Genomic DNA, 71,095 nt, shown 5'->3' on the forward strand with positions numbered 1-71,095 from the left:
TGGCAAAATACTCTCATAAGGGTACATGTGACCGTACATGGCAGCATCACATACCAATTTGTATGTTTTACGATTTGTTGAACTAAAGTTATACATCTATACAAGTTATTGTATGGTACGTGCAATTTACTCTTTTATCAAATAAGCGGCCCCTACTGGTTGTAAATATGTTAAAAGAAAAAAAATATTGACATAGAAAAGAAATAGAAATTTCTGCAAGCAAATATAAAAGATCTACAATTTTAGAAAATATTTCTTCTTTTCTACATAGATAAACATGACAAATTCATGTTTGAAAGAGTCTGGATAAGTTTGTATTTTTTAGATAATGGATGGATAGAATTCTAGCCTCCATATCTGTAGATTCCACAAGCTGGTATAGCTACCGGTTGAAAATGAATATGATTCTTGGTACCAGATGTTCCATTTCCTGCCTGCAGAATAGAAGATACGAATGCAATATAAAGAACGAATCTATGCCCAAATCAACCAAAACTTTGTAAAGATTGATGCATTATGCCACGGCAAGTGAAAAGTGACCTAGTCAAGGTTTATGCACCATGCTTGCTTTCCTAAAAAAAAACTGGCAAATATGTGGAATGTACTGCACAGAACCAATTGACACTATGTCTACTGAGTTGCCTGGTGTTTGATGCCAGTCCTTTTGTCAATGACAATCCAGAAAAGAGCCTATGTTGCTATTGGCATATCATGCTGTAATGATGAATGTTAGCCTGTTCTGGAGACTATTAGTTTGATCTATTTAAGTTGTGTCTGCTCGAGAAATTGTAGAATGTCTAGGGCAGCTAATGCTTTGATGCTGAACTTTTCTGTAAGCTGAAAACTTTGTCCTGATACAATGCAATAATGGGCCGGGAATCGATATACTGAATTTAAAGGATAGCTTACCCCAGTTTTCAGAAGACTCGTCAGTGCATCTCATGCATCCTGGAAGTGCAGCTCCCTTGTTCCAATCAGGTCGGACCTTCTGCTGAAATTGTTCCTCCAATGCTGGATGGCATCCAGTCAAGAAGAAAGCTTTAAGGGATACAGGAAGACCACTCCAAGGCAGCGACTTCAGCCGAGGGCAATGCTCAACATTAAGAATCCCAAGAGAATAGAAACAATCCATATCAGGCAACAGTACCAAGGCAGAACATTTTATAACCCTCATCTTGGTAAGGGAAACAAAGCCGACCAACTTCCCCAGTGACGATAGTGCGTCGCATGATTCTATAACTAATTCCTTCAGTGCCGTATGGTGGCCATCATTGGATAAAGAAAGGGTCATTTTGATCCATGCCACTCCAATTTCTTGAAGTTGGATCTCATGTTCAAAATCACTCGAGGGCAACTTTCCAAACACAATTTCTGAAGAGATGGCATATCATTTACATCAGGTACAGATTCCAATCCAGAACAACTATCTATAGTCATGTGTTCCAGTGAAACCAATGCTTCTGATCCCTCAAAAGATGTGATCCAATCACATCCCTTGATGTCCAACCATTTTAGCATTCTAAGGTGGCTCAGGCTTATTGGTGGAGAGAGCCTGTCAGTCTCAACGGTCTCACACTGACTCAGATAAAGAGTATCAAGTGATGAGAGATTATTTAGCAACATGGAGAAAGAGGATGGTTTCAGGTAGCATTGCTCTAACTCAAGGGACCTAAGTGATGAAGGAAGCACGGTCGACCCATTCTCATCCCACAATGATGCAATGAGTGAGGAAGTGTTGTTGGTCATATAAGGAGGCAAATGCTCAGCAGATATTTTCAACCTTTTGAGAGATTTTAGATTGTCAAACAATGTCCCGGACATGCCTACCACATGGTCGACGTAAATACTCATATCTTCGACGAACTCTAGATTATGAGCATGCTGTTAGCACTCCCTCACACACACAACACCCTCTTGCTTGCAGGTGGAGGAAGAAGATGAGAGGAAGAAGAAGGATTCAGAAAGAGCACACGAAGTGGAGCTGCTCTCTCTTTTTATAGACACAAGTAGTCAAGCTGAGCATTTACAAGGTAAGGCGCTATAGTGTTATGCAGTCTCTACCACTACTAACTACTGCTGCTACTACTAGTCACTACTGCTATCATGCTGCCAACTGCAGCTACTACTATACACAATAGTGTTTGCCGCCCAACATTGAAGAGGCAGCCTTGACTGAGCAGGAGCAAGAGCCCCTACCAGTGTAGAACATTGACAAGCTAGAGCATGGGTAATTATCTAACAATTCTTCCCCTAATTGCACTACTCTTACTTGATCTCCTCAACTCCAATCTTGGTCCTCAACTCTGTGAGTCGAATGCGCCCAAGTGGCTTGGCGAGGATGTCCCCGAGCTGTCGAGCTGTCTCGACATACTCGAGCTTGATCTGTCCACCGTCGATGCAATCACGGATGAAGTGATACTTGGTATCGATGTGCTTGCTCCGGTCATGGTGGACGGGGTTCTTCGCTAAGGCGATGACGGACTGGTTGTCCACCATCAAGACGGGTGCCCGAGCTTCTTCTCCGGTGAGCTCTGCCAGCAGCCGCCCCAGCCAAACTCCCTGGCAACATGCCGTCGCCGCCGCAATGTACTCTGCCTCGCAAGTGCTCAGTGCGACGACCTTCTGTTTCATCGATTGCCAGGAGATCGGGCACGCTCCAAGGAAGAAGAGCACACCAGTCGTGCTCCTTCGTCCATCAACGTCGCCCGCCATGTCGCTGTCGCTGAACCCAATCAGCTCCAGCTCTCCTTTGCTCCTCCTTGGGTAGACGAGCCCGTAGTCACGCGTCCCTGCCACATAGCGGAGCAGATGCTTGACCGCGGCGAGGTGATCCTCCCGCGGCTCCGCCATGAACCGGCTCACGTACCCCACGGCGAACCCAATGTCTGGCCGCATGTGCGTGAGGTAACGCAGTGCGCCGACGATGCTGTGGTAGCTCGTGGCATCCACCAAGGGGGCAGTGTTGTCCTTTGACAGCTTCACCTTCTCCTCCATGGGCGTCTGGCACGCCCTGCACTCGCCCAATCCGCTCCGCACCAGCAGCTTCCTCACGTAGGCGCTCTAGCGGAGCGTGATGGCATTCCCGGTCTGCTCCACCTCAATGCCGAGGTAGTAGGTGAGCAGACCGAGGTCTGACATGCGGAACATTGACTTCATCTTCTCCTTGAATGCGTCGATGTCCCGCTGCTCAGCTCCGGTGATGATGAGGTCATCGACGTACACGCCGACGATCACCAGGCCTCCCTTCGACCGCCGTGTGTAGAGGGCGTGCTCGGTGGCGCACTTGGTGAAGCCGAGCAACGTGAGGCTGGCGTCGAACTTGATGTTCCACGTGCGCGGTACCTGACGCAGCCCGTACAGGGCCTTGCGTAGGCGGAGCACCCTGTGCTCCTCGCCGGCGATGACAAATCCCGGCGGCTGCTGCACGTACACCTCCTCGGCGAACTCTCCATTGAGGAATGCCGATTTCACGTCTAGGTGATGGACCTTCCAGCACCTCACCGCCGCTAGTGCCAACAGCAAGCGCACGGACTCCATGCGCGCCACCGGCGCAAAGACTTCCTCGAAGCCGATTCCCTCACACTGCACGAATCCCTTAGCGACGAGCCACGCCTTGTGCCGCACCACCTCGCCGCGCTCGTTCCGCTTCACCTTGAACACCCACTTGAACCCAATTGGCCGGCAACCGGCCGGCGGATCCACCAGCTCCCATGTGCGGTTCTCCTCCACTGCCGCCATCTCCTCCAGCATCGCCGCCCACCAGCGTGTCTCCTGTTCTGCTGCGGCGAAGTTTGGTGGCTCCTCTGCGCTGCCCAGATGCAGCTCGAGGTCGTCCAGCACATGGGCCGCCTGCCCGGGCGGACTCCCCATGCCAACGATGTCATCCACCAGACGGAATCGGAGTGGCTAGCTGGAGTAATCGGCGTCGATGTTCGGGGAGGCGCTCGGCGGAGGCATGACGAAGCGAATCGACGAAACGGTGCTCGTTGTGGCAGAGATCGGAGTCCCCTGCCCCGCTCTCGAGGGTGCCCCCTGCGCCTCGCTCGAGGGTGCCCCCTGAGAATCGCTCGAGGGTGCCCCCTGTATCGCACTCGAGGGTGTCCCCTGTGACTTGCTCGAGGGTGCCCCCTGTGCCGCTCTCGAGGATGTCCCCTGTGACTCGCTCGAGGGTGCCCCCTATGTTGTACTCGAGGGTGTCCCCTGCGACTCGCTCGAGGGTGTTGCTTCCCCTTCATCGTGAGCCAGCTCCCCCGCACCGGAGTACACCATGTACTCGACGGTGAAAGAGCTGCTCAGTCCACCTGGCATCACTTCCCCATCGCCGGACTCCCAGCCCCAACATGCCACCTCGTCGAAGACGACGTCGCGGGACACGACCACCTTGCTGCTGGCCGGGTCGTAGAGCCGATAAGCCTTGATCCCGCGCTCGTACCCTAGGAACACCATGGGAGTGCTCCTGTTTCCAGCTTGGCGAGGTTGGGCTTCATCTTCTTCATGTGCCCGACGCAGCCGAATGTCCTGAGGAAGGACACGTCCGGCTTCCTCCCGTGCCAGGCCTCGAATGGCATCGTGCCCTCCAAGCTCTTGTTGGGTGCGCGGTTCAGGATGAACACCGCCGTGCTCACCACCTCGCCCCAAAACGCCGCCGGCATCCTCTTGGCCTTGAGCATGCTCCTTGCCATGCCGACCACCATCTAGTTCCTCCTCTCGACGACGCCGTTCTGCTGAGGCGAGTACGGCGCCGTGAGGTGGCGTTCCAAGCCCTGTCCCGCGCAGTAGAGGCCGAATTCGATCGAGGTGAACTCGCCACCGCGATCCATCCGCATTACGCACAGCTTCTTCCTCGTCTCTGTCTCCACCTGCGTCTGGAACTCCTTGATCACCGCCGGCGCCTCATCCTTGCTCGACAGGAGGTGCAGCCACATGAAGCGGCTGCAATCGTCCACCAGGAGCAGGAAGTAGCACCGCCCGCCGTGCGTTGCCGGTGTGATTGGCCCACAGAGGTCGCCGTGGACGAGCTCGAGGGTATCGCCAGCGCGGTAGCTCGCATTCCTGGGGAACGGCAGCCTCCTCTGCTTCCCGGCAAGGCAGCTGTCGCACAGCTCGCCGGCATGCTCGATCAGTGGCAGCCCTCGCACCATGCCTTGCCGTGCCATTCTGGCCAGAGCATCGAAGCTCAAATGGCCGAAGCGCGTGTGCCAGTGCCACGCCGCATCATCGCACCTTGCCTCCAAGCACACCGGGCGCGCAATGCACAACGCCAAGGTGTAGAGGTGATTCCTGCCGCGCTCGACCTTGGCGAGTAGCTTCCGCTCGCGGTCCCTGATCCGGAGCACGCCGCCGTCGATCAGCACCTGGCAGCCTTGCTCGTCGAGCTGGCCAATGCTGACGATGTTGCTCCGGAGCTTGGGGATGTAGTACACATCCGGCAGCGCCTTGTGCTCGCCATTCTTGCACGGAAACACGACCGTGCCGCGCCCCTGGATGTCGATGTCGGAGTTGTCCCCGAACTTCACGGTGCCGACGACTCCGGTGTCGAGCTCGGAGAAGGCCGCGCAGTTCCCTGTCATGTGGTTGCTCGCGCCGGTGTCGAGGTACTACTGCTCCTCTGCCTCCTCCTCCGCCCGCCCGAGGTTGACCCGTGCACGCGGCTCGTTGAGCTCGACGCGTCCGCCACGATCCTCTGCCTCGGTGTTGATGGCGCAAACCTGCGCCATGAGCAGCGCAGGCTCTTCCTCGTCATCCTGGGCGAGGTGCGCCCGCTCCTGGCGCCGCGCCTCCTTGCAGTCGTGGGTCCAGTGCCCGATCTTGCCGCAATTGCGGCAACGATCCTTGTCGGCGGCACGATCTCCGCCGTCCTTGCCGGCGCCCTCCGCCTTTCACCATGGCTTACCGCGCCACCTGCCGCGCGCGCCACCTCCGCCGCCGCTGTGCGAAACAGAGGAGCCCTCCCCCTGCTTCCTCTCGCGTAGGCGCGCTGCCCACTGCTCCTCCGTGAGCAGTAGCTGGCCGCTGGCGGTCGTGCGGGCGGGGGCCTCCGCGCGGTCCTCGACTGCCTTGAGCCGCCCGGTGACTTCCTCGATCGAGAGCGTGCTCATGTCGAGCAGCGTCTCGATCGAGAGTTCAATCTGCGCGAATCGCGGCGGCACGACGCGGAGATACTTCGCCACCACTTCCTCTTCGCCGATGTCGACACCGACTTGCGCTAGCTGGCTCACCAGAGATGTGAGCCGCAGCGCGAAGTCCTCGATGGCCTCACCATCGCGAAACGCGATAGCCTCGTACTCCCGCCGGAGCTGCTGCACCTTCACCTTGCGCACGCGGTTGCCGCCGAGCCGCATCGTCTCCAGGCTCTCCCACGCCTCCTTGGCGGAGTCCTTGGCGCCGAGCGGGACGACGTACTCGGTCGGCACCGACTTGAGAATGGCCTCCATAGCCAACTGGTCGTCTTCTTCGTCAGCGGTGCCCACGGTCACCGCCGCCCATAGGCGCCTCGCCTTGAGCATCACCTTCATCAGCACCACCCACTCGGCGTAGTTTGTGCGAGTGAGCATGGGGTACTACGCGCCGCCGACGTCCCGCACCGTCTTCTTCACGACGTACGTCGTCTGGCGCCCACGGTCACATTCCTGAGAACGCCCGCGCCCATACTCACGATCCAGGGAAGCCATGGCCACCAAACTCGAACACTCAAGCTCTGAATACCACTTGTTGGCACTCCCTCACACACACACACAACACCCTCTTGCTTGCAGGTGGAGGAAGAAGATGAGAGGAAGAAGAAGGACTCAGGAAGAGCACATGAAGTGGAGCTGCTCTTTTTTTTTGTGAGCTGCAGCTGCTCTCTCCTTTTATAGACACAAGTAGTCAAGGTGAGCATTTACAAGGTAAGGCGCTATAGTGTTATGCAGTCTCTACCACTACTAGCTACTGCTGCTACTACTAGTCACTACTGCTACCATGCAGCCAACTGCAGCTGCTACTATACACAATAGTGTTTGCCGCCCAACATTGAAGAGGCAGCCTTGACTGAGCAGGAGCAAGAGCCCCTACCAGTGTAGAACCTAGACAAGCTAGAGTATGGGTAATTATCTAACACATGCAAGACATGTAAGAAGCTTGATACTATGCAACAAAATGATCCAGATAGACTGACATTTTTTTGAATAGCCTTAAATTTAATTCTTTCCCGGTCCACTATAGCTATATGTTCAAGCTTAGGAGGATAGGTTGGCTATACTGTTAACTTTGGGCAGTCAGTGACAAAAAGATATCTGAGACTATGCAGTACGTGATCATTGTCTACAAGACACCATTCCGTCTCTGGTAATTTTTCCAGCAGCAATCTCTCCAAAACTGGAAATCCGGCAGAGCCAGAGAACTCCTGGCCGAGTGTTTTTAGCTTTCTCATTCTCCGTACTTCAAGAGTTTTGAGTAATGGCAGATCCCCCAGTGGTGGAAGTACCTCCCATCTTCCACAATCACGTAGGCATATAGATTGCACTCTACTCAGCCAACCACTCTCCAGCCAAGAGGGAGACTTTATGCCAGAGTAGCCAACTACATTTAGCTCCTCAAGATTTGGGTGTGGTTTTAGGACATCAAGAACCTCAAAATCCAGTCTTTTAGCACTATCATGCTGAAAAGATCCCCTGACAGTAGGCACCTCAGGATACCGCTTGGTGGAAAATGTACCACTAACACACTGGAAATATCCCATGAAACCAGGCACCATATGATACTGCCTGGTAGCAAGTGTAGCAGTATCACCATGAAACCAATGTAGCTCCAACTTGGTTATATCCTTCTTTTGATCTAGATGAGCATTAGCAGCTCCCTCCCTGTTTTTTACTTTGTCCAGAGACTTAATAATGAGGTGGCCTCGAAGTTTGTTGAGGTCTCTAAGGCCTACTAAACTTCCTTCCTCCTCGTCAACATGGAATTCTCCAGAGCACTCAACAGAAGCAAGTTTTTCTGTGCTAGATAACATAAGAACATATGCCTTCTCTATATCGATATGCATTAGATTAGTAAGTTTACTAATGCTTTTTACTGGAAGATGGAAATGGCCTCCAACAGTCTTGGCTTTCCCTTCTGAAGTGGTTAATTCCCTCGAAGAATAACATGAATGATATTGTACAAATAAGGCCTGCAAATGATACAAAGATGTCTTTTTTGGCAATGGGAAATAAGTCCGCTTTATTCCTAGGTACCACAGATGAATCAGCTTATTGACAGATTTAGGTAATCTTCCTAAACAGCAACCACTTATGTCAAGCACCCGCACACTCTTCAGCTTGTCAAGTATATCATGGTTCAGGCAGACTTTGGAGCAAAACCATGATCTGCTTAAAACTATCAGTGAACGCAATGCCTTCAAATCACATTTCTCAAGAATTCCCATATTTTCACTATAGATAGACACATGCCTAGTATAAACAGGTAATATCTCTTCTGTAGACTCTAGCTCGACCCTAAGGCATTCACCCTCAGAAACATGAAGTGCCAGGTCACTCATTGCATCATGCATAATATAAAATGTTTGACCGTCACGAATAAGTATTTGGAAAAATGACCTAGCTAGCAATTCATTGAAGCAACTTCTTCCAGCTTCCTCCAAAGTGATATTTGTACGTCCATTGATGTCAACAAAACCCTTAGCTATCCACATATGTATCAACTTGTTTGGATCAATATGATACCCTTTGGGGAATAAGCTGCAGTAAGCAAAGCAATGCTGGAGGTGTACCGGTAAACTTTCATAGCTTAAGCGCAGTATCGCTAACATGTCATTTAGATTATTGAGGGTATCATTGTGAAGAACTTCATTCCACTCCGCAACTCTAAACTTTCCACATAAATGTCCTGCTATCACCTTTAGGGCTAGGGGCAAACCGTTAAGTTTATGAACAATTTCCTTTCCAATTTTCTTCAGTTCTGGTCCTAGATGAAAATCAACTCGGTCTTTGAAGAGCAACCAGCTGGCATCCTGTCCAATGCCAGGTAAAAAGAGTGAACTTCTGGATTCCAGAATTTTTGCTACTAATTCCATACGTGTTGTCACCAGTATCTTGCTTCCTGGTAGTGCTTTTTTCAGGGGAGCTATCAGTTCCCTCCAACTCTCTTGATTAACATGAACCCCAAAATTTTCATTGTACCACACATCATCCAACACTAAAAGAAATCTCTTGCCAGAAATTCTCCTTTGAAGGTCTTCTTGGAGCATATTGAAATTATTGACATTGGTCAGTCGATATTCACACCACCAGTTGTATGTGCTATGATCTGTTTGATTAGATTAACCTTGTCAAAGTTAGGTGAAACACACACCCACATCCTCAGATCAAAAGTGTCTGTTATTCTCCTATCGTTGTAGATGAGTTGAGCTACTGTAGTCTTGCCAATTCCTCCAATACCGACAACAGTATGTACCTCTATAGATGATCATCTACCATCTGGTGAAGATAAATCACTTTGGTTCAGCAATAAAGCGACTACTTCATCAACCTCCTCCTTCCGTCCAAAAATAGAATCTTCATGCAGAAGAGATCCAGTAGCTCTTGCCGGGAGACATTTAAGAGACTGACGAATAGACTCGGTGCTCTCGACTGCCATAACCTTCACAAACATCTCTGCACAAGCTCTAACTCTGGTAGTACTTTTAATAACATTCCTTAATTTTGATCTTAACTTGTCAAGGCCAAGATAACGCTTAACCTGAGAAAATGAAGAGGAGGCCACGTGCACAACCATGCCTTGATGGCCAATTTTTTCTTTTAGAAGCATGTAGTCAAACTTGTCCAACACATCTTCTGCATCACAAACTGCTTCTTTCATTTGCCGCAGTGATGCAGCTTGATTGCTATCCACTATAGTTCGCCTTTCAGCTGCAGCGACTACCAGAAGTATCTGCATTAAAGTAACCTCTAAATCCTTGAGATCAGACATCATCTCAGAATTCCAGTTGTACTGAGTTGATATATAGGACTGCACCACAGAAACCATCATTTGAATAATAGGCGAGACGACCCATTGTAACAAACATGGCACCATTTATGTCATTTCGAGTGATTTTGGTGATTGTATGACAACGCAATCAATGTGACTAACAAGTTTGTTAAGTGAATCTTTCTAGATCCCAAAAATGTATTAAAAAGGGTTAGCAAAGCAAAACATGAAGAAAGAATTCAAATAAATGCTGAATTGGAGAGTTATGTAAAAATCAGTAGCACCGGTTCTTCCTATGACCATGCACCGGACCTTCCGAAAAGTATCGGTTTAACCAACGCTCAAAACTTATTCAAATGAGATGGACTTTAGCAGAATCTTGTAGAAAATTTCACAAGCTTTCCAAAGAGTACAAGATCATCGAAATCGGAGTTCCGAGTAAAAAGTTATGGTCAAAACACGGAGAAACTGATTTCTGTGTGCGGTTATTCCGATGCTCAAAATTTAGTCAAATGAGATGGACTTTAGTAGAATCTTGTAGAGAATTTCACAAGCTTTCCAAAGAGTACAAGATCATCCAAATCGGAGTTCGGAGTAAAAAGTTATGGCCAAAATACGAAGCACCATGAAGCTGATTTCTATAAGCACCGGAAATTCCGATGCTACAAAAAAGGACATCGGTGCAATGCCCGTACTATTGTCCAGAGAGCATGTTTTTGACCCCAGAAAGTTCCTTTAGCACCGGAAGTTCCGATGCTACCACTGGATATTCCGATGATACCATTTTTCAGCTGCAGAACTCGTCAGAAAGGTCCAACAGCTAGTTCAAGCTATTAGTGACCGGAAGAACCGATGCCCTAGCACCGGAAGTTCCGATGCCTATGCAGAAATGTGCCCAACGGCTCTAAACGGCTAGTTCAAGTTGGAGGCCTATATATATGTGTTTCCCTCGGCCATTTGAAGCTTGCTGGAGTCCCAAGACATCACATACACACCCAAGAACACCTTCAAGCCATCCAAGAGCATAAAGATCAAATCCTTAGTCCTTACCACAAGCTTTGTGAGTGTGAGTGCTATGTTAGCTCTTGAGTGAGTGATCAAGTAAGGATTAGATCCTTGTGCTGTGGTTCTAAAGTGAACCAAAAGTGTATCTTTGTGTGCTGGCCATCCTTGGAGCTTTGGTGGATCGCCGGCAAGTCAACGAACCTCCGGCTTGGTGTGGAGCGGCGTCGACAACATTGTGCGGGGGACGGAGACCTCTCCTTCGTGGGCAATCTCCCTTAGTGAAGATCGGGATCAAGGTGACCGTGATTGTGTTCACGGAAGAGACTTGATTGCCGGGAAGCGATACTCTTCATGATTGCTTCAACAACATGGACGTAGGGGCGCCTTTGTGGCAATCCGAACCACGGGATAAATTCTCGTGTCGAGAGTTCGCTTCCTCTCATCCCTCTCTTTAAGCTTCTGCATTTCATATTGCAACTTGTGTGACTTTACTTTCTTAGTGTAGTATCTTGCTAGGATTGGCTATAGGTTGCAAAACTCTTTTGGGATGAGGGTTTCACACTAAGGTGAACCGTAGTTGTACATCTAGATAGCTTGTTTTAGTTTAAGTTTTGTGCAAACTAGTTGGAGCCATATGTTAAGGTTTTAATAGTGCCTAATTCACCCCTTCTCTTAAGCTAGAGCACCCGATCGCTTTCACCCATCCTACAACAGTGGTAGCCCCTATAGCAGCCATGAGCTCAAGTAAAATTCCTGCACAATATCATAAATATTTAAAGTAGTGACACTGATGAGATGTGTTGGAGTTCAAAAGGTGAACAGACAATGAACATCGCATATTAAAAAATTTGTTTGCAAGAAGATGACCCACTAAATCTGAAACTGACAGATGTCCAGCGTAAAGCACTGCGATGACACAATAAGTTCAAGTTCCTTAAAACCTCCAAGGAGTGATGTCACTTTTAAGTTTTCAAGCTGACATAACTACTGTCCAATTTCTTCGTTACTTCTTTAACTGATTTATACCGACGTAAAACAGATATTAATTGATATATGCTGAAGGTATCAATGTTATACCATCTTACCTAAAAAAAAATTAGGATTCTTCACCAGGCTAGCTGCTTTAGTTCTAATCCCAATTGTCCAACTATGTTGCACATGCGACACCACATCTTTCTAAAAGGTTCTATAGAAGAAAATTTTCCAAAGTAGTATTATCCATTCAGAGGAAGCCAATCTTTGCTATCAAAACAAATGCTCTTTCCTTTATACTATATAATTTTCTAACCCCAAACAAGGATCTTGCTCCGATCCCATGCTGCTCCAAGTAAAATCTTATTATTACTAATTGGAGGCTCTTTAAAAACCTCCATGTGAAGCCACCTAGGATTAAGGTGGATATTTTTTTATAAAAAAAGACAAATCCTAGAAATTCTCACGAAAATAAAAAACATTCAGCCATCAGTTCGACAACTCTAATCATAATAGTCATTGTATCTGTTATCTTTTCTAATAAATTACCCACCTTTGCCTTATGAAAGTAGATTAAAGTAATCCCATAAACATGTATCTAAATTACGCACCTCTGACATTATAAAAAATCTAAAGTAACCCCCTAATCTTCATGTAAATTATCCACCTATGACATTATAAAAATAATGCAAATAGCCTACTAAATTTGCATATAAATTATTCAATTTAGAGTTAACCCCTAAATCTGAATTTAAATTATATAATTATAATAAAGTATTAAAATGCACCAATATAAAATTATAAGTTACTATTTTATCATTATTAATATATTATGTATATTATTATTTATATAAAAATACTACGCACAATATGTATCACCATGTATTCATGTATGATGAAAGAGATGAGAATAACAATTCACAAATAAATGGTTTAATTAAATATATACCAACACACATGAAGGTGTAATACAAAATAAAATTTATTGCAACTAGATAACGATAAATATTTATTTTGAGTATGTGTTAGAATATTTAATAGATGAAAGATGATGTGAGATAGATAATTACAATTATTAGCTATAATTTTTTATATTAATTCTAAATAGCATGTGCGGAAGCACGAGTTGATAGGCTAGTAACTACAAATTTCGAGTACAAAACTATGCAGATCCTCCTGTGTGTTTGGTGAGAGGGAAGAAACATAGTCGTCACCAAACTGCAATCGATGCTACTTCAACACATAAAAAGATTACAAGAAGTTGTGGCTTCTGATGTCACATACCTAAAATAAAATTGAAGACTTTTTGGCAGACCACTACACGTACAAATCTTTATCTACTTAGATCAAACACCTCAATCGATTCCACATGTAACTTAGCACTTCAAAATAGTTTATCAAAGGGTCAGTTTCAATCACTTTATCACATAACTCAAAATATTTAGCGTTTTGAAAAATGAATTCGTCTTCCTGTTTCAAGCCTCAACTTAATTATATGTCAACCTTCACGTATGGGCATGAACCAATGGACTGAGTTTCCACGCTGCTCAAAAGAAAATTAGCATAAAGTATACAAGTTCCTTACATTCATGTTGCACACGACAAACGACTTGCTTTGGAGTTTACACTTTGAGCAACTAGCTTGTGATATTCAACGAATATTAACGTGCAATTAAGCCGTAGGATAAACACGGTACCCGACAAATACAGCAGAGACAGAGAGTAAAGTGTGTGGAGAAGTACATATCAACCTGACTGATGACCAGAGAACTTAATCTCAGTGAAGAAATCGTCGAACTATCTTCTTCTGGATTAAGCTGAGCCAAAAGAGAGACTAGTTGGAAGACGAAGGCGGAGGATCGGAGATCTGGGATCCAAGCAAAAGGATGGTGGCGAAGTCGCAAATGCGTGGGGGACATGCACGAGAGCTGGGTTCCAACAGCTCAAGCACATATACGATGATATAAGGAAAGAAGCAAATTGTTTATAGCAATGGTGAAATGGCATCTTTCTCTATCTCTACTACTAAAAAGAAAAGAATGATTGGGAGAAAAAAATTCGTGCGACCTAACCGCTCTTCTCGTGGTGGCTCTGCCGTGCGACAGTTTCTATCTGTCTGATCGAAGCCCCCTCCGTCCGATCGAATCGAAGCCCCAAAATCAGCTGCGCACGACGCCGGCTCCCCCGCCCGCACGCCATCCCCGCGCGTGACGCCCCCACCTCATCGATGCCGCCGCGCCTGCGCCCTTTCCCGCAAGCCCCCGCCGACACCAGCCCTCGATCCGCGCTGCTCGCCAGCGTCCTTATCGACGCCGCCACACCTGCCCTTCCCCGCGAGCGCCGGCGCCCTTGCGATTACCGGCGCCCCCGCCGACGCAGGCCGCCCTTGCGATTACTGGCGTCCTCGTCGACACCGCCACTTCAAGGTCCCTCGAAAGGCATAGTGCTACCTGTCACGCTGCTCCCGACACCAAATGCTCCCCCGCCACGCTCGGCCGCGGCGCGCCCCCAACCGCCACTCCTACCCTCCCTCCTCATTTCCTCAAGTCCGCCGCCGTTGCCTCGGGCTCTGCCTCTGCCGTGGGGGCGCTCCACGTGCAGTGCTTCAGACGTAGGCTCGCGAGCGACCGCTTGATCGCCGCCTGCTCGCTCGTCAACACCTACGGTCGGACGGCCACCTGATCGCGACGCGCGCAAGGTATTCGATAAGAAGGACCGGAGCCGGGACCTAGCTGCCTGCAACGCTCTGCTCGATGCGTTGTGCCTTTCCGGGGACCTCGAAGCGCGGTGACCTTCTTCGAGCAGATGCCGACTAGGGATGCCGTGTCATGGACAACATTTGTGTCTGGGCTGTCGTGCAGTGGCCAGCACCGGTGCACTCTCGAGGTGTTTAGGGGATTTTTGCTGGATAACATGGGATGAAGACTCGAGGAGGCCTGTGCCAACCTTGATGTAGGGGATGGCTGTCCATGCGTACATGGTCCAGCATGAGGTTAAGCCCACTGTGTTTCTCGGCACAGCTCTGGTTGACCTGAACGGGAAGCATGTGAGGCTTAGTGGGAGTACAAGAGCTTTTGCGTTTGTCTGCAAGAAGGAGGTTTGCGCATGGAACGCGCTGCTTTTGGCATTGGCTAATCATGGGAAGCTGAAGCGATGGTTAAGTTAATAACATGATGAGGGTCGAAGGGTTCTTGCCTAATCAGATCACCTTTGTTGCTCTGCTGATGGCTTGTGCTCGTGCAGGAATGGTGGAGATTGGGTTATACTGGTTTCAGGCCATGGTCGCCGATTACAAGATGACACCATTGCTTGGTCCATTACGGATGTGTTGTGGACTTATTAGACCACGCTGTCCATTTTATGGATGCCATTCAAGTTATAAGAGTGCACCTGATGCTTCTTTATGGGGTGCTCTTCTTGGGGCTTGCAGGCTCCATGGAAATGTGGAGCTTGCAGTGGAGGTTGGGCAGAAACTGATGGCCCTGGGCCCTTGCAATCAAGTCGACATGTCACTGTTAGGAATGTTTTTTTAGAAGATGGTAATTTGCAGGCTGGTGTGAGAATGGGTGAGGTGATGCTGGAGGTTGGAATCAAGAAGATAGTAGGGAAGAGCAGTGTGGTGCTTCATGGCCATGCCATTCCTTGATTACCTTACATTGCAAAATGTGTTGGTCAATAACAGATGCTCTTTAATGGTTCTTAACATATGTTTCTTCACATCGGACCTGTTCCACATGGGTATAATATAGCTTCAAAGAGACGTAAGTACCAAAAATTCACTGCTTGGGTTGCCCTTATTCATGCATTTTATGCCATTAGGCAATATAAACTAGAGTTCTACCATGTAAATGTATTTGGCAACATAATAAGAAAAATAAAATCACAGTATAGTTTATACTGAATCTAGATTGAGCACCACATTTTTAGGTTTAAATAGAAATATGGCTATCAAATTACGGTGATATGGATATTTATTTGTCCATAACATGCATGTGTATCTTTAAATAGTGTGTTGCCAAGATTTCACATTTGTCATGCTCGTATTTGATCAAGAATTTTTTTGACTCCCGTAGCAACGCACGGGCACACACCTAGTCTACCAAAAAAAAAAAGAAATGGCATCTTTCGTGTTGTTCCTCTCAAAGTCAACTATCGCCTAGCTAGAGTATTAGTATTTATTTAGAGTTGACAGCAAAAGTGAAAGCGTCATCGTTCTTATCCTCTCAAATTCAAATACGACTCATTATCATTTTTTAAAGATGAACTCATTAGTTATCATGATAAACTCATTAATTGTTTGTGTCTCTCTGATTTCTCAAAGTCAACTACCGCGTTGCTAGATTATTATTTATTTAGAGTTGACAGAAAAAAGTGAAAGCGTCATCGTTCTTATCCTCTCAATTTCGAATACCACTCATTAGTTATCATGATAAAATCATTAATTAACATAATACCCTAAATGTTTAGTTAGTTTAAAATTTAAACAGAATTGTAAGAATGTGTTGCAGGTCATTTAAGGATGAAGTTAATTATTTTCTAAAGAAAATCTAATGAAACTTAGGCTATATAATTGTTTGATGGACTGAAGTTGTCACATTAAGTATTATTTGTGTTGTTGAAGCTCTCTGATTCTTTCTGAATTTGTTTAGGCATTATTCAACTTTTTACAAATTTATTTTACATTTTCTACCCTTGGAAAATATTTCTTCTTCTTCTTACCTTTTTCTAGTCTGCGTCTTCACCTTCCCAGGCTGAGCCCACCTCCTCCATCCACCACCAACAACAACCCCAACACTCCTTCAAAAAAAAAAAAACAACCCCAACACCAATCCCGTACAATTTGCAAAAAAAAAACCTTTTTTTGGAAACATACTACCTGCATTCTAAAATATAAAATTTTTAGACTTAGTCAAAGTAAACATTTTTATCTTTTACCAATAATATCTTTAAAAATAATTACCTAAAATAGAAAATGTTATATGTTGTCATAGTTAGTTTCATTATGAATATACTAGTATCATTTGTATGTTGTCAATCTTTATATTATTTTAATCATCTACTATCAAAGTTTAAAAGATTTGACTTGCAGAAAACTTAAAAATATCTATATTCTGGAATGGAGGTAGTATTCACGTTTGCACTTCTAGACGAATTAAATCAATCTTTGGACCTTAGGGTCGGCGCCGTGAGTCTAAACACCGAGGTAACACATCTCGACGTCATGACTCAGGGTGCTGAGCTTCCTACCACTAGTTTAACAGCTGCTGAGGTGGCATTGCTGAGGTGGTATTGATGTGGCAGGCAGCTCGGTGCCATAGCTTCCGGCGGCGCCGAGATATATTGTTTGCCTTGACCCGCTCTGGTTTCCACGCGGCAGAAATCTAAGTCGGTCCTCACGGTGAGAGCTTTGGGGACCGTCCTCACCCAATCTAGTTTCGGCGAGCCCGCGAGCACCACGGCACGGGCCGCCGGCGCCCAGGGAGCTCTCCCTTTGCGGCTCATGTGCGCCGTGCGCGGCAGCCGGGATGGCGAGGAATGGCAGTAACCACGGCTCACCAGAGCCCCCGCGTGCCCCCCGCCGCCGGAGTTGTTTTTCACAGCAGGCGGCGTATGACGGTCACCATCGTGGAAGTGAAAGGTGAAGCCCACACAGGCGAGAGAGGCGAGAGGGATAAAGCAAGCAAGCCCTCAGAGCATGTTCAATAATAGAGCTTTTTATTATCTCTTAAGTTTATAAGAGACATCTATAAAATGACTCATATAATAGGTTGTCTTTCACTTTGTCTCTTCCAATGGGCCTATGATCACTTTCTGTTTCTTTCTCTCTCCACTTCATTTACTCTCACTGCCTAGGAGCGTGTGAAGAGGCAACTCTTGCATAAGGCTCTCTGCACTAGGTACCGGAACCCAAACGTTATCCGGTACTCCAGTACCAGATAGTGGATGGATCAGCTGCAGCGGGTGCTTTATGCTCATACTGCACTATCCCGGATGGCCTCCCGAATGCCATATACAGAGCAGTACGAGCGACAAGCTAACTGACAATGCGCGGGCCCCTTCCTCCTTCTGTGCGCTAGTGCCGCCCCGACGCACGCCGCCACCTCCGTTGCGCGCGGATCCGCTCCGACGCACCAAGCTCCGACCGCCTGCCCGCCCACAGAGAGGGAGGTGGAGGAGGCGACCGCCTGCCGTCGCCGCCGCCGGGATCCACCTTGAGCGTACCGCCGCCGCTAGTGACGAGGCCGCCTCGCGCGCGCCTCCGCCGCCCGCCTCGCTGCGCACGCGCCTCGCTGCCTCGCCCCGCTTGGCCCGCCGCGCTTGGGCGAGCACAAGAGGTGGCGAGGCCGGCTGCCGCCGCTGCCCTGCTCGGGCGAGAAACGTCGCGGCCTCTGCCATGGCCACCGCCGCGCCGCGGCCACCCAATCGCGTCGCACGGGGTCCGCGTCACGCAACGGCAGCGCCGCGCGGGGGTCGCTCCGCTCTGCCGGCCGCGCGGCCCCCGCTCGCGGGGAGAAGCTTGCCGGCGGGGGAGGGAGAGCTGGGCGGAGGGCGCGACGGAGGCGGCAACCGAGCGCGGACCGGGGATGGAGGGGAGAGAGGGGGGAGGGAGGGAGGGCCGGGCCCCTACTCGCCGGAGGGGGCCCGCGCCGGAAACAGAGGGAGGCGGAGGATCAGAGGTAGGGGGATGGGAGAGAGGAGAGTAAAAAAAAGAGAGGGTGTGGCTGACGTGTGGGTCCCATGGATATGTAGTTGGGATAGAGGATGATATATAGAGTATCACGGGTGCACAGAAACTGAGAATAGAGTAGAGAATCTCGATAACCAGGCAAAAATATTCTTTTAGAGGATGAATTTAGAGTACGACGAGTGCAGATAGCCTAAGGCCAGTCTCAATGGAGGTTTCATGAAGAGTTTCATAGCATTAAATATCATCAATTTTGCTGACATGAAAAGGAGAGAGAAAGATGAAGTTTCATGATATGTGAGGAGAGTTTTATCATCATAAAACTCATCTGGCACAGTTACTTAGTTCTCAGTCTAGATGACTGTGTCATGGAACTGTGCATTGAGACTGGCCTAGAGTCTTTTCTCCAACTTTTTACCTTTCTCTCTGCCACGTAAGCAAACAGAGGGCTATAAGGTAAAAGTAATGCGCCCTTCAATCTTGATTCGTGCCTCTTGTATGGGATTAGAGCTAGCTTTGCTGAGCTTTACGCTGGCGAATCAGGAGCCCAGAGATGAGATCCGTTGCTCAGGCTGAGCATGCTGGGAATCTGCGCCCATGTTCCTCACCAAGTTACTACTCTATCCGTTCCAAAAAAAAATATAAATCTCGTTTTCCAAGAAATCAAATATTTTTAATTTTGACTAAATTTATAAAAAATACTAATATTTGTGTCTCCAAATTGATGTAGTATAGAAATATACTACACGATTAATCTAAAGATACTTATGTTGTAACATATATATTAGCATTATTTTGTATAAATTCAATTAAAATTGTAATTGTTTGACTTCTTAAAAAATAAAATCTAGATTCTTTTTGAGACGGATTGAGTACTAAGAGAATCAGCCCAGCCGCCACTTGCCGTTGCCGACGAGTAAACAAGAGATGGTTACCTGGTTAAACAACCTGGAGTGGACGGTAAAAGATGCCGCTACGGCAACGGAAAAAAAAAGTCGTCTTGAGAGGCGAGCAGAGGACGATGCGGTATGGGAAAAAAAGTAACAGGGCCCGTTGGGTTTGATTTGATGCTGCACTGTGTTCTTCAGGATACTGAAGCAGCCATCACCCTCGGCGTGTAGATTGTATTAGTGTATTCGCTGAGGTTGTTTGGCTGTGGCTGGTGACTGGTGCTGATTTGTTATGAGAGAATAGTACTGTTGGCTGGCTAATAGTTGGTGGCTGGTGCTGATTTAGTATGAGAGAACAATACTACTGGCTGATTGGCTGACAAGCCAAGAAAACACAGCGAGACTTCACAAGATCTATATACACAGGTTAACTTAAAATAAATCTTGTGCCACAAGTTATATTTAGACCTGGTTTTAGATGTAAAATTCAAAATTCCAGAACTATCACATCGAATGTGTATGACACATGCATTGAATATTATATCTAGACGAAATAAAAAAATTAATTGCATAGTTTGTTTGTAAATTACGAGGTGAATCTAATAAGCATAATTAGATCATGATTGGACACTAAACGCTACAGTAATTGCCACAGTAAATATGTGCTAATAACTAATTAATTAGTATTAATAAATTCGTTTCGTAGTTTACAGACGAGTTTTGTAATTAGTTTTGTGATTAATCTATATTTAATACTTCAAATGTGAAAAGATTTTTTAAAAAAAATTTACACAGTGCATCTAAACCAGACCTTAATTTCTCTTGCTAAAGCGAAGGGGAGAGGAAACAGATCCAAGTCTGACAGAAAGATACTCCTGGTAACCCTTTAATTTTTCTGTATAGGCACAGCCAAGATCAATACTAATACACCCCAACATCTACAGGACTACAGGTATATCTCTACGAACGAGAGCAGCCTACATGTTCTTGCATCCCCAAGATCGGGCACCCTATTTGTCATGCCCTCACTAGCTCAGCCTCTGCGGTTCCCATACCGCATCATGACACTTTCGACATCCTTGTCTTCATTTATGTAATCTTGTTGCCATCTCGCACCGGCTAGGATTGCGAGTGGCAGGGACGACGAAAAAGGTGCAGTTAACGGCCACCCATTGCTCCGGGATTCCTGTACAGGGCTTTATGTTCCCAGGCATCGAGTAGCTTGGCAGCAGTTTCAGGAAGCTGCTGCTTTCATACAGAACTCGTCCTGTACACTTGCTATCCAAACCGCAGATCTTCACTTTCCCTTCGTATTTGCACATCAGTGTGGGTCTGCGTGTCTGTGATGGCTTCTTCTCCGGGCAGAGCCGTGTTCTTCCTCGTGCTCGCTCTGGTACTACTGGGAGACCTCCGCTGCTGCTCTTGTTCTCAGGTGCGCACCACTGCTTTGTTGGATTGTCCCAATGATGGCTAGCTCTTCTGCGCTTGTGTCTGCATGAGCTGCCTCTTTTTTCTTGAGGTGTTCCAACGGTCTAACCCTTTCCAAATGGATGCCAACTTCAGGTGTATGTGGTTTACATGGGCAAGGGGTTGCAGGGCAATAGTGATCGTCAACAGGACATCATGAGGCTTCACCACCAGATGCTGACTGCTGTTCACGATGGAAGGTCCGTGAAAAAAATATCATATCCATTTCTCTAGCTTCCAGTGCTGCTATATACTGTAGCTTGAGTGGATGCTTTGTCTCCACAGCTTGGAGAAGGCACAGACATCACATGTCTACACTTACAGCAGCAGTTTCCAAGGATTTGCGGCCAAACTGAACAAAGAGCAAGCCAGAAGATTAGCCGGTAATTACACCACACATGGCTTTTATTAGAATGTGTATGTAGCACTCTACCAAGTGAGTCCAGTGGTGACGGCAGTGATGCCGAGATGCTAAGTCTGATATTCATTTCTTCAGAGATGCCTGGTGTAGTCTCGGTGTTTCCAAACACAAAGAGAAGACTGCATACCACCCATTCGTGGGATTTCATGGGTTTGTCCACCAATGCAGAGTGTGAGATCCCTGGATTCTCCACTAAGAACCAGGAGAACGTCATTGTTGGGTTCATTGACACAGGTGAGTAGAACTGCAATTGCATAATTGGTTCAAGTTGCATCGGCTTCTTTCAGTCAGTGTGAATATTTGTTGTGTTCTTTCCATTGTAAGCATCATGTGGCACCAAAAACCTTCTCTTTCATCAATAAATCCTGTTGTATGCTAGCCTACAAACTGACAAGACATCAGCATTGCAACTTGCAAGAATTAGATCGAGATGTTTGAATGGTATTGCAATAGAATTTGTTTCTATCCTTCCACATGATTGTTTGGCCATAGTGGTTGAACCGAAAAATGATGCCATCAGATTGGCATGAACCCGTCCATAAAAATCATGAGTTTCATTTGTACAGTTTTGTTCCTTTGTTTTTTAATAAATTACCACAGTGGGGGCCTCCCCCTCTGTACAGTTTCAAAAAAAATCATGAGTTTTAGTTAACCGTTCACCTAAGTGTACGCACCTTTCCAGGAATTTGGCCAGAATCCCCTAGTTTCAGTGATCATGGGATGCCTCCAGTTCCTAAAAGATGGAGAGGGCAATGCCAAAGAGGAGAGGCAAATTCACCATCAAATTTCACATGTAACAGGTACATGCTTCAAAATTAACCCATGTTTGTTATTGATCTTCTAAAGTCACCCATCTATCCTAATATGATAGGAAAATCATAGGAGGTAGGTATTACCTCAATGGATACCAAACAGAAGAGGGTGGTTCAAGTAAAAATGTCATCAAGTTTATATCTCCAAGAGATAGCTCAGGGCATGGCAGCCATACTGCCTCAATAGCAGCTGGAAGATTTGTAAGAAACATGAATTATGGAGGTTTGGGTGCGGGAGGAGGTCGGGGAGGAGCCCCCATGGCAAGGATTGCTGCCTATAAGACCTGCTGGGATTCTGGCTGTTACGACGTTGACATTCTTGCAGCATTTGATGATGCCGTCAGAGATGGTGTTGACATTATATCTGTGTCTCTAGGCCCAGACTATCCTCAGGGTGACTATTTCCGCGATGCCATATCCATTGGCTCGTTCCATGCAACAAGCAAGGGAATACTGGTTGTTTCTTCTGCAGGTAATGCTGGGAGACAGGGCTCAGCAACTAACCTTGCACCATGGATGCTCACGGTAGCAGCAGGAACAACCGATAGATCCTTTGTCGCATATATCAGACTGGAAAATGGCACCTACATAATGGTAATTTTCATTCTTATATGACACATTATTCAGTCTATCTTTCTTATGAAGCCTTAAGAATACTTTTGAACATTGTGCCTCTTGGCGCACAGGGTGAGAGCTTGAGTACATACCACATGAAAACTTCTGTTAGAACTATTCCAGCTTCAGAAGTCAACGCGGGCTATTTCACCCCCTATCAATCCAGGTAAAACAAAGAACAATCTTGAACCAAAACCTTGAATTAGATTATCAACAAACTGAAATTCTTGTGGCCTTTGTTGTTAGCTTTTATCTGGACAGCTCTTTAAATAGGACCAAGGCCAGAGGAAAGATTCTTATTTGCCGCCGTATTAGAGGCTCCTCGGAATCACGTGTATCAACTAGTATGGTTGTCAAGGAAGCTGGTGCAGCTGGGATGATTCTTATTGATGAGATGGGGGATCATGTTGCTAATCACTTCGCTGTTCCTGGAACTGTTGTTGGGAAAAAAATGGGTGACGAAATTATTTCTTACATCAAGAGTACAAGGTTGATAAAACCTACTATAGAAGTGTATTTTATTAGTATGTCAGTCTTTTTTCTAAAATTAATTTTACAGGCATGCCAGTACAATGATCTTGGCAGCAAAGACGATCTTAGGGTTGCGAGATGGCCCACGGGTAGCAGCATTCTCTTCAAGAGGTCCAAGTTCACTGACACCTGAGATTTTGAAGGTAACCAGTACTGAATTGCTGGATAGACGAAAATCCGACCATGGATGATAAATTGATTGACACGTTCATTAATTTCTTCTCAATGTGTGCATTTTGTAGCCGGATGTCACTGCTCCTGGCCTGAACATCTTGGCGGCATGGTCTCCTTCCAAGAATAACATTCACTTCAATATTCTATCTGGAACTTCCATGGCATGTCCCCATGTTACTGGAATAGCAGCACTTGTCAAAAGTATATATCCCTCATGGTCTCCTTCAGCCATCAAATCAGCAATCATGACAACAGGTATCACCGGATAACCAGATTCAGAAGATAAACTAGTATTATGACAAATCTCATGAATCTTATTTGCAGCAACTGTACTGGATAAGAAAAGAAGAACCATAGCCACAGATCCTGATGGGAAGGCTGCAACCCCATTCGACTTCGGCTCGGGTTTCATGGATCCCATCAAAGCTCTGAACCCAGGGATCATCTTTGATGCACAGCCTGAAGATTACAGGTCATTCTTATGCGCCACAAGCCATGGTGACCGCTCCTCGCATCTAATAACCGGAGACAACTGTACTGGCAGCCACAGATCCTCCTCGTCCGCTACTGCTCTGAACTACCCATCAATTACCATACCATACCTGAAGAAGAGCTATTCAGTCACTCGAACTGTGACAAATGTGGGCAATCCAAGAAGCAGTTACCGTTGTGTGGTGTCTGCTCCTAGAGGCATCAATGTAACAGTGACACCGGAAGTTCTAAACTTTGAGAACTATGGTGTAAAGAAGACTTTCACAGTTAGCTTCCATGTGGATGTGCCTCCTCGAGGTTATGTTTTCGGCTCTTTATCATGGCACGGAAATGGAAGAGACGCTAACCTGGCGATGCCGTTGGCAGTGAAGGCTGAAACATCTAACAAGGCCTGACTTGAGTTGGTCAACTGGACAGATACTTGAAAGAGGTTGCTAGATTAGGCCACAGCTGCAGTGTAAAGAGGTAGAACTTCTGTTAAAAAAGAGATAGAACTGATTTAGATGAAAAGCTAACCACTATCAGTTTGTTTTATGGCATTTGATTTGTAAATGTCTCGGCTAGAATGCAATCACTCCCAGAACAAGAAATATTTTTCCTAATGAACGGTGTAAGATTTGTGGATCCCTAGCATCTATATCGTGCCTAAATGCAAATCTTAATAATGCAGGATTAGCTGAATTTAACAATAAGGGAACTAACACCCCAGGCTTCATCCACCAGGACCCTGCTCCTTAAGAATAACCATGAATCTAGCGCTTGCAGCATCTAGGATTGCTCCTACCTCCTAGCACCGAAACTTGGTCCTCGATGGAGGAAGTCCCGAGAACCGATTCCCCCCGTGGCATTGCGGCCGCCGCCGCCCGCCTCGTCGCCGCTCGCTCCCTTTGCCGACGCCAGAAAGCCGAAGGTGTCATGGGCCGAAACGGCCGGTGAGGAGGGTGGCATCAGGCTTCCCAAGCCGGATGAGGGGGTGCATGTGCCCCTACGCTCATTAAATCCGCATCGGGCGGAGGTGCCGATGGATTCGGCGAGGCGATCCTTGGGCACTGGGAAGAGCCGGCCGGAGAGATTCCCGCGGGGGGTGCGGATTTGCCATTTTTGGGTGCGCGGCGCTGCAGAGGAAGGAGAGGTGGGGTTTGACGCATGGTGCGCCTACGGCGGCGCGGGTTTCCCGGGGGAGGGGTGCTAATTTGGGGCTGGCGCGAAGGCGGGGGGCGAGCTCCGTTGGTTGGGCAGCGCTGGCGTAGAGGCGGAGGCGGGAGCGGGAGCGCGTCGGACGGATGGACGCTGGAGGGCTCGGCTTCCTCGTCGCGGGCTCCCGGCGCGAGTTCGTCGTCCTCAACGTCGACGATTTCTCCAAGGTAAGCCGACGGCCGTTGAGCCGATGAACTTTTTCCCCAATTTTGTCTTGTCTCCAGAGTATGCGAGTTGAAGTCAATTTGAGCACGAATTTCTACCATTTTTACATGTAAAATACAAATTTGGCAGCATTTGCATTGTGGGATATATTTTTTTCTCTCTAGCGCGCCTGTTGAGCTGTTTATCTTTTTCCATGCTCTGTATCGACTACTATAAGAGTACAAGACATTTTCTTCTTGTCTCCATGTTAATTTGGCATTCTATTTTCTGTCACAGTTAATTCGCTTAAGTTTTTGTTGGGATGTTTTACCCGTTTGTACTACTAGGCTCTTGCATAGTTGCTACCAAACCATATTTTGTAATCGAGCTTTCCTAAAGTTACTCACTTTGACTTCTCTTTTTGTTGGTGTCGCCGCGTTGCAGCAAGGATCTTCACAAGGCTGTCCAGATTATATTTGTCAGATATGCGGAGATGATATTGACATATTACAAGAAGAAAACGAGTATTTCGTCGCATGCAATGAGTGTGCTTTCCCTGTTTGCCGCACCTGTTACGAGTATGAGCGTCAGGAGGGCACACAAGTATGCCCTCGGTGCAAGACCCGGTACAAACGCCACAAAGGTATGTCCTTTGCTCCTTTGACCTTTTCTGGGTTTGTCAGCTTTGTTATATCTCAAATTGAGAAATTAAAGAGTGTTGCATCTATTAGGTAGTCCTCGAGTCCATGGAGATGAGGAAGAAGAAGGTTCAGATGACATTGAGAGCGAGTTTGCTTCCAGTATAGCTGGACGATCAAGTACAGTGCATCCATACCGTGTCTCAGTTGCAGAAAGCTCCATCAACTCATGGGACATCGATAGTGTCAGTATTACAAATAGTGGAATAAGTGTCCATTTCTATGAAGAGGTAATGAACCTTGAAATCCCGAACTGCGTGCCACTAATTCTAGTTACACACGTACTCAAGTCATGAGCTTGCTTCTGCAGCACGTAGGAACTCCAACAAATCATCATGCTCTTGTTGCGCACCCTAACACTGGAGAGATTATGCGCTATAATCCCTGTATGCTTCCCTTTCAACTAGTCTTGCTTTTATTTTTAGTGTGCTACTGCTATGCCTTACACTGTTTTACTGGTTTAGTGCAAACAAGACCGATAAATCCTAAAAGAGACCTCACACTGTATGGCTATGGATCTGTTGCCTGGAAGAACAGAGTTGAATGGAAAAGAAAGCAACAACACAAAATCCAGAAGGTTTCATCTGATGGTGAAGGATCTGACCTAAATGATTTTGATGGCCATCGTGATATTCCGAAGTGAGCATATTTTACTGTATCAGTAATATCAGCAACTGCAAAAGAGTGCCTTTTGTAATTGATTATGCAAAAAAATGTTGTGCTAGTATTATAAAAAAAATCTCTTTTTTGGACCTTGTAAGGGTGTAATAGTCCTACCTGAAGTAAGTATAGCTATATTGTGGGTAGTCATCATGCTTGCACCTTGATAAAAAAAATTAAGCCATAAATTATTTCAGTGCCTTTTGCCAGACGTTCTGGAATCAATAACAATATTTGACTTTTGAAACATTTTCTTCTATCTTGCTAGTTCTACCCCTATTATTTTGGATTTTTTTTATGTAACTTTGGATTTGTAAAGCAAGTACTTGTTTTCTCTCTAACAAGTGTCTAATACATTCTAGGTGTGCTGAAAGCAAGCAACAACTATCAAGGAAGTTACCTATTCCATCTAGCAAAATAAACCCTTACAGGATTGTAATAATTTTGCGGCTGGCCATTCTTGCCTTATTTTTCCACTATCGGATTCAGAATCCTGTTCATGATGCGTACTGGTTATGGTTGACTTCAGTTATTTGTGAAATTTGGTTCGCCTTTTCATGGATTTTGGACCAATTTCCCAAGTGGTACCCAATAATGAGAGAAACATACTTGGATAGATTATCATTACGGTAAAATATCTGCCTAAACTTCATACTCATAGAATGAATTACATTTTATCCTATTTCTAAAATTTGCCCCTTGCCTCCCTCAGGTATGAGAAGGAAGGAAAACCATCAGAGCTGGCTCCAATTGATATATTTGTCAGTACAGTTGATCCAGTGAAGGAACCTCCTTTAATTACTGCAAACACAGTTCTGTCCATATTGGCTGTGGATTATCCTGTTGATAAAGTTTGTTGCTACGTGTCGGATGATGGTGCTGCAATGCTTACTTTTGAAGCACTTACAGAAACATGTCTATTTGCACGAAAGTGGGTCCCTTTCTGTAAGAAGCACAAAATTGAGCCTCGGGCTCCTGAATGGTATTTTGCTCAGAAAATTGACTATCTGAGAGAAAAGGTGCATCCAGAATTTGTTCGAGAACGTCGGGCAATGAAGGTTAGTTCATACAACAGATTAGGAAGGAAGACAATTTGGACTTTGTTTAATGGGCCATTTGCAAGACTGCCCTTGTTTTGAGTTCCAGTTGCATGCTTGCCCCTGTTTTTTTAACTTTCCATGCTTTGCCCCTGTTTTTACCCTTCCAATTGCATGGTTGCCCCTGCATGCAATTGGAAGACCAAAAATAGGGGCAAACATGCAGAGTTAAAAAAATAAGGGCAAACGTGGAATTGGACTTCAAAACAAGGGCAGCCTTGCAATTTTCCCTGAAATAATAGGCCTTTTGTTTGTCCATGACTCACTAGGCCCTTTCTAAAATGTGACTAACATCGTGCACAACTTTGGTACAGCCATATGTATGCTAATAAACAGAAAAATTGGAATTTGCATGTGTATGAATACCAAATGATGCAATTTTACTTTAATGTTGTCTATTCTGCTACTGAGAATGGCAATTATGATTGTGACAGCCAGTCACAGCATTTTGCCTATGTGCCCTTTTACAATGTTGTTTTTGCGCTCTGATCTTAGTTTGTTTAGAGTATACCTGTTGATGTGTGTTTGCAACTAGTTTTAGACTATCTTGACCTGCATCTTGGTTTTCATACAGAGAGAATATGAAGAATTTAAGGTTCGTATAAACACAGTGGTTGCTAATTCACATAAAGTTCCTGAGGGAGGATGGGTTCTGCCAGAAGGAGCTCCATGGCATGGAAATAATGTTCGAGACCATGCTGGAATGGTCCAGGTTGGGTGCTTTACTTGTCTCTAATGGACACCCTTTTAGAACTGCATTTATTCTTCATTTTATTGCTTAATGCACTTTATTATGTTTCTTAATTTTGTTAAACTTTTTCAAAGCCCGTAGCAAAATTATGATGTTACCAAACGTGATCCATGTTAGTATTAGATTGATCTTCTTACATTTGTGGTGATGTCACCAGGTCATCACCGGCCATGATTGTGTTATGGATGATGCTGGAAATAAGTTGCCTTGGTTGGTCTATGTTTCACGAGAGAAAAGGCCTGGATATGATCACCATAAAAAGGCCGGTGCCTTGAATGCATTGGTAATCTTATAGTGTTATAGTGGCTTTCCTTTGAGAGAGACCACTCATATGAAGTTGATCTATCAGTTGCTTTCTTCAACTAACAATCTGATCTTTATTTTAGCTGCGAACATCAGCAATTCTCTCAAATGCACCTTTTGTCCTGAATGTGGATTGTGACCACTATATCAACAATAGCAAAGCACTAAGGGAGGCAATGTGTTTTCTGATGGACCCAGTTTTGGGAGAAAAAAATTGTTATGTTCAATTTCCACAGAGATTTGATGGCATTGATCAACACGACAGATATTCAAACCACAATGTTGTGTTTTTTGATGTACGTATGGCATGAATTCATCATAACTTTATCAGGAGATAGATAAGCTGATATTCTGAGCATGTTTCCCTCAACTTTTCTGTACAGATTAACATGAAAGGTCTTGATGGGATCCAAGGACCAATATATGTCGGGACAGGTTGTGTTTTCAGAAGACATGCTTTGTATGGATATGATGCCCCAACTGCAACAAAGCCTCCTAGCAAGACGTGCAACTGCTGGTCTATGTCATGCTGCTTGTACTGCGGATCAAAAAGAAAATGTTTGAAAGCTAAGAAAAAGAAAGAAAAACAAAAGAAAGTGAAATGCAGGGATGCATCTAAGAAAGTACATGCTTTGGAAGTAACTGGTGAGTTGTTTTTGTTGCTCTTTTCTTTTTTCCCTTTTTCTTTTATTATTATGTTCTCTAAAGTATTTATGGAGACTAATTTCCATACCTCATAAGAAATAGGCAAAGAAAATGCAATTCTGGTGCCCCAAGAAAAGTTTGAGAACAGATTTGGGCAGTCACAAGCATTTTTGGCTTCAACACTGCAAGAGAGTGGTGAAGCTTGTCGCTTTGACATGCTCAAAAGTCTTGATGATTGCATGCATGTACTAAGTTGCGGGTACGAGAATAAGACACAATGGGGGAAAGAGGTAACTTTTCCCCGTCCAGTCATTTGTTTTCCCTTTTCCATGTAATTTTTTAATCAGGCTATTGCAGTTGTCTTGTGCCCTAGAAATAAAATAAAATTTGTAACCTAACATCCAAGAATTCCTTATCTAACTCAAAATATATATGTCTAGGTTGGTTGGATTTACGGATCTGTCACTGAGGATATCCTCACAGGCTTCAAGATGCATTGCCATGGTTGGCGGTCTGTTTACTGCATGCCGAGGAGACCAGCATTCAAGGGATCAGCTCCTATCAATCTTACTGACCGTCTCCATCAAGTTCTAAGATGGGCACTTGGCTCTGTGGAGATCTTTCTTAGCAAGCACTGCCCTATATGGTATGGGTATCAATGTGGTCTGAAACCATTGGAGAGATTGTCATATATCAACTCTGTCATCTATCCATGGACATCAATTCCGTTGATAATATACTGTGGTTTGCCAGCCTTTTGCCTCTTATCAGGGAAGTTTATGGTGCCTGAGGTACTGAACAGAACAAAACTACCACTCTATTCGACTCTTAAATTAAACCTTGTTCATAGGTTCTTGTTTCTACTAAATTTTAGATGATTGATATCTATTTCTCCTTTCCTCTTACAGATGAATATCTATTCGAGCATATTGTTCATAGCTCTGTTTGTCTCCATAGCAGCTACCAGCATCCTTGAGATGCAGTGGGGTGGAGTAGGCATCGATGATTGGTGGAGAAATGAGCAGTTTTGGGTTATTGGTGGTGTCTCCTCGCACCTCTTTGCTCTGTGCCAAGGGCTTCTTAAGGTTCTTGGCGGTGTGAACACTAAGTTCAGGGTGACTCTGAAGGGAGGTGACACGAATGAGTTCTCGGAGCTGTATGAGTTCAAGTGGACCTGGCTATTGGTTCCTCCAATGACATTGCTCTTGCTCAACGTTATTGGAGTCTTGGCCGGTGTATCCAAGGCAATCACGGATGGATACGATTCTTGGGGCCCGCTGCTCGGCAAGCTGTTCTTCTCCGTCTGGGTTATCCTTCATCTCCAGCCTTTCCTCAAGGGCGTGATGGGTAAGCAGGACAGGGTGCCGACCATCATTGTTGTATTCTCAGTGCTATTAGCAGCCATATTCTCTCTTTTGTGGGTCCGTGTAAATCCGTTCACCATCAAGTTTGATGGGCCGGTTCTAGAGGTCTGTGGCTTGGAATGTGAATGAGAAATAGTAGATGATGATGCAGGTTAGGAAGTACAGATTTTTTTCTCCTTTTTCAAAGTGTTAGCGTAGTGGTATTCTTTCATTAGGTATTCCTTCTTTTCATTCTTTGATGATCACTGATTAGGAAGTACAGATTTAGGGATATATATGGAAAAGCAAAAGGGAGAGGATAGTGCTGATATTGTAGACACTGACATAGTCTGAATAGACTTATAGAGTGACATTTTGGTACATTTTCCCGTGTGCATCTGTTAAGAGAACTATGCTTTTTCAGCTGCACGTTTCAAACTTCCAACACGGCCGTGCTTTATTTAATGGTGGTACTTTGGTATCAATCCTATTGGATAGGCTGCGCTGGTTATAATAATTAGAAATTTACCATGTTCAACCAAAAAAAATATACGAGTAAGGGATCTGGAAAAGTATATGCATGTTGGTGCAGAGGAAGTAGTCAACCATCCTATCATTATTCTGGCAGCAGCCTCGTATCAAGATCCGTACTGATTGGTTGCTCGGAGGGACCTAGCCTGGCTCGAGCCTGCGAGCATGCAGTATCCTCTTGATTGGTTGCACGCATTTACACGGCATGGATTCGGATTCGCGGAACATCTGATTCGTTACCGCATGGCAGTGCTGTCCAGTAGTTTTTAGCTCAGCTCGCACCTCATCTTGCACCGCGGCATGCAGCCTGGCGCGCCAGAAACGCTCAAAATCCCCATATCCCAGGAGCCAGGCTGAGGGGCGCGATTTGCATCTCGAGGGCCAGGGCCAGTAGCTGGTGCACGCATCCAATCATAACAAAAAGTTGCATTCGATGAGCCTGGCTAGACCGGATTTAGGCATTCAATGTGCTTAGGCCAATTTCAGTGGAAGTGTTATAGAAGTATTATAAACATTAAATTTGCTAACATGTATCAATAGTATAAGCAGAGAGAAGAGAAGAGTGTTATGAAATGTGAGAGGAGCGTTATCACCATGATACTCCACTGGCACAGTTCTCAAATTTCTAGTCTTAGTAACTGTGTCGATGACACTTTCACTAAAACGGGCTTTAGAGTCGATTCAGAGGAGCTATCTGTCCACGTCCATCGAACCCATTCCTCCCCGCTTCTTTTCCGTGGCCATTACACGAGCTTGGGCGCGATTTGCATCTCGAGGGCCAGACCCAGTAGCTGGTGCACGCATCCAATCATAACAAAGTTGCATTCGACGAGCCTCGCTAGACCGGATTCAGGCATTCAATGCCCTAGGAGGAGCTATCCTGTCCATGTCCATCAAACCCATTCCTCCCCGTTTCTTGTCTGTGGCCATTGACACGAGCTTGTCACCTAACCTGTTACCAATACTCTTGTTGCATGTTAATGAACTTTAACACGCATAGCATACACTCACCTCTATGAATAAACACACGCAACTCTCTCTTACAAGCATCTTCAAAAGACTGAGCCAATATATCTCGAGATTGATGAAGTCATGATAGGTGGCTCGTCATCGAAGTACACGTCACCTTATACCACCAATTAATTCCTTAAATAAATTTAGAAAAAAACAGAAACACACGTCGCGAGTCGATGACTCAGATCTAGGTGGGAGGTTCCACCACAGATAATTTTACCAACTGGTCTGGTTTAATTAGTTGGCAACTTGAAGGTGTTATGAGATACGGGTGGCTTAAATCTTGGCTATGATTTAGATATGAGTGTTTTCATCATTATCTCTGTATAAGTGCATGAGGCGGTAGTATATATGTGTGCCTACGCCTCAACCATCTATTTTTAACAAAACGTAATCATAGTTAATTTTTTCCGAATTCATGCCATTTTCTTTACTGTCAACAACTTATATAATTAAGTGAAGGGTTAAATTTGGCATCAAATTCTTAGAAACATCGTGATAGTACGAAGTTATTAGCAATTACACTACGAGTTTTTATGTTTGAAAATTTTAGTTTTTTTCTTTCACAAAAGAACATGGCATACTTAAGTAATGAAGCCCATAAAAATCCTTCTGGAATTCAAGAAATATTGGAGGTTTTTTAACAGTCTTTCTCTTAGTTTCTCAATGGAATTAAAAAAATCTTCAATAAGATAAAGCTAATGGTTATATCTACTATATCGAGTTTTTGGCTCCATTGTGTAAATAATTGTTGGAGCTACAGTAAAAAATTGTGTAAACAAAAAATATATATCCCCTAGACCAATTATTTGGTTTTTTTCATGTTGCTATATAGTATTAGTAGGTGTGCTACTGTTGGATGGTTTTGTATTGATAAATATTTATTGCATGCCTTCTAAGCGCAGCAACCCCGCAAAAAATTGATCAAATGGTGCAGTGGGGGAGTGGAAAACATATATTTGTAGGCGCATTATCTAAGTGATGAAAATGGGCCCAAATAAGGCGGCGACTATGTAATCGATCCTCATTACTATGGGTAAAACTAGGGGTGTCAATTAATGATCCTAGGTGCACCTCCAACTCTCTTTAGTTTAAAATTTTGTACTAATTCTCCAAAATCATATCACATTTTGAAAAAGTAGTATACAATTTTGAATTAAACCAAAATCAGTCACATTTTAAAAAATTAGTATAAAATTTTGAATTAAAAAGAATTGGAAGTGTACCTAAGGGTCCCGATTTGCACCTCTAGGTAAAACTAATCCGGCATGTGATCGAAATTCACTTACGAGGTAGTGAAAGCTCATGATCATTTGGCCCAATTGCTAGGCCCAATCAAGAATAGTTTGCCTCATGCATGTCGCCATGTCGGTAGTTTTCCCCACCACGCTCATCAGCCAAATGACAAACAAAAGACACGTACATATCCAATATGTTTGCCTCCAAATTACAGCTTATCCTACGTTTGACATGAGCCCCTTATTACAGTCTACTTCATCATCTCATCTTTTGTCTAGTTCCTAGCACCTTTATCATCTTGTTCACATCGTCTCGGGCAGGCTAGCCCTCGCTTCAACTCTTTTCGTGCATCTCAGGATATCTTGGATTCTTGGTCAATAAGAACTTCCGGTGAACATAAATACTAGCAGTTGTCAGTTGTCACTAATACTCCACATATTTTAGAGAGAAAAAAATACTCCCAATGCAATGCAAGTCCCAAATTAAGCGTTGCATTGAAGATGGGCAGATCATTTGTGAAGCAATGCAGATTACAGCTCGCTTGTTCTGACCAAAGCTCTAGACAGTACTAGCTAGTTGAGTGTACAAGTAGCAAAGGCGCACAACTTTAGAGGAGTTGACCGAGCCTAGCAACCCGCGATGTCCATTCATATCTCTCTGAACTCGACCGTCTCAATTGGGGCGTGCAACATGGAGTTTTTTTTTTTGAAGAAAACAACATGAATTATTCAGACCGAGAAACCCAGTGCACAGCGCGCAAATTTTTATACGCCCAAGTTGGAGCACACCCGTCCTGTTTGGATTCCCTTCAACTAAATTTTAGCATGTTAAAGTTTGGAGATTTTTTCAGCAAACTAAAGTTTAGGTTGCTAAATTTTAACAGAGGTTGTTTGGATCGCCTTACTAAACTCTCCAAAATAACTATGCTACCCTTCATTTAATACTCCATCTAAATGTCAGGCCATTAATTCTAAGAGTAATATGGAATTTCACCATTTTTGGCAAGTTTTAGCGCCCCTTGACTTGCTAAAGGTTAAAACACTTTTGAGGCTCCAACTAAAGTTTAGCAAAATTTTAATGAATTTGTTTGGATCCAAAGTTGCTAAACTTTAGCAACTAAAAGTTTAGCAAGGGAATCCAAACAGGATCTGACTAGTGACAGGCCCATGCACTACTGTTAACCGATCAGACCCAGAGCTGATCCATTCATTAATGACTATGTTCGGCTGGTTGTGGCTGGTGGCTAGTGCTGATTTGTTGTGAAAAAAAATAATGCTGGCTGTTTGATGACGGGTGCTCATGGTGTGAAACTATTGCCCAATTGGCTGACAGGCCAACCAAACATAGTCACTACCGCGGTAAGAACAGGGCTGCCCTACTGTATTACCGCATGCTCCGAAGGAGGAAGACATCTACCGAGAGTGAGTGGGGGGGTCCGGGCAGCGGGTCAGCCGCAGCAGGCGACTCCTGCGTGCAGCTGCCGCGCCGCTCGGCCGTCTCCTGCCTGCCCAAGCGTTGCGATCTGGGCTATAGAATCTCAGCCCACTATCTAGATGGGCCGCGACCTGCCGGGCGGGCCCAACCCATCGGCAAAACAGGACCACGAGAAGAGTGCCGCCGAGGCGCCGACGCGCAAGCGGCGAGGAAAACAGGAGGAAGACGGCAGTCGGCGGCGGAGGGGATGGGACGGACGGAAGAAACGGCCGACCGCGACCCGCGAGGAGGGCGAGGGCGAGCCCGCCGAGGCGGAAGACGCCTCGAGATCTCCTCCCCCGCGGCTCGCGGGTCAGAAGCAGCAAGTCGCATTTCTAAATTCATCATCGTCCCCGCCTGCAAAAAATCTGCCGTGGCATCCTCGTCCGCCTAATCACCCTTTCCATTCTCCGGAATCCCAATCCGGCAATTCCCAAATCCGTCATTATTCCTCTCCGTCAAACCAGAATCTCGCAATCCGAACCAACCCCAGCGACCTAGCGCCGCCGCCGCTCGATCCCGCCTCGCCGTGCCGGTGCCCCTGGAGGATCGCAGCCCATCGCGCGCTGCGGGGGATCCCGCTCCAATCCGAATCCTAGCCTCCCGCGGGTTTGACTATCGAAGGCGTCCAGATCCGGCGTCCTCCCACGTCCTGCAACCGCCGCGCAGAAAACAATTCCGGGCGAGGCGGAGACCCCCCGCGATAAATCGCCGCGCCCCACCCGTGGCGTCCCCTCACACCACAGGAAGCGTCTGAAAGGTGAGAGTTTCTTTCATCTGCTTTCCCGGGGGGTTTTGGCCCAGGTTTCTTCTCCAGGGCGGGCACAAGAAGAATCCGATCTCGGCGCTTGGCTTGATGCCCCGCCCCACTTGGGAGGTTTCTTGCGACGCCTCCATGGGTGTTAGATGGGTAGATGGGGGTGCCAATCAATAATGCCCGGCGGTGTTCCATCTGCGCACGAAACTGCCACTGTGCGGAATGGCCGCCGTTGGTCCTGACGGGATGCTCTCACCTAACAATTGATGTTTTTATTTTCTTCTGTCGATGGCACCGTTTAGTTCGTGCAAATGAGCTGTTGCGCCAGCACACGAGGCATGCTCCGGCGACTTACTAATTCCATTATTTTGCATGTTTTCTAAGCAGAATCAGAAACGCTTCATGTGACTTATCAGTTGGTAGCTCCGGCGCATGAAGCTCCAGCAGCAAGTTTAGCGAGCACATCGTGTGCTTGAAGCCACTTGTTGACTAGGCATCTTCATCGAGGTGCTGGAGTTGTCACGTTGTGGTTGTTGAGAGGGATCTGTCCAACCACAGCTGCGAGGAAAGCTTCCTGAGGTATGCTGTACTTGTTTTCTTATCACAAAAACTAGCACATCGCATTATCAGGACCTCGTCTAAGTTGTCCTCCTTGACTTGGGCCAAGTGCTTAGGTTGTGCAATATGTACCGTTGATATTTCTACCATGTCCCTGTCATGCTAGCAACCTAAGTACCTAACATGCTTGCGACGTGCCCCAAGCTTGTTTGACTTCCATGGCTGTCATGGACAAACGCACTATGCCCCCCACGAGCTTATTTGATTGTGCTAGCTGCTAGGTGGTTGTTGCATACTGGTCTTCCCTCTTCTCTTGCCACCTCGGGCAGCCTCAACTGGCTTAAAAAGATACATGCTTCATACCTAGATCATTTGGTCTTGAATTTTGCTTATAAGCCATGGCGAATTCCCGGGTTGGACGTTACAAGGTATTTGTTGACCTTTCTTGGATTATTTAGTTCTTTAGCTGGCATACTTTGCTCGTGTTTTGATGCTGTTGTGAAGTGTTTCCGATATTGCTGCCTCATCTTTTGCCTTCCATTTTGTTGTGCGACTTCTTTTAAGTACTTATTATCTGCCTTTTTCTTTTGCCTTTTGATGTCTGCTTCATCTTGTTTTGGTTTTTGTTTGACCTTCTTGGGTCTTTACCTCGCTTGCTGGTTTTGTATCACACAGTATGAATTGGGTAACATGTTTGCCACAGAAGGAAAATAGGATAGCCTAACACATAAAGGAGGGTTTTACTTTCTTTCTGTGAAGTTTCTCAATATTCAGTATTTATCAGCATCATTTGATAAACACTGTTTCTTTTGTTCAGAAAATTAGCATCTCCAGCTATAACCTTCTTGATGTTCATTACTTTTTTTTTATTTGGCATATATGTGTTGGAAGTTGATCCTTAAAAGTCCTTTCATACCAATCCCATCTGGGAGTGAATGAAAATGTGGTTTGATTTTGATGATGTTGATGAGCTCTTTATCGCACAAGCTACTGAGTAGTACAACTAAATCTGGTAAACATGAAAATCAAACCACATTTTCATTTATGGAGTACAAGCTACTGAGCTCTTTCTCAGTAGTACAAGCTACTGAGTAGCTCTTTATCAATTGTTGCTGTATGAAACTTGATTGGAAGGTGCTGATCTGGGGGTAGGGCCGAATTTATGGAGTTATGAAAATGTGAAGGCTTTGTATAGGTGCACATATTTTAGGTATTGTTCTGGGTTGTCCATTGCTACATTAGTATATTGTCCGATCACCATAAATTTTGTTTTAAGATCAAATCATTATCCATCAGTTGTCAAAATATAGGCATCACCATTGCACTATGAGAATGACAAGGTTGAGTCAAGAACTTTCTGGGTTTGCAAACAGTTGAATTATAAGGGTGAAGCTGATTTTAAAGGTGGGCGAACCTATTTAGAGGACAGTAATTTCTGGCCCTCTCTTTTCAGTCTTGTTTTTTTAATGGCGTGAAACCAAGGTATAGTGATTTCTCTGTCGCATGATACAATTGCATATCCTAATGCAATAGAATATGTGAGAGAGATCACTGGCCAGTAGCCCAGTACCGCTAGCATATCATTATCCTAATGTATATTGATGGTTTCAAATGCTGATGTTCATTCCCCATTTTCAATGTTTGCTGCTTTGTGATCTAGGAGTTAACTCCTACATACACAAGCAATGTCCCTTGTAGCATCAGAAATCAAATGCAGTTGAAGAATTCAGCGTGTCATAACTAGTGAACTGGGATTTGTACTTGTAATGATCAATAATTGTTCCTTTTTCTTGTATCACGTAATATGATACGAACTGGTGATATGGTCTGGAAACTGAACTGGGCCCTATTAGGGCAGCTCCAGTGGTGGTTCGACTGGTGTACTTCACGCAAGTCGAACAGAACTTCTATTCGATAGCAGCAGTGTTAAAATCGATAGGTGGGACCCAGGCCGTAAATAAAACTAACTAAAGGACAGCGTTCTCTCTCCCTGAATGGCATCTGTGGATAGCTTTCATCAATGCAGCTTATTTTTTTATTCGGCTTGGTTCGAACTGAAAACACGGTTCGTTTCTGTTCTCTGACACCAAAATTCGATTGTCACAGTGTGTTCTGTTCGTTTTTGTTATGCAACGATTTGATTATTTGCAACACTGGAGCTGCCCTTATGCTTTTTTTTTTTGAAAGCTAGCTCTCTTATGCCTTTGCACCTTACCAAATTCTTCTAAGATGGTTACATACTTTCTTTACATTAATGAAACCTATGCTTAAGATCTTAACTACCTGATGCATTAACTTCAGTGTTTTCCCCCTGAAACATGCATGTTTGTCATAGTTGGTTTATTCTGTAGTGGCTGCTCCTTGACTTTGAGCTCATGTATTTCTTTGAAACTCTATTAATTTCAGTTTGCATGTTGCAGATGTCTAATCTCTCAGACCTTTCAAAAGAAGATGCTTCACCAGAGGGTTCAGGTACTATACAGAAAACTGGAGCCTGGAGTAACAGATTGAACACTCTTCTGCAACAAGCCTCAGTCTATGGTGTTGCTGCTGGGTATTGTCTATCAGCATCTCTGCTTTCCATCATCAACAAATGGGCAATCATGAAATTTCCGTATCCTGGAGCCCTGACAGCTCTGCAGTACTTCACTAGTGTTGCTGGAGTTCTCCTCTGTGGACAGCTGAAGCTCATTGAGCATGATGGCCTCAATTTGAGGACTATGTGGAAGTTCTTACCTGCTGCTGTGATGTTCTATATTTCCATCTTCACAAACAGTGAACTCCTGCTGCATGCCAATGTGGACACTTTCATCGTGTTCCGCTCTGCCGTGCCGATATTTGTTGCCATCGGAGAGACGCTGTATCTTCATCAGCCATGGCCATCGCTGAAGACATGGCTTTCACTTTCCACGATACTTGGCGGAAGTGTAATCTATGTTTTCACAGACAACCAATTCACTGTGACTGCTTACACCTGGGCGGTGGCCTACCTAGCGAGCATGTCCATTGATTTTGTGTACATCAAGCATGTTGTCATGACCATTGGGCTTAACACATGGGGCCTTGTGCTATACAACAACCTTGAGGCTTTGATGCTGTTCCCCCTTGAGCTCCTTATAATGGGAGAGTTTGACCAGATGAAGGTTGACAGCTCCAAAGTGTCAAATTGGCTTTCATTTGATGTGGTCCTCCCTGTTGCTCTCTCATGCCTATTTGGGCTGTCGATATCCTTCTTCGGGTTCTCCTGCAGACGGGCTATCTCTGCTACTGGGTTCACAGTACTTGGGATAGTAAACAAACTCCTGACCGTGGTGATTAATCTACTTATCTGGGACAAGCATGCCTCCTTTGTGGGTACCATTGGGCTCCTGATATGCATGTCAGGTGGTGTACTCTACCAGCAATCCACCACAAAACCGAAAGCACCAAAGGTTGAGCCGAAGGAAGAGAATGATGAGGAGCAGCAGAAATTGCTGCAGATGCAGGGAGGGCAAGAGACCAACTCAACTCAAAAGTAAAGCTCTTCATGAACCTGAAGAGAAGTTCACCATTGATGCGGTACCTCCTTTGCAACAGCCTCACCTGAACACTTAGGTACCGGTTAATACTTGGAAACAAACATATGGATGGATGGTAGTCCTGGACTAGGTGCTGCAAAATCTCGAAATGTTTTAGATATTAGAAGCCATGGAGGGGATCGAACTATCATCATGCAATTCTTTGTTACTGTATTGCCGTTTTCATTTGTAACACAAGATGTTAAGATTGTTATGGTAGAGTACCTGGGACTTGTCAAATGTACCTATCTGCATTGAACATGTCGTATATGAAAGCATCTATCTCATACATTTTGTTGGTGACGGTATGGTCTGTGTTTATTTATTTCTCTGCTGAAGTTTGCCAATTTGTTCTGTAATGGTGATGGAACCATCAGTCTCCCTCTTATGCTGAAAGAAAAGCTTTCATGTGCCCAGTGCATGAACTGTAAAGTATGATCCTGGAAGTTTGAAGCAGATGCTTTCAAGTAAACTTTGCTTGCTGAAAGCCTGAGAGCTTGCTTGGTCACCGGTGCAAGCATTGCACGAGCAATAACTAAATCAACTACTGGTTTGGTTTTTCAAGTGCAGTTGGTTGTTCCCAATCGTAAATGGAGTCAAAAGTACTAGAGTTTATACTTTATTGTTGTAGTGAATTGTTGTGCAAAATCCAAGTATAATGACATGTTAATGTACAGTCGTACAGAGGAAATATCTCCACGGCAAGGAATATTCAGGCTGTTTATCTTTGTTTATGGTGTTGATAATTTCTGGTTATCGAAAACGCTCTCTGTATCTTTTTATAATTTTCTCATTTGCAGGGAACGACCTCTTGGCATCTGGCGAGTTCATTTGCCGAAGGGGAGTCCTGAGTTCCTGACCGTCCGATCCATTCGTCGCGGGCCAGATTCCAGCATCATGGGGCCTTGTACCTTCCCATGAACCTTCAATAGATGCATAGATTCATCTGCGTAGTTGCATTTCTGTTTCTTTAGATTTTTTTTATAAATTGCTGTTTTGGAAGTCTAACAATATTAAATTTCTTTCAGTTCCTCACCTGGAAATCAAAGCAGGTCACCATATGCTAAGCGGGTACATCCTGCTGGAGAAAGTAACGATTTAGGAGATACAATTGCTCAGCAAGAGGACCTGGTGTTGATAGAGAAATCGAATAGTTCTTCAAATGATTTAATTGGCAAAGTGGGAGATAATGCTGCAGCTGATGGTGCCCTTGGACAGCATTTTCATGGTGACAATTTAACTTCTGAACTTTCACTGCCAGTGTCTGCTTCTGCAAATGCATCTGATCCTCATAAGGTGCAAAGACCATGCTGCCCATCGGAGTCTCAATCAGACTTAAATGTGTCTTAGTGGTCTAATTCTTGTGGGTCAATCTACTGCAAGTGCTCCGTTTGCCTTAGTACAAACTACCAATACCAAGAACTCCATGGCACGTGATCATCCTCATCCTCAGAGTTTGGGCCCTTCTGAACACATTCCATCCTCGAATATGATTCAGCTACCAGGACAACCATTATATGCAGCTTCAGAACTCCCTCAAACGCAGTTCCAGCATAATGTTATTGCACCAGCAAATGAAGTTTATGCAGAACCAGATGAGAAGCTACCCTCTATCAGAGCTGTCTCATTCTAGACCATTGGATTTCCATCATCATATGCTCCCACCAGCAGCCTTCTGCCATTCCTGTTGAAAATGCTCCAGTACCTCCTCCAAACAGATGGTCAGAGTATTCTGGTGGTGTAGGCCTATCTTACCCATCTCATCAGCCGCCTTATGGCCAGCACCAGCCTCCTGGGAATCTGGATTCAGGAGCTAACTTGGTTTATCCTTCTTTCCAGAGATTTCCATCAACACTACCAGGAAGTAGCGATCTTGTTCCTTTATCTGATGTTGGTTTACCTAAATCATCTATCAAACCCGTAGCGGCAGAAAATTTGGAACAGCACATGAAGAGCTCCGTGCCACCGCCACTACTCCGGTCCAAGTGCTTCTTGCGGCGCTGAAGGCAGCAGCGTGGAGTGCAGGTGGATGAGGCCGTCCATTGCGGTGTCGCAGGGCAGAGGGAGGGGGAGGAAAAGGGGAAAATTGATGTGGACAGTCCGCAGCAAGGGACCTGGATCCCTTAAGCCGTAGCTTCATCTGAAGCATTCTATTGCAAGGGCGTACAACGACTTGGATGGGAGCTCCCTCATTTTTCTGCTGGGGCTTTGCCCGGATGTTTTCTGTGACATAACCGTCAAATTAAAACATTTAATTAAGTGTAACCGTCATTATTTTAACACATCAGCCGTATTAGCTTAATTAAGTGTAACCTGACAATCTGTTTTCAACCCACAAGCCGATCGAAATACACCAGTAGTCTCGCACGACGGCGAGCGCAGACGGTACCAGCATGATATAATCTTACAAAAATAGTAAATAATATTAAGATATTTACAAAAATAAATTTTCAAACTTAAATTCACCTAATAAATGAAAGCAGCGGAAGAGAATCTAACTTCTGGAAAAATTTTCTTTAGAAACCAAATGAAATAAAATAAAATATAATAATAACTACGAAGATGTGAGGACGTCACATTGAGCCCACAGATGTGAATCCGGGTTAACTCCTCTACCTGAAACAGGGTAAACAACAAATTCTGAGCAACTAATACTCCGCAAGACTTCCCCGACTATAGGTATACTTAGCCCACATATCTAGACATGTAAGGCTTTTGGCTGGTGGGTTTGTGTTGCCAAAAAGCGACTAACAGTGGATCTTTATTTTCAGTATTTACTCAAGATTTTATATAGCTTAACCATCAACTAGTATTTGTCTATCTAGAGCAAATATGGTAGAGCATCAATTAACAATTCAAAGTAAGCATCATCATATATAATACATGTTCCATATATCATTACTACGAGGCGACAAAGAGATCAAGACCCTCATATCCGCGAGACACGGCGAATCGATCTGATTTAACCTTGCAAGGTGGACTTAACCAACACGGCATGCATAAACCCCGTCGGACTATACGCACCAACCATTCCCCTCCCCGCCTCGAACTGCAAGAACTAGCCCAATGATATATAGTCAGCCGAGCCCTACGAGAGACCACCAAAAATAAACATGCAACCCACTTCTCCGCGGCCACTCGACTACCCTAGGAGTTGGGTGCGGGTTCCTGTACTTTCGATGTGAGGCAGTACTAGTCTTACCGGTTTCGACTACCTCCTACTCCCGGCATATAGTTAGTACAGTTCAATCCCTGATCAGCACTGCCGACAATGACCGGTTCTTAATAGACACAGACAGGGCTAAGACAACCAGGAACCCTGTCCAGCTGCCATACCTACATATCCTCATCATTTCCCGTCCGGTCTCAAGTTTCCATCATTTCCACATTGCATTCCATATCTCATTTCCACATTGCATTACATGTCCCGCGAGTAACCGGCAATTACTTGACTTCTATAATATCCTATATCTCGCGAGTGACAAGAAATCACCCGGCTTCTACCGAGACCTATTAAGCATGGCATCGCTATCGAGCTATACACACTAGTATAAACTCAAGGAAACATAGGGATCATGCAACTATGGTTCCAAATAATTTCTAAAATGTAATGCACAAGTAATAAATAAACATATATATAGTGAGTCATAATTTAAAATAATAGGTCATACACCGGGGCTTGTCTGGAGTAACACTAAGTTAGTGTTAATACTATTAAGGCCTTGGCCCTTTCCACCCTTGGCCCGGGTCTTCGGTTGCCTCAGTGGGTCCTTCCATCTTCTTGAGATATCCACCGAACACCGTCTTATATTTCGGCTCCATCACCACGTGCTTCATGTCCGCATGTTGTACATCTAGCGTACCTAAATTAGGTGCAACAATGCATATGTATAAATGCATAGACGATTTTATATTTTTAGCACTGAAGGTCTGTGCTGATCGGATGATCCGACCCAACGCCGGATAATCCGACCACCACCAGAAAGTTTTGGCTTCGGATTGCCGTTAAGTCCCCTTGGTCGGATGATCCACCCATAGGTCGGATGATCCGCCCAAACAGTACTTTTTGCCACTGGAAGGTGCCGGATGATCCGACTCTAGGCCGGATGATCCGGACCTGAGTATTTCTGGAGTGAGTTTCGTGCACAAAAAGAGGGTTGGGTCGGATGATCCGGTACTAGGCCGGATAATCCGAACCTGGGGGGGCGGCGGCGAGCGCGCGACATGTGACAGCGCTCCGGCGAGGGAGCTTCAGAAAAAGGGAGGGGAAGAACCGGGGAAGGTGGAGGAGCTCACCAAGAACACATCCTTGGGGTCGATTTGGGCGGAGAAGGACCGAAGAAGCGGATCGACGCGAAGGGGTGGAGCTCGGGCGACGCTCCCATGGCGGCCTTCGCTGGAGGGCTGATTCTGGTGGGGAAAGCTCGAGCGAGGCTTGGGGAGGTGCGGGGGAGGTGGAGGACAAGGTAAGGAAGGTGCTTGTGGAAGGAATCGACGAACGACGGTCGGAGTAAGGAGATCGATGGGAGGGGCAGCGACGGGACGAGCTCAGCTCGGCTCGGTGGAGGAAGGAGAGAGAGGGAGAGCTGAGTGAAATAAATAAGAATTGGGAGATGGTAAGGGGATTAAAAGACTCCCAACCAGTCTGACCGGTCGGACCGGTCTAGCTCGAACTAACAAAAAATTGACAGAAAAAGTTTCCTCTAGTGCTTTAATCATGAAGATTTAAAGCTAATGGCTGAGATTAGTCTTAATCACGGATAATTGACACCTAATGTGTTACAATCCTACCCCCTTAAAGAAATCTCGCCTCGAGATTTAAAAGAAAGGAAAGGACCGAGAATGGACTCTAAGAACTAATATATATATATATATATATATATATATATATATATATATATATATATATATATATATAGTGAGAGTTGGCCACGAAATCTTACACACTTACTCAAGCTCCGTGCTAGACATCCAAATGAGGTCAAGGAAATAGGGAAAAGAAAAAGAACTCAAGAAATTCCTGACTTGGGTTGGAAACGCCGAAACGGAGACTACTACTTATACATTGTGAGCTTCTAGGAGCTCATGGAATCCAAAAAAAAAATCAAGGCAAGTTTGTGCTCAAGAACATTCTTGCTCAACTTTATCTATTAAATAAGTTGCATGATGCAAAATGTACATGTTGTTATGCAGATTAGTAGATTATGATCCCCAGAAATTTATTTATAAACAACCCATCCGCATTGTTACTTCCAAAGGGCCTACCCCCTTAAAAACAAATATAAAGGAAAAACGGTTCCAATTATTGCTCCAAAGAGTCATCGATGTAGTTTTATCCGTACGCACTTAAGCACCAGCGTGCTCCCAGTAGCACAATCGCGTGGCGCCCGCACACGCGAGGCCCTAGGTCCCGTCGCGGTGCTATAGGTCGTGTGACAAATCTCCACCATATAAGAACCAATAATAGAAATTCGAACAACACGATTGAATATAGAAAGTCTGAAGAGGCAAAAAGCAGCCATAAAACATGTTCAAAGGCATGAATCTATATGGTCAGTCAAACTACCACCAAGTTTTCCCTAACCTTGCATGGCCCCACAACGCAATACGATGCGATGCAATAGTTCATTTACCTAGCAACCAACGTGTGATCTTATTCATGCAGGATGACTATAATGTATATGATCAAGTTCTGAATTTATTTATATTTATTTGAGCAAGAATGCAAGCGAACCCATGGTAGGTATAGGAATTAAGACAATTAGAATAACGAATATTAATAGTAGAAGAATAACAGAAAGCTTTCAGTCATCATGGACAGCCGGGATGAATTATTCCCGAGTATTGGAAGGAATGACCTGGAGACGAGGATATACGATCTCGACTTATCATTGACCATGGTAGGGAAGGGTATATACATATATACGTAGATGAAAGAATAACTAAGGGTTTCATCTAAGGATAATATGCTTATCTTAAATCTTGGGGAAAATGTCGATTCGAAGAGTTTATCCCCAAGAATGAGAAACATTCACAACACTACCGGATTCATGGTTTTGAACGTAAATTGGTCGAACAAATAGATAGGTTTTGTGCAAATGGGCGCATTGGTTTTCATGATCCCCTAACCACATTAAGGCCAAAACTATCGAAAGTGAGTTGTGCATGACTAGATTTTTCATAAATTGAAATACTCTAAATAATTCATGATTTTATTTATTTCTCCTAAACTGCAAACTAACCTGGCACGAAAAATTTATGTATGGCATGGAAAGTCTGTTTTGGAAAGATATCAGTGAGGTATACCGCTGCTGATGGTTTTTCTTTCATTATTTTCATGTTCAAAATAGGCCAAACCATATGTAATATGTATAGAGTACTTAATCTGTCTAACTTTTTGATACTGTAGTATTCAAAAATTCAAATTTCACAATCTAAAAACCCTCAATTCTTGACAACACTTTGCAATCGTGAGTTTGCTTAAATTTCATACTTAAGAAGATTAAAAATGGATTTTACTGCCCATGTACAATATGAAATTTCACAAATTCTACTAAATTGAGAGTAATTTGAGAAATATGTCATGAAAAATTACGAAGGTTTACTAGCAAACTCTTTATCACATTTTTCTAAATCTTTCTTGTAAATAGAGTTGTCGATATGATTAACACTATGAGAACAGCAACACAACTTGAAAATCCAACATAGCAAGATCCACTCTAGGGAGAGGAACTGGCACATATTTAATTACAAACGCTACTGATTTAGGCCCATAAGATGAATTTTAATAAATGACATAATGTATGCATGACCTATACGTACCTTAACAAAAGAAATTCTTGCCAAAACGACTATGGCAAGATACGGAGTTATTCGGTGGCATACATACATACTCTCCCTGTATATATATACTAGCAATTTGCTATGAATTTACCCTACGTAAGCGAGGTTGGTGTACCTGTAGAAAAATCACAATATATATATATATATATATATATATATATATATATATATATATATATATATATATATATATATATATATACAACACTAATAACTGGCTACGAGTTAGTTAATATTCTATTTATAGCCACCTGACATAACCTATTCTACATAGGGGTTACGAAGTAACTTTTCCTAATCCCTTAAACGCGAATAAACGTATTTTTTTTCTGAAACTCTTTTTTAGTTTTGAAAACAAGAAAAATAAACATACTGGTATCCCCTGGTGCATTTCAGCTCTGATACCAGCTGTGACAGAACCGCCAAGTTAAAACGCTTAATTAAGCGTAACCACCATCATTTGAACACATTAGACGCATTAGCTTAATTAAATATAACCTGACAGCCTGTTTCCAACCCACAGGCCGATCGAAACACACCGGTAGTCTCGCACGACGGCGAGCGCATACGATACCAGCATGATATAATCTTACAAAAATAGTAAATAATATTAAAGTATTTACAAAAATGACTTTTCAAACTAAAGTTCACCTAATAAATGATAGCAGCGGAAGAGAGTCTAACTTGTGGAAAAAAAATTTGTCGGTACCCTATAGCAGGGATACCCACTCCTACTGCAGTAAGGCAGGACTCGCGTAGTCGTCCGTAACTACGCCATAAGGGGCAGAGCAGCCGGGCCCCACGAGTCAGCCTCTCACCTCACCGGGCCAATGGCCCCGGACCCACTCCCCGCTCTGGGACGGGTCCGGAGACACCACGTCTCCCAGAGGAGGGGAAGCTCCGAGCCAACAGCCGAGGGCTCGGACCCCCCATAGGGGTCCGGGACCTTCCGCGTCTATCCGGACCTCCCACGCGCGTAGAATCAACATACCGCCAGGGGGTCCGGAGGCGCCACGTGTCCCGCAGACGCGGGCGCGGGCGCGGGTCTTCCGCTGGAAGACGCGCCCACCCACTGCATTCAATGCGGGTGGTTGAGGCGTGCTCTGCCGCCGCGGCACGCGGGACAGCCTTTGTCAGGCCTCATTGTAGACCGCATATTACCGAGGTACACAGTGCAGCCGCATGCGCCGCATCCGTGCAGAGCTCGTCTGCTGCATTAAATGGATACGACGGCACGACACTTCTCCATCATACCGCCTACGCCGCAAGCTACATGGCCCGTTCAGCTACGCTGCAGGCAACGCCACAAGCTACACCCTGGTGTCGTTTCGACAAGACAGGGCATGAGTATGCTGGAGGGAGGATTCCCAGGAGCAGAGTAAGGAAATCCAGGAATGAGATCTCCTTCGCCTGCAACGCCATAATGTATGAACAATATGTTATTTTATACTACATTGATTGGGCCCACCTGTCGGGGACCCAACGGTCATGTACGCGTCTCCCTTGAGAAGTAAAAGGGAGGCGCTCGTTGCACACTACAAGCTCTCCCGGACTCACGCTGGACTGAGACTAGACACACCAAGACTCTCAACCTCTTGAGAGCACAAGCAATACACACACAGTGGACGTATGGTATTACGCTCCGGCGGCCCGAACCACTCTAAACCTGCTGTGTTCATCGTGTTCCTCCACCAAGATCGAACTATCCCTAGCTAACCCTCGAGTACTCACCCTCTGGGCTTAGGCGGGTGCATTACGCCATCCGGCTGTGGTTTTCCACACCACAATAATTTTCTTTAGAAACCAAATAAAATAAAATAAAATACAACAATAACTACGAAGACGTGATGACGTCACATCGAGCCCACCGATGTGAATCCGGATTAGCTCCTATACCTGAAACAGGATAAACAACAAACCCTGAGCAACTAATACTCAGCAAAACTTACCCGACTATGGGTATAATTAGCCCACATATCTAGACATGCAAGGCTTTTGGCTGGTGAGTTTGTGTTGCCAAAAAGCGACTAACAGTGGATCTTTATTTTCGGTATTTTATCTCAAGATTTTATATAGCTTAACCATTAACTAGTATTTGCCTATCTAGAGCAAATATGGTAGAGCATCAATTAACAATTCAAAGTAAGCATCATCATATATAATACATGTTCCATATATCATTACTACAAGGCGACAAAGAGATCAAGGCCCTCATATCCGCGAGACACGGCGAATCGATCCGATTTAACCTTGCAAGGTAGACCTAACCAACACGGCACGCAGAAACCCCGTCGGACTACACGCACCAACCATTCCCCTCCCCGCCTCGAACTACAGGAACCAGCCCAACGACATATAGTCAGCCGAGCCCTACGAGAGACCACCAAAAGTAAACATGCAACCCACTTCTCCGCGGCCACTCGACTACCCTAGGAGTTGTGTGCGGGTTCCTGTACTTTCGATGTGAGGCAGTACTAGACTTACCGGTTTCGACTACCTCCTACTCCCGGCATGTGGTTAGTACAGTTCAATCCCTAATCATCACTGCCGACAACGACCGGTCCTTAATCGACACAGACGGGTCTAAGACAACCAGGAACCCTATTCTGCTGCCATACCTACATATCCTCATTATTTCCCGTCCGGTCTCATGTTTCCATCATTTCCACATTGCATTCCATATCTCAAATACTGAAGTATAAAGGCGATTACATGTCCCATGAGTAACCGGCAATTACTCGACTTCTATAATATCCTATATCTCGCGAGTGACAAGAAATCACCCGGCTTCTACCGAGACCTATTAAGCATGGCATCGCTATCGACCTATACACACTAGTATAAACTCAAGAAAACCTAGGGATCATGCAACTAGGGTTCCAAATAATTTTTAAAACGTAATGCACAAGTAATATATATATATATATAGTGAGTCATAATTTAAAATAATAGGTCATGCACCGGGCTTGCCTGGGGGTCCAGACGCAATCTTGCGTAATGAGCCAGGTGAAAAATTTGCATTTCGGTGGTGCCCAGGTCTTCCATATTGAGCCGATGCTTGGCGCCTTAATGCATCCTAGAAATTGCGCTCTGTAGGCCGATGCCGCAGTATATTCCCCAGAGGGTGTGAACTTCCAAGTAATGTTGTCCTCCTGGTGGCGGGCGTCGGCCTGCCTGGGTTGTAGTGGTTGATTTTGGTCTCCCCGCCGGCGGGCGGCGCGGTGGCGGTGGCGGGGGGAGGGGTGGGGGTGGGGGTGGGGGGGGGGCATGGCAGGCTTGTGCTTTAACTCTTCTATCTCAATTATGAAAGCAAACACTAAAGATATTAGATTTCTAGAACTATATTTTTTCAGCTGCACGTTTCAAACTTTCAAGGCCGTGCTTTCTTGAATCAGTTTTGGTGGTATTTTGGTATCAATCCTATTAGATAGGCCGGGCTAGTTATAATAATTAGAAATTTACCATGTTCAACTGGGAAAAAAATATATGCATGTCGGTGCAGAGAAAGTAGTTGATCTTCCTATCCAGGGGCGGAGCTACCGGTGGATCTAGGGGGGATCTAGCCCCACTAGACCCCCCCTCCCCGCAAATAATGGAGCCCCTCTTGAGCCTCCATTTATTTTTTAGAGAAAGAATGAGAAAGAAGGGGAGGAAGAAGGGGAGGAGGGAGGAAAACTCAGCCCCCTTGATTTATTTCTGAATCCGCCACTGTTCCTATCCTTATCCTAACAGCAGCCTCTTATCAAGATCCGTACTGCTTATTAGAGGCGACTCCGAGGAGCTATATATTATCCTGTCCATGTTCATGTCCATCCAACCCATCGCTCCCTGCATCTTGTCCGTGGCCATTGACACGAGCTCATCACCTAACCTGTTACCAATCCTCTTGCTGTCTACGAACGCGTTGGCTGTGCAGTTAAAGTGAGTTGATCCGGAGTTAAGCGCGCGGCACTAAAGCCTGCCCGTACTCTGCAGCTGTGGATCACTGATAATAAAAATTAGCAGCTCGCAGCTTCATGGTTTGGTATGACGTTTCTCTTGAAAAATAATGGAAGTACAAAACTCCGCCAAAATGGCCTATGATTTGTTGCTGCTGATCACACTTTTGCTGCTTTGTCCTAGGTACTGTGTAACGTTGGTTAATGGCCGTTAATTGATATGATCACAAAAGAGTACACATCACTACCGCCAGCAGCAGCTTTAGGTCATTGGGTACTTTGGAGTCTCCTGCCCTCCAACTCCAGGTGCAAGAAGGTCTAACTAGCTCCTGTAGTGGAGGGGCACATCGAGGGGCTTTATTTTAGTTTTCCACGGCTGTCCTGCGCTGTGCCCTTTGCGAGAGCAGATCGAGTACTCGATATTTGCATGTGTTTGGTTGAAAAGGGTCCAATTGAATTGGAATGGGTTCAACCCAATTGGATCAGTCGTTTTTGATCTGGAAGTCGTTTAACTCATGTTTCGTTGGTGAATACAGGGTGCCTTTGGGACTGATCCTCCGGAGAGGCTTCAGCTATGCGCTACAATAACCGGCACTGTGCGTGACTATTCAACATTGTAGCTGAGCTTAAACGAACTCCGAGGTGCTACTGCCAACTGCGCCGGTGAGGGGGGAGCCGGTGGAGCGGGAAAATGTGACTCCCCCGGCTTCGCGCAATAGCATTATTGCTAGGACTCTACAGTCGTGGAGCTGGAGCAGCAGGGAGACGAACGAAGTCACAAGGGAGTTCCAAGTTAGGGCATATTTGAGGAGTTAACATAGTGATGTTAAGCGATAAAGCGAAGCAGCCAAGCTTAATAAACTTTAATTATTTTCTTGTAAAATATAGTACAGGAGCAGACAATCACATACACAGACATACATCACACATTTACACCCTATGAATCAGTGGCGAAGCTAGAGCAAATCGAAGGGGGATGCACTCGCCTTGTGGGTGCATGGAGTTGAGCTGTGGGGGATGCATATATGGTGAAAAATTGAACATAATCACCAATTTTGCTTATTTCCATGGGTGCATCGGCATCCACTACCTACAGTGTAGCTTCGCCCCTGCAATGAATAAATGCATGCAACCCTCATCTACAAGCATCTCCAAAAGACTGAGCAAATAGTAACCTTCGTTTCAAAATACTTGGCACTCATTGCTTAGCGTGCCAACTTTGACCAAACTTTTTTTCTTCTGTAGAATCTTTATAGATATTTAATGTTTATAAATTAGTAGATTTGTTATGAAATACACTTTATTACTATTTGAGATTTTTAAGTATGGACAAATTTTTTAAGAAAAAAATGTTTGATCAAAGTTTCTAATTTTAGTATATCCAAAGGCATGTCGCCTAATACCGCCGCGGTCAAATTCTTAAATAAATTTTAAAAAATAGAATCACACATCCACTCGGATCTAGGTGGAAAGTTCAATCACAAATATTTTTACCAACAGAACTGGTTTAGTTGGCAACTTGAAGATGTTATGAGTCGAAAATACCAACTCCGTACACTCTCCTCCCAACTCATTTTCTCCGTAGAGTTCATCCACGGAGACTCACTTTCAACAATGTAATCAGAAATTTCTAGTTTCTAGATATAAAAGGGCTGGCGCTATGCGCCCAGCCAGCGTATCCACGTCGCCCTATTTGTTTCGCCTGTTCGATGCCGATCCAGCGCTCCAAATACAGGTCGTCTCGTCAACTCCGGTCTTCTCCCCGTCGTGCACGTTAGTCTTCGGTTCACACCATACTGTGCCCACCCTCAGGTCCGCCTCCTCTCGCGCCACGAAGTCGCCCGTTCCCATCCTGTATCGCTGCAGCCTTTCCACCGCACTATGCCCCCGTGAGCGTACATTTCTACCTCCTTCGTCCTCCAGCGAGCTCGCCCTGGAGCTCCTGCTCGCACTGGCCGGCAGCGGAGGAGGCTTGCTGTCGTGGCATGCGGCGGTCGGCTCTCTCCTCCACCCATCAACGAGGCGGATCTAGGCACTGCCGGCTGGATTCAGGCGCAGGACGGCCTCCCTACTCCCTGGCCGTGCCGGTCGAGCGGTGCCCGGCGAGCGCGCGCATGGCCGCCTCCCTCCCTCCTCCACCTCCTCCGGGTTTGCGCCTCCCTCCCCGCGCCCCTCCGGCGCCTCCTCCGGCCTCGGGCTCTGCGGATCGGGCGCGGACGGCAGCGAATCGAGCTCCCTGGTCCCTCCATCCCCTTCCCCTGCTCGTGCGGCTCGGGGGCGGCTCCCATGGCGGCGTCGAGCTCCGCCGCCGCCTCGAGCTCCTCCCTCCTCCCTCGCCTCGCCGACGCCCCTCCCTCCTCCCTCGCCGCTCGAAGACACCGCACTCGGACGCCACGCTCGCCGCTCCCGGACGCCGCGCTCGGACGCCAGACGCCGCGTGCGCCACCGCCGCAGACGCTCGCCTCCGAGCGGAGCTACGGTGGGCGAGCAGGGTGGGGCGCAGCGGCCATCCCCGGCCCGGCAGGCGAGGGCGGTGGCGTCTCCCCGGTCTCCCCGAGCTCCGGCGGCGGCCTCTGGATCTGGACGGAGCGGACCTCGAGCGCAGCGCAGATATCCATGGCCGGCGCCCCCCCCCGTCCCTCGGCGATGCAGGTCCATAGCCTCCCTCCTCCCTCCTGCGGTGGCTTCCATGGCCGGTGCGGCGGAGACGGTGTCCATGGCCGGCGGAGACGGCGTCCATGGCCGGTTCGGGTCGCTGCCGTGCTGCCTCCGGGCGCGGGCGGAAGGTCCGGGGACGGTTGGCCGTCTTAGCTGTGGTCCCTGCTTGGTATTTTTCCTCTGCCTTCGCTGTCGATTCATTCTCAAGCGGCCTGGCCTGTGTGTTTCTACATAAATCAGCGTGTTCAGCTCTTAAATGTAAAGTCTCGTTAATTTGTAAACGGTCTATTCTCCTCCAGCTCTTTGGCTGGATATCATGGAGATCTAAACTGTGTACCAAGCACTGATTTCCCAAATATTAATGTGGGAACCTCTTCCGTTGTTTAACGAGTCATTAGCGATTATGATGCATCCCTTCTTCTCATTTCTGACTACCAATAAGCATCTGTCCTTTTAGAGCATAAGCGCAGACAATTAGTTCTCCCAGTCCTGCGACATGAACGCTAATAACCCGAACCTTCTATGTTACTGCACCAGCACAGCAGCAAATGAGTTACTAATACCCAGCAAAACGTAACTTTCTTAAACTTATTTATATCATGAAATTTATATGCTCCGTGCAGATTTGCGCGCGATGGCGCGCGTTATGTAATATTCCCTCTGTCTCTTTTTAAGTGTCGTCGTCAGTGTGCGTGTCACAAATTTGATTCGATTTGTAGAAAAAACGTGCAATATTTGTATCTTCAAATAAATTTATTAAAAACTAGATCAAAAAATCTATCTAATGATATTAATTATGTATCATAAATGTTAATATTTTTTATATAAAATTAATAAAAATTATTTCTCGGAAAACAAAAATAACAATTATTTAAGGACAAAGGGAGTAGTTACTTGTAATGGTCAGCGGGCCAGGGCAATTTCTGAACTTCAGGATCTGCGAGCGGAGGCGCCGGGCCGCACGCATACAAAGCCCAACGCACCTCGAGCCCGACCAAACACAGGCTGCCTGCTTAAACACGGGGCACTGCTTGGGCTCGGTCGGGCAAGGACCATTTGTAGATGCTCACTCAGCTCATCCCGAGCTGGATCATGTTCGGCAGCTTGCAATTTTTTATTTTTTTAAAGAAATTTTTGATTTTTTTCCTTATTTGGCGTGCATGGCTCCGCACCCGTTGGCTGTAGTCGGGTCGCTTCTGGTTCCAGAAACGAGTGGAGGCGGCGGGGGTATCACGCCGTGCCTGTTCCGGGCGCGCGCGCGGTGTACCCGTGTGTCGGTGTGTGAACACGCGCGCGCGCTCCCGCGGCGAGAAGACATTCCGCGACCGGACCAACCCCGGGGCACGGCGGCGGCCGGCCCGAGACGGCGCGCGCCTCGCCGCCTCGGCCTCGGCCTCGGCCTCGGCCTCGGCTGGGCCCGCAACCTCTTCGGCGAGCGAGAGAGAAGCCAAAAGCCGCGGCTAATTAATCCGCCAGGACCGCCACCCACCAATGGGGTGGGGGAACCACCTCGCGTAACCCACCGCCGCTCGCCGCTCGCCGCTGCCTCCCTCCTTCTCACAGTCACACTACCACTCCCACTCGCGGCTCCCAGCCAGCCAGGCGCGCGGCGGCGGCGATGCGCAAGGACGCCGCCGGCGGGGGCGCAGGCGGCATTGCGCCGGGCGCGCTGCTCTGCTTCGACATCAAGCCATTCCTCGCCGCGCTCACCGCGCTCACGCTCCTCGCCGCCGCCTGGCAGCTCCGGCCCTACCGCTCCCCGTTCCCCGCCGACTTGTGCGCGCAGGCGGCCGCCGGCGCCCCCCCTCGCGCGCTCGCCGTCCACGCCAAAAAGTCCGAATCTTCCTCCTCCGCCAACTCCACCGCTTCTTCCTCGCCGCCGCCGGGGCCCGAGGTGCGGGAGTTCCGCGCCGTGGGCAGCGCGGCGGCGCTGTTCGTGCAGATGGGCGCGTACCGCGGCGGCCCCTACACGTTCGCGGTCGTCGGGCTGGCGTCCAAGCCCGCGCACGTCTACGGCAAGCCCTGGTTCCGCTGCGAGTGGGAGCCCAACAACCCCCGCCCCAACGCCTCCTCCTCGCCGCCGGAGTCGATGCGCGCCGCCAGGGCGTACCACATGCTCCCGGACTGGGGCTACGGCCGCGTCTACACGGTCGTCGTCGTCAACTGCACGTTCCCGCGCGAGCCCAACGCCGACAACGCCGGCGGCCGCCTCGTCCTCTACGCGCACCACGGGCCCTCACGCTCCCGGGACTCCCCGCGCGAGCGGATCGTCGCGCTCGAGGAGGCCCCGGGCGCCTACGACGCCGCGGCCGCGTTCCGGCCCAGGTACGACTACCTCTACTGCGGCTCCTCGCTCTACGGCGACCTCAGCGCGGCGCGGGTGCGGGAGTGGATGGCGTACCACGCGCGCTTCTTCGGGGACCGCTCCCACTTCGTCTTCCACGACGCCGGCGGGGCCGGCCCCGCCGTGCGCGTCGCGCTCGAGCCCTGGGTGCGCGCTGGCAGGGCCACGCTGCAGGACGTGCGCGCGCAGGCCGAGTACGACGGCTGGTACTACAACCAGTTCCTCGTCGTCAACGACTGCCTGCACCGGTACCGGCACGCGGCCAAGTGGACCTTCTTCTTCGACGTCGACGAGTACATCTTCCTGCCTGACGGGCGTAAGCTCGAGGACGTCCTCGCCGAGCTCGAACCGTACACGCAGTTCACCATCGAGCAGAACCCGATGTCGAGCAGGTTGTGCGTCGACAATCCGGATGCCGACTATTCCAAGTAGGTGATTCTTTCTTTCCCCAAATTTTGCATACTGTTATGATGATTTGAACCGGAGTTTGTCGAATTCAAATGTGGAATTGCAATGTAGCTTCTTTTTTCACTCGGATTGACTAAAAGGGCCCAATTGGTTGTGAGTTTCCTTCTACATGGTTTCTGAAAGTTGCTGCAATCTTGCAATGCCAACCTCATAGAAGCAATTCAGAGGCCGATTTGTGCAATGCAGCTTCATTTTCCCTGTCCAGTTTATGTTTCTAGTCGTCCAGAGAATAAACAAGTCAGTCAAATTTCAGAGTTCTGAGCCACCAATTCAGTATTCTAGCTGCATCTTTAACTGCAGCAGCCTACATTCACTCTATTCGCTTGGCTTGTCAGCCAACCAGGCAGTAATGTTTTTCTCTCGTACCAAATCAGCACCAGCCACTAACCAGCCAGCATTACTTTTCTCTCATAACAAATTTCAGAGTGACTTGTCCTTCTTGCAGTCTTATTAGTTGCATCACTTCTGTTACTTCTGACAATATGATTCTTCTTACTGGAAACTTCTGCAGCCAGTGGGGATTTGAGAAGCTGGTTTTCCGGAACTCGATCACCGGCGTGAGGAGAGACAGGAAGTATGCGATTCAGGCCAAGAACGCATATGCCACAGGCGTGCACATGTCTGAGAATGTTATCGGCAACACCACGCACAAGACGGAGCACCTCATCCGATATTACCACTACCACAACTCCATCAATGTCCTCGGTGAGGTTTGCCGCGAGTTTGTGCCCATTCCACCCAAGGGTTGCCTGACATGGTCCGAGAAGACGCCCTGGTACTACGACGACAGCATGAAGCGCATTGCTGATGCTGTGCGTGAATTCGAGAGGAAGACCATTGGCGATGTGCGGCTATGACAGTGACCACAGAGATGAAAGAGCTGATGTACAGGATATGTGCTTTCAGCCATTCATGAGGTGTGGTGGCATCTCTGTCTTCCGGATGTTATGATGCAGACGATAACCTATGATTTGGGGCTATCTGAGCTGACAGAGATGCAACGAAAGCGAAGCTGCAACCTCAAGAAAATGGCAGATTGTGTACCAGTAATGACTCTGATACTCTGGTTTGTGGCAAAGGTGAGGTCTTTGTAAACAGATATGCGGTCCGTGTAAATTCCATTGTTTCATTGCTCAATCATACTATGTGATATGTTAGTACATTGTATTCTCTTCTCGAGGTTCTGACCCAATGTGAGGGGGAAAAATCATTGAGAAATTAACCTTTGCCTGTGTAGTATTTCTAAAACAGAAAGAGAGAGTTGCAACTCTTCTGATCATTCATAATTGTGATGCAACAATAATGCAGATTATTTCAAACTGCTCATTTCATTGGACATCGGCTGTTTTTTTTTTGCCACATTCTGGAATAATCTGTAGAAACCTAGAAGGTGATTTTTGAAATTCTTGGGGCCATAAAGTCCTGCAGCTAGGTAGGTAGGCAGAGAAAAGTAGGGACCGGAGGATGGGCGTGGTGGCATTGGCATGGATTGTAGTGACATATGATTGGGGAAGGTTGGCGTGGCTGGCCCGTTTGCATAAGGCCGTGGCATGCTGGAGTTGTCTCCAGCTGCTGCTGCCTTCTTTGTCATGGCATTCCCTGCTCATTGCCTGGTAGGCCAAATGGCCCATGCCAGATTTGTTGGGATGTTAAGTGTGACTCGCAAGGGTCTTGAGATCAACTCAACCATTGTATGTATCACAACGGTTCAATGTCCGCATTGACTTCTTAAGGGCGGATTATCAGTACTAGTTTTATGTCCTGTCAATCACTCAGATTTTCTTCTGCTCCAACTTGCTGAATCCCCCCCCCCCCCCCCTTCGTTATTCAGTTTTAATTCACTGTGATGGAAGGAAGGTTGAAAGTTGTTTTAGAACTGTCTCGTCATTTGATGATGCAGAAGTGGATGCTCCTATTTGTTGGAGAAAAAAAGGAGGTTTATGGCTTCGGCAAACCCCAGGTTATCTGGCACGCCAAGTTTTTCTTTTATCTTGCAGAACAGCCCAGTGCATCCTGCTGTGGTTTCACATTTTGGATTTATGCACAGTAGTGCTTGGTTGACAAGGCAGAATTTGAAGCAAGCGGTTCTCCACTCCTGTAGCTCTGCAACTCTGCAGCATGGTGCCAAATATAGAGGTGAAAATTTTCCTGGTCCAAGGGTAGCCAGCCCAGGTGGGCACAGATGAATACGAGCCCCAGCTCAGCTTTTCCTAATGCAAACATCCAAACAATGCCCTTGTTTTGTACTACAGCAGCATCAGGCCTGGACTGGAGACCAAAAGCCTCTTCTGACTTCTGTACAAAGAGAGCTTTTCAAAAAAAAAAAACTGTACCAAGAGATTCTTCTATGCCCGAGCATAGTATACTATGTATAGTTGTGCAAAATTATCATTAATTGTATAATCCACAAAAGGGAGGATTAAAGCGCGATGACCACCACGGTGCAGCAGAGGAATGGATTCGGTTCCAGGCTTTTCAGCAGAGGAAAAGAGTTTGGCCCTGTTTGGCCTTTGTTTCTCCGCTCGCGGAAAGGAGCGACAAGGACCGTACGCGCAGCCGCAGCACAGGCCGCTTGTGACCCCCGTGGCCGGAAGCCGCATCTTTGGAGTTGTGGACCACAAATTGTGGTGCACGGGAAACTTCCAGAAAACGAACTACACGCTTGCAAAGAGTGGCCACAAGTGGCTCAGACTTCAGACAGTCAGGTCAGAACTTGCGGGGTTTTCCATCAAAAAAAAAAAGAACTTGCGGGGTTTCAGGTCCCGGAGCTACACAAAGGCCATGGCATGGTGTTACAGTGGCAGACATTTGAGTTCAAATCACTTCTTCTTCTTTGGCCCCCTCGTCCCACGAGAGATTCTCTCTGTCCAAACAGGACAGGAGTAACAGAATCCATTTTCCTTGCAAACGGACTTTAGTTCTGTCTTTGTAAATACTCTACACTGCTAGTATCAAACTGTAATTCTGTCTCGGCCTGAACAATTTGGTTTCGGAGTTGATACATGGATTGCAACGTACTGACTCTACGAATTGGGAAAGTCATCGCAGTGCCAATAATGCACACCACACAGGATCATGCGGAATCCATAGTTGCTTCCGCTAGATCCGGCCTCTGGGATAAGGTATTCTACTCCGAGGACGTCCTGGAGATTCATGAACGTTTGCACTGAACATAACGATGCAAGGGCAGCCAACTCAGGGTGATCATGCCGTTGCACATGCATGTTTGTTTCCTCCTTTTTGGGAATGACTATCAAGTACGAGTACTTACTCCTATATAGCGATGATGGCCTATGGGCGTGTCAGCCTCTGCAGTTCAGTCTTTCAGCCTCCTTGGAGTCCTGGTACCTTTCCCCTTTCTAGGGCGCTGCCGCAGGTTGGTGAAAAGCCATCCCTTCCGGTTTCAGCAAAACGGCTCAGGTGACACACTGACACCATCTAAGGTTATTATAGTCCTCATACGGAGTAATAAAAGAAAAGGTTGTAAAGATCAATCTTACGGTGTGTTTAGTTGGTGAGAAAGTTTGGTTTTGATACTGTAGCACATTTCGTTGTTACTTAATAAATAATATTCAATTATGGACTAATTAGACTTAAAAGATTCAGCTCGTGCTAATCAGTTAGACTTTGTAATTAGTTATTTTTTCAACTGCATTTAATGCTTCATGCATGTGTTCAAAAATTCGATGTGACAGGTACTGTGCAAATTTTTTGGGAACTAACAGGGCCTTAGCTTTACTCTAAGAGCTCTGGTAAAGCAGACGAGTTCAGACACATTTGTAGATACGATACTTGGGGTGTATTTAGTTGATGAAAAAGATTGGAACTGTAGCACATTTCGTTGTTACTTGACAAATAATATTCAATTATGGACTAATTAGACTTAAAAGATTCAGCTCATGCTAATCAGTTAGACTGTGTAATTAGTTATTTTTCAACTGCATTTAAAGCTCCATGCATATGTCCGAAGATTCGATGTGACGGGTACTGTGTAAAATTTTCTAAAAACTAAGGCCCTGTTTAGTTTCCAAAAATTTTCTTACAGTACCCGTCACATCGAATCTACAAACACATGCATGTTACACAATTCAACTGTAAATGACGAGACGAATCTTTTAAGCCTAATTAGTTTATGATTGGACATTAATTGTCAAATAACAACGAAAATGCTACAGTACCCAAATCCAAAAAATTTCATGCACTAAACATGGCCTAAACAAGGCCTTGGTCGCTAAGGAGGTTTCTTGTAGATGCAGTTTGGACTATCACTATCCAAAGGGATGCATTCAACGCATCTTATCGCAATTCAACTTGAACATTTCAGAAAGCAACAAAAAAGAACAGTCAGGTATGACGCAATCACGCGATGCCGGTGATAATCCCTGCCAATGGCATCCATTTTTATCGAGCTATTTTCAGAGCCATCAAGACTCGTCATTAGTAGCCCGATGCACACATAGGCAAGGCGACGGCGAGCGGCCGGCGCGTCCCTGTCAGGCAGGGGGCGATGTGCCGGGTGAACGCTTCCTTCCACGGCTGCGGCCGTTGCCTTGGCGACCTGGAGCACAGCGACAGCGAGAAGGCTTCTCGACTGCTCTGCTCTGGGGGGATAAGCAGGGGTCGCGGAGTTCTTCGCGTTCCTGTCTGACCCTCTTGGAGAGTTGGACTCTGAGATGAGTTTTTTTTTTCCCCGATCTGCTGGTGGCACAAGCTGAAGGCTGAAGCTTGGTGGAGACGCTGACAAGGTGGCAAGTTCAGAGTAATTGGCCGGCACTGCCGTGAGCCTTCCTCCTCAAAAAATCGCTTGTTCTTCCCTCCACTTTTTTCCCCGTTATTACAATGGACGTGTAAATCCTTGGAAAAAGAAAAGGAAAAAAAAGGTCTCTCTCATCAGTCATCACCATTCCTATGGGCTCATCACCTCTCCTTTTCAGAGCCGTCGCTCGCAGCCGTCGCAGTCACTCCTGTCCTGGCCACATCCCGCACTGGGCTTGCGGCAAACTCTAGTTGGGCCTCCACTCCACCGTGCCACACATTGACGGCCCAGCAACGGCCCATCCGCGTCGCTGTTAGTCCCTTTCCGGAGCCTCGAAGGCCAGTGGAAAGCAGAGGGGTTAACCCTGCGGTCACGACTAATCCGAGAGGAGGGAGGTGGACGCCGGCCAGCCGGCCGACCGGCCGGCGGGTGGGTGCGCGTTACTTTCCGGGGGAGTTAACAGGTGAGGTGAAGTGAGGGGCAGCCGGGCAAGTGCCCCCGGTGACCGGACGCGCATCCTGATGCTTCCTCGCCTCGCTCTGAAGTCTGACCTGACGGCTCATCGCTTTCGTCTTCCGGCCGGGGCGGCGCGGCGGAGGCCTGTCGATGAACAGGGTCAGGTACGGTCCTTGTCGTCTCCTTCTGCACAAACGATCTCCCCCAAGTAATGCCCGGCAGAAATAAAGCTTTCTAATTCAGTGAGCTTTTTTTAAAGGAAAACGGAGAAAAAAAACAAAGTTTTTTTTATTTCTAGCTCATTCAGCATAAACAATCTCCCTTGCTGCCCCAATGCTCTATCTCTTTTTATTTTCTAATTATGGCTTCGTATATAAAAAAATGAGGCACCGATCAGAATGGCACCAGTGCGGATGTTTGATTTAGCAGAATTTTTAGGACACCAAGTACTATTTGGAATCTCACTCAAGTACCGATGCAGAGTTATCTTACAGGGAACATATCATGTGCAAATTAACCTCTTTTTGCAAACATTTTGCACCTCTTCTTGCAAACGGTTTGCACGGAGAGATTGGTTTGCACTTGATATGTTCCCTACTTACAGTGTCTCACTTGGCGAAAATGAGACATTAGTAGTGGCCTCACAGAGCATCCACAGATTAAATCGTTGGACTGATGCAATCGCACCAATATTGGAGATGCGGGGGATTCCGATCTCCGGCGAACTATGGCGGAAGCACTCAAGAACACGCAAGGACTCTGGTGTTTTGATGCTGCATTTACTCTGGTGTTTTGATGCTGCAAAATGCGGTAGCATTTTTGTTGTATTAGCCAAGTACTCAAGGAAACAAAGAACAAAAACCGGCACTAGATTGCCGGGAACGTGCGGTGCGTCCGCATCTACTGGACCACGCCGTCCCATGACCATCGCACCACCGCACGTCGCTCCTAGGACTCGGACGCGCCCCGCTGAACGTTGCATGCCGTCAGGCTCCAGAACGTGCACTGAAACGTGCCTTGACACACTAAACACGAGCTAGCTAAAACTAGGATATGTACATGGGGAACGTATCCGGTGCAAACCAAGCATCTTGTGCAAACCCGTGCAAACCTACTAAAAAAAGTTTCAAAAAATTCTGAAAAAAATCATGAATGTGCTTCTCAGCTTACCTCATCTATATACAAAATTTTATGGTCAAATTCATCTTACTCTAAAAGTTACAAAAAAGACAAATTTTCTGACAACAATAATGGTTCAAATGCATCTCAAATTTGTCTTTTTTGTAACTTCTAGAGTAAGACGAATTTGACCATGAAATTTTATATATTGATGACGTAACCTGAGAAGCACATTCTTGATTTTTTTCAGAATATTTTGAAACTTTATTTAGTAGGTTTGCACGGGTTTGCACGAGGTCCTTGGTTTGCACTAGATACGTTGCCATGTACATGACTCGATCAGTAGGATTATTGCAACAACCAACACCACAATCTGAAGTTCCTGATGCTTCATCGAACATGGAAGGAAGAAACCATGCCGAACTTGATCGCCAATTATTTATTCTACGCGCCGCAAAGGAGTCCAGACTCCAGACCAATCGGCCGATGCAACTACAAACAAGGACGCAACACAACCAACCACGCACGCAGATGATCGCTGTCCATCCTCATGACGTCAAGGGCATGGCTCAGGTCAGAAAAGAGATGGGCGAAAATAATGCAAGAAACCAAAAGAAAATTCAGAGATAACTTGAGCAGAAAGCCTACTAGGCCCTAGCAGCCCATGGAAGAAGAAAAAAAATCCAGCACAAAAGACAGAGAGAGAGAGAGAGAGAGAGAGAGAGAGAGAGAGAGAGAGAGAGAGAGAGAGAGAGAGAGAATCATGGCTGCTGGCTGAGGATAGAGTGATAATAGATGGCTGTGAAAGGAGGGACAGGTTACAAGTGTACGCAATACGCATTTCCAGTTTCGGCCTCATCTGCCTGACACGCCGGAGATCCCCTGCTGCTTAACCTTCGCCCCCTGCTTGGCTGAAGCAGGGAAAAAAGAGGCCCGCCGTGGGATTCCAAGTTCGTGACAGATTGACACAGCGCGTGCGTGGAAAAATCTCCATCTCTTCTTTGCTGGTGCTGCTGCTGCTGCTATAGGTACACGCCGAAGTGGTAAAGTTTTTACCGAGCAGCTTCCAAAGCGGCCTCGTGGTTCGGTTAGCTTTGGTTATCTTTTGCCGAAACTTTAGAATGGTGCTCGACTAGCTGATAACTTTCATATGAGTTTCTGAAATTCATACAAAAAATAAACAAGTATAAAGCATCAAGAATAAATTCCTCTTTAGTGGAACTTTCTATGTTTAATCAATTGTATATACAAGGCTAACTAGTTGCGGAAAAGTGCTGCAAATTTGGAAAGATAATAAGGTACACTTTATATGCTTCATGGATTAAGTATAATATACCTTTTTTGGAAACAGATGTTGTGAATATGTATTCCGTTATAAAATAGCATCATAATATCTTAGCTAAGTAGTTAGACTACATTTGTGCCAACACCGAAAAGGGAAAAAAGAGAAGATCAACCATGCAAAGTGATATGTACAACATATATGCTAAAAGAAAATCATATGTACAACATAAAAGCCCTAAGGCAAACCGCAAAATCATTCACTTCACATGCGGACAAAAATCATTGAATTGCAAAAATTACAAACCCATGTCAATGTATGACCTTGTACCATGGACGAACATGATTATGGATATATCATCCTTTTAGAAAATAACCTAATTGATTAAATTGTTGGTGCAATAAATGCTGTGGAAAGATGTGAACCATAGGAGGAGTGCAATAACCTAATTTGAAAGATGTGAACCATAGGAAAAATCATTGATCGTTCTAGAACAACAACCGTAGCATATATATATATATATATATATATATATATATATATATATATATATACAGATATATATATATATGTATATGTATATATATATATATGTATATATATGTATATGTATATATATATGTATATATATATATGTGTGTGTGCATTCTACACCCAGCCACATCCAAACCAGCCCACCCCCGGCCTGACCCACCCGCTCCCACCCCGCAGCCCCACGGCCCACCTCCCCCCGCACGGCCGTTACCGCCCCCAACCGCACCCCCGACCCCCCACCCCACGCAAACCTAACCGCCGCTCCATATTTCAAAAAAAAACCGCCGCTCCAGGTTTCGGCTGGACCCTAGGCGGGCGGCGACGGGATCCCCGGCGGACGTAGCCCGGCGGCGGGATCCCAGGCGGCGACGGCGGCGCGGCCGCAGCCCGGAGGCGAGATCCCAGGCGAGCGGCGACGGTGCGGCCGCAGCCCAGCGGCGGGATCAGGATGGGCGCGGAGGCGGTGGCGGCATCATGGAGCGTGGCGCGGAAGCGGCGGCGGCGCCGAGCAGCGCTGCTGCGGCATGACGCGGACGCTCTTCAGCATCCTCGAGCAACCAGGGTGCGGTTGGCTGCAGGGTGCGTGACGCGCGAGCGAGCGGCGATGGCGACGCGACGGGTTTCGAGAAGCGGGAGTCCGTGAACCCCCACGCCTGCGCACTGCGGTGCGGCAGCGGCGACTGCGATTCGCAGGGCCTGGAGCGGTCGGAGCGGCGTCGCGGCTCCGGCATGGGATGCGAGGCGGACCGTGAGCAGAAAAGGGATCCTACTAAGCCCACGCGCGGCGCTCGGGTGAGCATCATTCATGGTCCTATTATTCTCCACCAAACTCGAATCTGTCCTCGGATCTGCAATTTTTTTATTGATGCTGATGTTCTAGTGTTTCAGTTTTCCTGCGAATTCTCTCCGAATCATGGTTGTGCTGGTCCAGATGCAGGAGCGCCGCTGGGAAATTGAAGGTGCGGCTCTCACACCTCCACAACCTCTTTGCCTCTTTTTACTAATCCTCCCAAAAAAATTTCTATGTTTTTTGTGATGTCGTTAGCATGCAGTTCGTAGATTTGCTTGAACAACTTAGTTTAGTAATTTGTTTGAACATATTTAGTTTCAGTAATAGGGGGGGTATGTAGAAAATGGATTGTACCTATTTTCTCATAGGATCCTATATGTGCTTTCACACAAAACGCGGCGGTAGTCTAGCTAAATTTAAATTCTATTGATTTCAGTAATTAACATTAGTAATTATATTCAGTAATCTTGTTTATGTAATTCAGTAGCCGATCCGTTGTGTTCAGATTTAGTTCTTTTTTTTTCAAGTAATCTGTTTCCTTCATGGCTCTTTTTGCTTTTGCAAGTTCCTTGGCCATTGTTTCATGGTCGATGAGAATGAACTAAGTCCCGTATGTCATCTTTGTTAGTATTTCAGTAATTCTGTATTAGTAAAATCCCCTGCTACTACACACCTTAGTAGCAGAGTAATTCTATCTTAGTATTTCCTCCATCCTATTTTTGTAGTATTTTCAGTAATTCTTTGTTACTAAAACCCCAGCTACTACGTACTTCAGTATTGAGTAGTTAGTCCAGTAGTATCAGTAATTTGTTAGTTTAGTAGTTAGACTCCACAGCACTCATGATATGAACCAAGTAGGTAGTCTAGTAGTTCAGTAATAAAATACTAGACTATTGAGCTACATAAGATTGAAAAAGAGCTCAGTAACTAAAACTACTGAAACTAAAAAAACTACTAAGCTCGTGCAATTTTATATTCAGTAACTCAACATAGTTTGAATAGGCTAATTCCTAAATCATCTAGAGCTAGATACTCAACATAGTTTGAATAGGCTAATTACTGAATCATCTGTACAATTTTGACCGAAATGTCTGTTCTAGGTTTTCTCAGGGTATGTTGGAAATGGAGACACGCTAAACCCGTCAAGCAAGTCGTTAAACAAGCAACGACGCTGACAAATTGAGGTGAGAACAGCGAGAGTAATGTTCAATATCCAAAATCACATGCCCATTTTTGTCTGCGTTTACTGTATATTTTAATGCTTTAAGCCGTACTCAATGTTGGCTAGTTAGGCTAGTAGTTTTTGCTTGGATTTAGTATCAGTAAATTTTTTTAGGTTTTGTAGATAGGCCAGTATTTTTTTTATCACTGATGCTTGATGAAAAAGAACTAAACACAAATTCTTCCGATATGGGGTCATCCTAACGCCCTCGCTTGCGATATATCTCAAGTAATCCAGTAATCCTTACAAATATCAGTAATCCCTCAATACCCCAGCGATACATGCATATTTTTCAGTAATTCTCTGTAATCTAGTAGAGTAGTACTACGTAGCATTTAAGTTATTCTCAGTAAAGCAATAACCTAGTAATTCAGTATCTTGGCGGTCTCACTCTATTTTTCTCAATGATTTTTTTTAGAGTTTTACTGGTGGCAGGTTCATGTGGCCATAACACCCCTTTCTGACTCATTGTCGTATGCATATGACAGCGATAGTAATGAACTTCACAAGGGAGAGGGTTTCCAAGTGAAGAGAAATATACTTTGTGTTTTTAAGGCTTTTTTTATGTTTGGAGGCTGCATGATATAGTTAATCATAACTAATATGTGTACATATGCGTAGTCACCGCCCAACTATATGTATATACTTGGATTCAGTAATTATGTACCTGTACTATTTTGTATTATTTACTTTTTTCATTGGATGGGTTCAATAATTCTGAGATCCAGTTATTTAGAACTTTTCTATACATTGGATGGGGTAGCAAAAACAAAAATTTTCTACCACATAAACCAGGATTATTACAGTTATAGATCACGGGATTACCACTAGACGCGCGGTTGCGGAACTTCTGTAGCGCGTCGGTGTAGTGCAGATGGAAGCCGGCAGTGCAGTTGCGTGAACCACCTCACGAACAGCTCGTCCTTGTGCAGCAAACGCAGCACCTCCACGAAGTCCACACGTACGGGAAGAAGCTTCGCACTCCGGATTGCTAGATCCGCGAGAACGAACTAGGGCTAGATGCACGAGTGTCGGTACCCCAGGACTGGGGTACCCCCTCTTGCTGTGACTAGGCAAGAGCCTTAGTAGTCATCCTTGACTACAACCAAACAGCCGGACCCCTGCAGTCCGAAGTCCTGTCCTCCCGACAAAGGTCCGGACCTGTTCCGCGGCCGGGGAAGGTCTGGGAACGCCACGTGTCCCAGGAAAAACAGGCGCTCAAGCGCAAGCAGCCAGGGCTCCGGACCTCCCAAGGAATCCAGACCCCCGCGGGGTCCCGGACCCCTCATAGGGTCCTGGATAGCAACCGGACCCCTCTCGAAGGGAAAGTTTGGACGCCCCGCCTCAGGGCGGTCCGGGGCCGACACGTGTATGAAGTCCTTGGTCTCCATATTGAGGTCCACCTACCTTCGCATTCATTGCAGTAGGAGGACATCCACTTTGATATAGTGGAAGCCGAGGCGTTTGACTGACCAGGGGGCACTATTGATCGCGTATTACCAAGGCAGTGGAGCCGATGGCGCCGCCCATGCCGCGTCTGCCAGTCTGCCGTAACAGTCGGATACGACGGCTCGGCTTCACCCATTATGACGCTACATAATAGCCTCAGCAGGCCACGCCGCAAGCTACGCTACTCCAACGGGCACCTAGCTGACGGAACAAGAGAAGACCCCTGTGACAGGAGAGCAGCAGTACGCATATCGAAGGAAAGATTCGCTACCACTGTAGCCGCATTCACGTTGGGCCCACCTGTCGGGGCATCGACGTCCTATGTATCCGCTCCCCCTTGATCTATAAAAGGAGGGAGCGCCGCTAGAAAAACTCAGGCTGGGCAAGAGCCAAGGCCAGCAGAGGATAGGTTCATTCACACAACCAAGACAATAATACATCTCCCAGTGGACGTAGGGTATTACGCTCCGGCGGCCCGAACCACTCTAAATCGAGTGTTCTTGAGTCCTTGTCTCAGCGAAGAGACAGCCCCATCGCCTAGTACTTCCCCGAGTACTCCCTCACTGGGAATAGGCGGGTGCGCTCCGCCACCCGGCTGTGGGTACCCCTAAAAATCCCCACAACATTTTGGCGCCGTCCGTGGGGAGGACAGGCGTTGGCTGGATCTTCAGGCCTCTAGGCTGTGTTCTCCCTCTGCAACGGCGAACTTGAAGATGAAGGAAGGCACACTCACTCCGCATGCTATGGCACCGGCACTCCGACGCCCTCGGTGCGGCGGCGCACGGCAGCGGCGCCTGCTGTGTGTCGCCACCGCGACACCTCAGAGCCGGCGTAGCAACGCACAGCGGAGGCGCCGCTGCGCGCCGCTGCTCCTACGTCGACTCAAGGTTTTCTCTCAAGCAACGGCCACGCCTCCTCAGCGGTGGCATGGTGTCGGCTCAAGGCTTTCTCTCAACATGGAGCCTGGAGCCGACGGCCATCCCGGAGGAAGTTGACCGTGTCGTCCCGCCGTCTCCAGCGCCGGAGATCCACCTCAGCGTTGATCGGTGCTGCTGCAGACAGGACCCCGCCTCCTCGTGCGGGGGCCCCTGGCGCTAGCACCAAGGACAAGCCGGCGAACGACCGCACTTCTCCACGCGTCGCACCGGTCCATCTGCTGCGCAAGGGCTCTGGTTTCCATCGGCAACGGCGACGGCAGGGGGAGGGGGCCTCTTCCATTCAAAGCCAAAGAATTTGTCTCATGCCATGTAAGCATGTGACAGCTCTTAGGCAAGGAGGGGTCCCCCGAGCTCCCGAGGTGATGCTGGATGATGCGGTTCAGGCACGTTCAGGGCGCCTTCACCTCCGAAGAAGAACACGCTGTATAGCATGCAGCCGTAGGTTACTCCTAAGAAAGGAATGAGAGATTTTCTCCTTTGTAATAGCGTGGTGTCTACGTGTGTGTCCAGAGCGGTCAAGGTCCGACCTTGTAAACCCGACCTCTGGCCCTATCACACAAACAGGCAAAAGCGGTCCGGAGCGGTGGAGGTCCGTCCTCGTAATCCCGACCTCCGATGTATACCGTGACAACCACAATAATAAAGGAGATTTTCCTCCTCAGTTTTGCCTAGGCTCCACCCTGATTACATTTATTCGCCTTGGTTTAACTATTCTTTTCTCTTGACCGGAGTTTCCCTTATTGCTAACAATCCAAGTTAAGTTGCTGGCTTGTGGTCAGGTAAAGACACCCCTTCTAGCTGGAAGGCGGTCCGGACCCCTAAGGACCTGCTCTGGAGAAGTGGTATTTGTATCCTGGGGTAGAGAAGCTCCGCGTGGCTTAGCCTGGTAATGTACCCTAAGTTTACGTACTTCACTACCCTGTTACAAGTACTCTAGTATCCAGGACTGCTGACTTTAGAGGTCCCGGGCTCTCTTCTAGTATAAGGCTTGGTTTCTTTGCACCTTACTATGAGGTCCGGTAACATGCTTCATCGGATTGTCAGCCACGGTCGCTCCAAGTCCACTCCGGTGGCCCGCTCCGGCGGAGACCGCTCGCCACGGTCGCTCCAAGTCCACTCCGGTGGCCCGCTCCGGCGGAGACCGCTCGCCACGGTCGCTCCAAGTCCACTCCGGAGGCCCGCTCCGGCGGAGACCGCTCGCCACGGTCGCTCCAAGTCCACTCCGGTGGCCCGCTCCGGCGGAGACCGCTCGCCACGGTCGCTCCAAGTCCACTCCGGTGGCCCGCTCCGGCGGAGACCGCTCGCCACGGTCGCTCCAAGTCCACTCCGGTGGCCCGCTCCGGCGGAGACCGCTCGCCACGGTCGCTCCAAGTCCACTCCGGTGGCCCGCTCCGGCGGAGACCGCTCGCCACGGTCGCTCCAAGTCCACTCCGGTGGCCCGCTCCGGCGGAGACCGCTCGCCACGGTCGCTCCAAGTCCACTCCGGTGGCCCGCTCCGGCGGAGACCGCTCGCCACGGTCGCTCCAAGTCCACTCCGGTGGCCCGCTCCGGCGGAGGACCGCTCGCCACGGTCGCTCCAAGTCCACTCCGGTGGCCCGCTCCGGCGGAGACCGCTCGCCACGGTCGTTCCAAGTCCACTCCGGTGGCCTGCTCCGGCGGAGACCGCTCGCCACGGTCGCTCCAAGTCCACTCCGGTGGCCCGCTCCGGCGGAGACCGCTCGCCACGGTCGTTCCAAGTCCACTCCGGTGGCCCGCTCCGGCGGAGACCGCTCGCCCCGGTCGCTCCAAGTCCACTCCGGTGGCTCGCTCCGGCGGAGACGGTCGACAAAAGCCGGGTCCGGGAAGTAGTGCTACCCCCTGAGCGATCCGAAGTCCGTGTAGCCGCTTAGCTTGGTTCTGTACCCTAAGCCTACACCTTCGTCGCCCCGTGGAGAGCACGCTAGTACCTAAACCAGGCAACAATCATACCGGCCTCAGGGGTCCGGGATGCCCACTCTCTCCAAGAGCACACCAACGCAATCAAGTTGCGTCGGAACACATCACGGTGGTGGCCCCACCCGCGGGTTCATACCTCTCCCGAGGTGGGCCCGGGGGCCACTGTCGGTACCCCAGGACTGGGGTACCCCCTCTTGCTGTGACTAGGCAAGAGCCTTAGTAGTCATCCTTGACTACAACCAAACAGCCGGACCCCTGCAGTCCGAAGTCCTGTCCTCCCGACAAAGGTCCGGACCTGTTCCGCGGCCGGGGAAGGTCTGGGAACGCCACGTGTCCCAGGAAAAACAGGCGCTCAAGCGCAAGCAGCCAGGGCTCCGGACCTCC

The 71,095-nt window shown here is 46.9% G+C and overlaps 3 protein-coding genes, 1 long non-coding RNA gene and 1 pseudogene across 8 annotated transcripts; 4 read left to right on the forward strand and 1 right to left on the reverse strand.

Annotated features, from left to right (window-relative positions):
• The first annotated feature begins 6,552 nt into the window (after positions 1-6,552).
• On the forward strand, positions 6,553-15,742 carry LOC120669407 (annotated as a pseudogene).
• Positions 15,743-20,359: 4,617 nt separating this feature from the next.
• On the reverse strand, positions 20,360-24,941 carry LOC120671178. Of its 3 annotated transcripts, none has more exons than XR_005673525.1 (5): positions 24,797-24,941; positions 24,360-24,462; positions 22,063-24,122; positions 21,401-21,768; positions 20,360-21,319 (listed from the first exon to the last, which is right to left on the reverse strand). It is a non-coding gene; the product is annotated as an uncharacterized LOC120671178 (long non-coding RNA). The 3 variants fall into 3 exon arrangements; XR_005673526.1 differs by lacking the exon at positions 24,797-24,941 and having other exon boundaries at positions 22,063-22,784; positions 22,908-24,122; XR_005673524.1 differs by lacking the exon at positions 24,797-24,941 and having other exon boundaries at positions 21,401-21,775.
• A 297-nt stretch (positions 24,942-25,238) lies between these two features.
• Positions 25,239-31,233, forward strand: LOC120671176 (cellulose synthase A catalytic subunit 5 [UDP-forming]-like). Of its 2 annotated transcripts, none has more exons than XM_039951455.1 (14): positions 25,239-25,376; positions 25,798-25,996; positions 26,085-26,281; positions 26,362-26,437; positions 26,516-26,690; positions 27,074-27,340; positions 27,424-27,769; positions 28,383-28,520; positions 28,717-28,842; positions 28,946-29,158; positions 29,246-29,507; positions 29,604-29,797; positions 29,948-30,298; positions 30,416-31,233. In XM_039951455.1, exons 1-14 carry the CDS (start codon positions 25,296-25,298, stop codon positions 30,998-31,000), a joined length of 3,210 nt encoding a protein of 1,069 aa, XP_039807389.1. In that variant the 5' UTR covers positions 25,239-25,295; the 3' UTR covers positions 31,001-31,233. The 2 variants fall into 2 exon arrangements, with proteins under 2 accessions (XP_039807389.1, XP_039807390.1); XM_039951456.1 differs by having other exon boundaries at positions 29,610-29,797.
• A 4,056-nt stretch (positions 31,234-35,289) lies between these two features.
• LOC120671180 (GDP-mannose transporter GONST3-like) lies at positions 35,290-40,282 on the forward strand. 2 transcript variants are annotated; one of them, XM_039951460.1, is made up of 3 exons: positions 35,290-35,867; positions 36,252-36,443; positions 38,843-40,282. In XM_039951460.1, exon 3 carries the CDS (start codon positions 38,843-38,845, stop codon positions 39,938-39,940), a length of 1,098 nt encoding a protein of 365 aa, XP_039807394.1. In that variant the 5' UTR covers positions 35,290-35,867; positions 36,252-36,443; the 3' UTR covers positions 39,941-40,282. The 2 variants fall into 2 exon arrangements, with proteins under 2 accessions (XP_039807394.1, XP_039807392.1); XM_039951458.1 differs by lacking the exons at positions 35,290-35,867; positions 36,252-36,443 and adding an exon at positions 36,455-36,850.
• Positions 40,283-54,903: 14,621 nt separating this feature from the next.
• Positions 54,904-57,566, forward strand: LOC120671181 (galactan beta-1,4-galactosyltransferase GALS1-like). The gene is made up of 2 exons (XM_039951461.1): positions 54,904-56,190; positions 56,742-57,566. Exons 1-2 carry the CDS (start codon positions 55,037-55,039, stop codon positions 57,085-57,087), a joined length of 1,500 nt encoding a protein of 499 aa, XP_039807395.1. The 5' UTR covers positions 54,904-55,036; the 3' UTR covers positions 57,088-57,566.
• The last annotated feature ends 13,529 nt before the right edge of the window (positions 57,567-71,095 follow it).

This window comes from Panicum virgatum, chromosome 4N (assembly GCF_016808335.1).
Source record: "Panicum virgatum strain AP13 chromosome 4N, P.virgatum_v5, whole genome shotgun sequence".
NCBI classification, from domain to species: Eukaryota; Viridiplantae; Streptophyta; class Magnoliopsida; order Poales; family Poaceae; genus Panicum; species Panicum virgatum.

Coding starts and splice junctions, on each gene's coding strand:
- LOC120671176 (XM_039951455.1), top strand. CDS start 25,296: ATGGACGCTGGAGGGCTCGGCTTCCTCGTCGCGGGCTCCCGGCGCGAG. Junction 27,770..28,382: donor GAGAACGTCGGGCAATGAAG/GTTAGTTCATAC, acceptor GTTTTCATACAG/AGAGAATATGAAGAATTTAA. Junction 29,159..29,245: donor ACAATGTTGTGTTTTTTGAT/GTACGTATGGCA, acceptor TTTTCTGTACAG/ATTAACATGAAAGGTCTTGA.
- LOC120671180 (XM_039951458.1), top strand. CDS start 36,821: ATGGCGAATTCCCGGGTTGGACGTTACAAG. Junction 36,851..38,842: donor CCCGGGTTGGACGTTACAAG/GTATTTGTTGAC, acceptor TGCATGTTGCAG/ATGTCTAATCTCTCAGACCT.
- LOC120671181 (XM_039951461.1), top strand. CDS start 55,037: ATGCGCAAGGACGCCGCCGGCGGGGGCGCAGGCGGCATTGCGCCGGGC. Junction 56,191..56,741: donor CCGGATGCCGACTATTCCAA/GTAGGTGATTCT, acceptor AAACTTCTGCAG/CCAGTGGGGATTTGAGAAGC.